Source organism: Centropristis striata, chromosome 11 (assembly GCF_030273125.1).
Source record: "Centropristis striata isolate RG_2023a ecotype Rhode Island chromosome 11, C.striata_1.0, whole genome shotgun sequence".
Classification (NCBI taxonomy): Eukaryota; Metazoa; Chordata; class Actinopteri; order Perciformes; family Serranidae; genus Centropristis; species Centropristis striata.
In genome coordinates this window covers 25,681,493-25,742,440 of record NC_081527.1, presented here as the reverse complement: position 1 = coordinate 25,742,440, position 60,948 = coordinate 25,681,493, and the positions used below count along the sequence as shown (strand labels likewise).

Genomic DNA, 60,948 nt, shown 5'->3' with positions numbered 1-60,948 from the left:
AAAGGTATATGAATCATTTCAAAATCATTTACATACTCAATATGGTGTTAAAAAGGTTAAAATGAGTGCAACTAAAACTATTAATAAACTATTAATTATACTTTAATTGTTTGTTATTGGTAAAGTAAATATAAACTTACATTAATATACCATCTATTTGCCATTTATAAATGATTTAGTTAGTTAAACATTAATAAATTATCATTCTAAATGGCCTACATACGGTTTATAAATGATGATTAAACATTAATAAACTGTTTAATAAATCTGTTTACCATTTATAAACGATGGTTATTGTAAAGTGTTACCATTTTTTAAAATTATTTTTATTAACGAATAAACAAAAAAGAACAGTGGATTACTTATTAGGAGCCAAAATATGAAAACAAGACACTAAAACACAATTCTAGACAACAAAGACTCAGAAACATATTTACAAATTAGACAAAATGTACACACAAATAACAATAACATAGAATAATATAAAGGTCAACCACAACAACAACAATGAAAACAACGAAACACCAGTACAAAGCCACACGGCGAAAACAGACTAACAAACATAAAAACTGACAAACATGAAAGCCCAAACAGAAATATAGAGAGACTGGTAATATACACAGATTCCAGGATAAAAAGAGAATCATATGAAACGTTAACTAAATTCAAAGTAACGGTGCGTTCAGACCGGACGCGTAGCGAATATTTCGCGCGACAAGATTACATACAAAGTCAATGCAAACACGCGAATAGACGCGAATTTTTGCCGGCGGCGCGAATCGCGGGTTTCGCGCGACGCGAATGCCGCGATTGACGGTGCGTACAGACCGGACGCGTAGCGAATATTTCGCGCGACAAGATTACATACAAAGTCAATGCAAACACGCGAATAGACGCGAATTTTTGCCGGCGGCGCGAATCGCGGGTTTCGCGCGACGCGAATGCCGCGATTGACGCGAATGTCGCGGCGCGAATGAAACAACGCGAATTCGCGTGAGTTCAATAAATTCAACTTTGGCGAAATATTCGCGTGACGCTGTGTCGGGACAGCCTATATTGAGATTCTGGACGACAGTGTCCGAGATACATACATGAGAGAGAGGAGAAAAGAGGCAGGAAGGAGGAGTGGGTCGGCAGGAGGGACAGGAAAAAGGTGGAAGTACTCTGCGGTCCTCTCTCCGTGCTGAGTGCGCCTCCGGATGATGTCACTCACCCAGACACGACGGCGTGTTTTCCGACGTATCTCGGACTTCCAGAGCAGGTACAGGGACGCTATGCTTGTCATGGTTGATGACAGAATGAAATGGAGGGAATTACTTGGCGCTAAATAGTCTCTTGGGCGAAAATTCGCGAGTTATTTACTCGCGCGAGTGACGCGAGTTAAATTCAATTCTCGAGCGAATCAACTCGCGCGAGTAACGCGACGCGAAAATTCGCTACGCGTCCGGTCTGAACACACGGTAAGGCTGGTCAGTTCATGAGGTCTGGTCTAATTTCCCTGAACCCATTTTATAGCCCAACACAAGTTTACTATGAATATACGTAGGTTGATCTCTGACAGACGTCGCCTCTTTTCGATCCGCTGATTTGTCAGTTTATTCAGTACGTGGACACGTCATGTCACCAAGCAGAGATGTATCTCTCTGCTCAGCACATCATGTCCTGTGACCTGACCTGCAACAATATATTACTGGAAACACATATTTTGCAATATACACTGTAATAAATTATTCTGTAGTCATTTCATTTTACTTAATATATTTGATAAAATGTATTAAATATAAATGCATCCTTGCTTTTGAGGCAGTTGTTTAAGTAACTTTAATATAAAAATGTTTGAGATAGAATCTGCTCATTTTGATCACATTAAATATAATCTGTATGTGTATGTAATTCTAAATCAAGAGAATTTTGAATGAATCCAACACAATAGAATTAGTCCGTTTTTAACTGACAGGCACTTCCTGTTAAGTTGTTATTAACTCAACTTGTAACATAGTTAGATTTAATTAATAATATTGCGTGCAATCTGTTGCCTCAATTTTATTGAGTAGCTATTGTTTATCTTTTTTTACAGTGTATCTTTTTGTGATAATATATTCTTACTCTAAATAGGGCAGAGGAAGTTTAAGCAGATGGAGTAAATGTATTTAGTTTACCCATAGTTTAAAAACAATATTAGCACATGGGCAGTGTAGCAAAGCAGCTTGCATGACTTATTTATCAATGCACAGAGAGGGTATACACACAGAGAGTGACTTATGCACACACAGAGACAGACACACAGATTATTTTAACAATGACCAAAACGTTTCTACTATTTCTCAGGCATTTCTTCTGTTTACATTGTATTGTATGTTAACTGTCTGAGCCCCAAAATGTATGCTCTCCTAAAGGATCACTAAAAATACAGTTTATCATAGACAGAAACATGAAATTTGAAATTTCCGATAGTCCTTAAAGGCATCATAAGTTACAAAAGTTAATTTTATAACAAATATGTAGCTAAAACAAAGCTTAAAATGTTGATATTTCTGTCAGAGTCACTTTATTTGTGTATTTTATTATATTATGTGTAATTTAAAACGTGTCCAAAAATAAAATAGTTAAAAACATTAAATTCCTCAGAGACACTGTGAAGACATGATTGATTCTGCTGAGACCAACAGGTCAGGTGACAAATATTCACTGAAAATCTGTTTACACAGAGCAGAGAGGAGAGGACAGGAGAGGCTGGAAACATGCCAACAATTCAATATGTACAATATGTGGAGAAAACTCTTTTTACAACATTTGTGACACATTTTATTGCAATTTTTAAAAACAATTTTCAGAGAAATTAAATTTTTTCTTTTTTTAAATGATTTCTGTCATTCTAACTGTGTTATTCTGCACAAAGACATGTTGAGTTGCTCCCACTTCAAGCCATGATTGTGCTGATTCCATAGAGCTGCAGGACTTTATACTTACACATCCCACCTTGAGTGTGACATCCATCATTTGGCCTCCACATCACCATCAATCATTACTACTACGTCAGCGAGATGGCGGTGGTCGGTGGACATTCTAAAATCACAGACTGTATATAAATAATGGACGTAGTCACCATGACGTCACCCATTGGTTTGTGGCCCGTTGGAAGCATTGAGTTCAGCTTTACACACGTCGCCATCTTGTGTCTCCATCTTGTTTCCTCTACGGGGAGCAGACCATATCTGGACTGTGGAGGAGGAGAGGGATCTGATCACTGACTACAGCCTCTCTACACCTCAACCTGACTGAGAGAAGCAGCTGCTAATTCATGTTAGCATTAACTGGAGCATTAACTGGGATGTTAGTTTTGGCTAGCAACAAACAAAAACAAAATGTACGTTACTGACCTTAGAAAACTGAGCAGCGACTCCTTGGAGTGTCTGTTAGTCCAACCAAACGCTGAACAAGACATTTTTACTGAACAAAACGTTCAAATAAACTGTCATTAAGTGAAAATACAGTGAAAGGGTCAAAGTTATGAGACCAAAGAGCTAAACGTCCTTTTTTATATCTATATAACGTTTTATATAACTTTATTGTACGTATTTTGTACGTATTTTATAACGTTTTATATAACTTTATTGACACGTTGCCGTGGATACGCATTGTTCTGCTTCTCTCCTGATGATGGTTAACCTTGTTAGTGACCTGTCAATCAAAGGTAGCCACGCCCCAAATCATACAATTCTTTAACTTCTATTTTCTTCGAAATGGGGCCATTATTTACAAAATAACATCAAATTGTATTGAAGAAGATTTTTTACTAGTGATTGAGACCATAGTGTTGTCCTAAAAAAAGGTCTGAGGTGAAAAGTAAAAAGTTTTCTCATTTTGCACTGAAATGAATGGACAGAAATCTTTCTGCAGCCAAACTTAGCGCCCCTTGCTAGAATCTTCGGTAGAATGCAGCTTAAGGCACTTCCTGGTTTGCCTCCCTGCTCAGACCCGGAGGTTGCCGCCTGTTCAGAACCATATGGGTGACATCACGGAGGCTACGTCCATATATTATACAGTCTAAAACGTAAAAATGAGTCGTCTCTTGCTGCCTATAGAAATGCCCTACATTGTGGTTTTTGAGGGGAGACCAGTCTCCATCACTTGTGTCGTTGTCATTCAGACAGTTGGCTGACAGAGGTTAAATAAAGGTCAAAGTTTGCCTAAAGCTCCTTTATAAGAAGCAGGATTTGATGGTGTTCATTGTTACAGTTTCTTCTTCTTGTGAGTTTGGCCGAAGCCTCATTGGTATTCATCTGCCTTTGTGTCAGTGCACATTTCCCTAGCAGAAAATGTCAGTCCTTTAAAATGCTGGATCTGTCATTTTGGAAAGAAAACACTCTTTTTCACAGCTTGATGAGTGATTATGTTCCCTAAAAAAAGAAAAAGAAAAACAGTGACAGGCAAAGCGAACAGATCCCCCACACGGAGCTCCATTCACACACTCACTCTGCTCTGATGAGACTTCAACATTCATACAGTGTGTTCAGTGTTCAGCGTGTTGGCTTAGAAAACCTCAACAGGACACGCTTTTTCAGGAACGGCCTAAAAACTGCCTTAAAGGTCTATGGAAAAAAAGGACCCTCCTTCTCTATTGATTCATGACCTCAGTAAACTTCTTCTTCAACACAGCACAACTTTTTAAACTTAGGGTCCAATTTGGAGCAAAAAATAAAATAAAGCAGGGCAAACTTTAGAGTGTGGCTTCTTAGAAGTTTTATCCTTTTGCGTTGATTAAAAAAAACTAAAAAGAAACCCCATTCCAAACACAATGTGATTATCCTTTTTGACATTTGTGCAATTAAAACCTACACAAAGAATATATCTTATGTTTAAACTCTCGTTGTTTTGGTAAATATACGCTCTGAATCTTGTGCTTTCTGTCTAGACTTTTTTTAAATTCAGGTTCTACTAAAAGACGCTAAGGAGTCTGATACTTTTCATAATGAATAACTCTTCCTAATGAAGCCATCTAGCAACACTTGCTTATACATAGCTTTGTTCCGTGCATGTACTGGTTGCAAAAAACCAAGATGGCAACAGCTAAAACAGAAACTCAATGCTTCAAAACAAATGGGTGATGTAATGGTGGTGACGCCCGTTATTTTATACAGTTTATGATTCATACACATACATTGTGATGCTTTGTATCTTGTTGTTTTGAGAACAAACTGTACATATATTTCAACAGATTTTACTTGATTCTGCAGCTTAAAAAAATAAGTCCAACACTTAAACAATCATATATTTTTTGTGTGACAAGAAATCAAAAATCAGTGTACTTAAATGGAAGATTGGGTCTTATTTTTGTAGTTTTAAAAAAATATTAATAATATAATTAGTAATAATAAAAGTTGTGCTCCTTGAGTTAGTATCAGATTTGTGAACAAGGTGATGTAATGTCATTAAAAAGAAGAAGCAGTCAGGTTAGAAACAAACTAACTTATGCAGAAGAAAACAGAAATGAGAAGTTAAGTTACAACTGACGATAGACATCCGTCACAGTTCACAGACCCACTTCCTGTTTCAATGTTAACCTACTGTATTTGTTGTCATTGTGCTGACAGAGCTTTAATCAATACATTTCAGATGTGCCAACTTTCACTTACACCTGGAGACAAAGTGGTTTATCTGGACTAAAACAGCTCTGCAGACATTCTGCAACACTGACAAGACAAAGGTATTCTGAGATGATGATGTATGCTTCATAATTTCTAAACTATGGAGAGTGCAGACAAATTAAACACATCCACCTGCTGCTTCTGTATCATGGCCAAGAAAAACCAACCCTCAGTAAACAAAAAGAGCCGTAAACACAGCGTTTATCGTCACTCTGTGGCTTAAATGGTTCATCTGTTCATTTATTTTCTCCTCCTGTTGGAGAGGCTGAAACTAAGTCATTAAAACCCTCCAAAACAGTGCAGGACCATCCAGAAAGACTGTGAGAGAGCAGAGCATGTTATGGAGATGAGTAACCTGAATGTGTGAGGTGAAGTGATGATGGCTCTGCAAAAACCAACAAAAAAACAACAATTGAAAAAAAAAAAAAAAAAAAAAAGGCTGCAGTTTCTGTGAATTTAGGCTATAAAACCACTGAGCTAGGACCTTTAGGCCAAAAAAATATATGTTTAAAGTAGATAGAAGAAGTCCTTTACCTTCTTTTTCACATGCAACACGAAAGGTGAAAGTACTCACTAGTACTCATATCTTTTTCAATAAACAACACAAAAATATTTTACAGTTTCTTAAAATTGTAATTTAAGATATATTGACTGATCACAACACAACAGTAGCACAATACAAAAGTAATATACATCTGCCATAGTTTTATTCTTTAGGTCCTGAGTTCCAAATCCCCCCAAGTTCCTGGAGAGTCCATATACAGTTTAGGCTTAACTGGTGACTGTCACTAACACAACCATATTTACGGGCACGGTACAAACATTAAATACATAAAGTGACCGACCTATACATGTACTCAAAAAAAACATCATACAAGAGAAAAGCACAAACATTATGATGAAAGCACTACCTCACAGCAACCAATGAGAGCTGTGCGAGCTGGACAATACAGAGTCAGACATAGAAATAAACTGCACATGACCCGTGATGTCATCAATAAGCAAATCAGTGCATTACTTCATCCGGCCACTTTCAAAAGAGTTGGCAACACACTATGATATCTTGAGAAGGCTGACTGTTGAATGGGTGAGAAAAACTGATTACGGCTATTTAATGGGCTGATGGCTTTTGTTAGAGTTTGTTTTTTGCAGAACAGATGAGAGGAGAGTAAAATCCTTTTGACTATTTATTTAAGACAATAATGAAAGAGTGAGCATGTACATGGACCATCTCTGTTCAGAAATCACAGGCTGCTAAGCAGTTAGCTGTAACCACCTCCCAGAAAAGGATGCCTAACTTACTTTTACACAGAGTTTTATAATATGAATGTGTGACTATCTGATTGGTTAAAACTGTTGGGGCAGCACCATGGTTTAGACTTGGCCCGCCCATTACGTTGGCACACAGGCTAGTCCTAGCCTCTTGGTGCTTCAGCTTCCGGTCACCGCCCTGTGGAAGGAAAAAGCTAACAGCAAACTTCTGTATCTTGTCTAGTGTTGGTCAGTGCCTGTCTCCACCTGGGCCCGTGGCCTTGAATAGGAGCACAAAGAGTGCTTCAGTTTTTTTATCTGCTTGCCCTCAAATAATGTGGTGATGTGCAAAGCGTTATCAGTATGTCCTTTCTTTTGATACTCCTTATTTCTGAGTGCTGTGCCTGGCACATAAAATGTGTGTTCCATGCCCCGCCAGATACACCCCTAAGCAGTAGTTTACCAAAGGCCATAATGCAGACCATTTCTAATTTTATTAATCTCTAACACTTTCTTAAACGGGAGACATGGACCCTGTTTCCATTTAGCAGTAACATGTGGTCTGAGTGATACATGAATGGCATTACAGTTCCTCATGGCTCACTGAGCCACCATCTGATCCTCCCTCACTCACGTCCTGAGTGTCCTGGACATATCCTGAGCTCTGAGATTTTCCTCGTTTCGTTTCTAACCGGCCTGTTTCTACGGTGGCCCTGAGAGCTCACAGCAACTGCAACTTAAGAAAACACGTGTAAATACCCAAAACACAGGCAAACTGAGAAAACATCTTCATCAATTTGACAACACAAGCGCAGCATTTAGAAGCTTGTTATATTAATTTGTCCTCCTGTTATTGACATAATGTGCATATATTCGAAAGGATTGAATCTATGATTTTGTCTGTAGAGCGAATATTCAAAGTAATTTTGGAGAAATTTTGATAGCCCTAATCATACGTACTTCCACTCGGGCAGTTGAGTAGGCGGTCCCTAATGTGGACAAGAGTCACATACCCGTTCTCACTACTATCTGAATGGACACATGCGGCCTGAAACAGCTCCCAATGTGGTTTTTGACATCCGATTTCAATGCGTCCTGACAGTGTTTCCACCTGTATTTAGGGCTCTCCATTTGTGTTCGGATCCCTCAGACCACATGTTACTGCTAAATGGATACAGGGTCATGGACTGTCAATATGAGACCTGGGCATTAGGAGGCCCGGGGCCACATCAGACCTGGTGGCTGTCCCTGTCCGGCGGCCTGAGGTTACCCAGAAATTAGATAGAGAGATTAGATCAATACAACCACAGTGCTTTTATTTTGAAAGCGATTTCAGATGTGCGTGCATTCCACAAAAACACTGAGCTACATTGTCAAAAACAAAAGTTGATAAGTTAATAAAGTTAATAAATTGCTGGTTTACAGCATAACACACATGCTCTATATTGTTTTTGTGGTTTAAATGTATGTTGTGGAAAAGTGAGATAATAATTGGAGTTTTACACATTTTTACCGTTATATTTGACTTACTCCACATTAACAGAGTCTTATTATAACATGTATTCTTACCAGTAGGAGCTCAAAACCATATAATTTACTGCTTTTTAGGAAATGTATATTGATCAAAATTTAATTGAGAGTATTGGTCCAGCCCTCCGTAAGTTTTGCAGTATCTAATGTGGCCCCTTGGAAAAATTAATTAACCACCGCTAGTCTATATTGATAAAGACACCTCTGTCTAGAGGAACCCTCCTCTTGTTCTTCCTGATAAAAAGGTTTTTTTTTGTGGTGAGATTTTCCTTATTGGAAGGACACAAGGTGTTGTTTATGGCACTAAGGGGGCGATCCCAAAGGAAGGAAGCTGACCAAAACACAGAGCATTCTGGGTTGAATTTAGGCGGATACTGTTTAAATGATTTAGTGAGAGATGGTAGCTGATGAATTCAATCACATAGCAGATTAAAAACTCAGCCAGTAATACATTAAAGTCAGAGACGTGCTTCTAAAACTCTTTCCCTCACAGATTCTGTCCAACAGACAAAGGACATTGTTTACATAAATCTCAGTGTGGAAGAAACCGAACCAGATGAAAACACTTCAGACGTGAAAGACCCCAGTGTCTGCATTATGTTGTTTTTGCAAATAAGTAGAATAAATAAATGTAATACAGGGTTATTTTTGCTGATTCTGAGAAATGCAGCATGTTTTTCAAACTATCTTCTATTGTCAGGTGATAGCTCTTCTTCTGTGGTCTTGTAGCTGCCAGAGGACAAAGAAGAAACACCACTTCACCTCGACAAGCCACAGTCTTGGCTTGACACCGATCATGTCGAACAAGACATTTCCTGGATTGAAAGTGAAACTTTTTCAGGTGACAAATAACATGCGAAAGAATGGAGTCCTGAATCCAGTGCAGCCAGTCACTCCTGCTCTGTGCAAAGCAATGTAAACATAAACCTGTGATAGTTTTAATACACTACTGAAAGAAGAGATTTGACAAGTCAATCTGAGAGTAACAGAGACTGCTCAGGAAACATCTTTCAGTTTATTAAAGTGTTTCTGGCACAAAAAAATAAGAAGAAGTGTTCGGTCTGAAGGAGAAGATGAAAATGTCTTAATGGAGCCATGGATCAGCAGACGGAGCTCCTCCTTTCCTTCTCTGCAATGGAATCACCCGAGGCCGTTTCTCTTCAACAGATTGCTTGAAGAGCCCAATTGTGCTCAGCTAATGCATAACAAACAGATGGAGCTGAATGCAATCACTCCAGAGTGGTGTCTCTATCTCTTTCTCGCCGCCTCTCTGTGTGAAATAAATCAAAATTATGGTTTCTGGCGTCAGTGCAGCTCTGCAGGAGGAGAAACACTGCAGAGCTGCATGGTTATCGTGTGGCTCAGAATCACAGATCTGCCTGAACGCGGGGAAATTAATTAATGTCATTTTGCTCCACTTCTCCGAGGCTTTGATGGGCACGGTTGCTGTGACAACTCGGTAACGGTGACAACTCGGTAACGGTGAAGCACAGGTGCCTTCAGGCGATGACCGATATCTATGGCGGGAGGTGCAGACGGCGGCGGCGGTGTCGTCTTTCCAAGTTTGTCAAGGTTATAAAAAGCAGCAGCACTGGAATTAGATGAGCAGCTGAGAACCTGCAGAGAGCCAATCAGAGTCTGCAGCTCATTTACAGAAACATACAGATTCATAATCACATTGAAGCAGCAGTCGTTCAGGATTTTACTTTTGACTGCAACACATTTCCTTGAAGCTTCAGCAGTACTCACTGATTTGAAGCTTTGAAGTCAGTCATTTAAATTTATTTTCGAGTGCAATGAGCCACTTGCACAATGTACACTGCTAAAAAAAAATAAAGGGAAAACTTAAACAACACAATGTAACTCCAAGTCAGTCACACTTCTGTGAAATCAAACTGTCCACACTGATTGACATAACTTTCACATGCTGTTGTGCAAATGGAATAGACAACAGGTGGAAATTAGAGGCAATTAGCAAGACACCCCAATAAAGGAATGGTTCTGCAGGTGGTGACCACAGACCATTTCTCACTTCCTATGAGAGCTTTCTGCCTGATGTTTTGGTCACTTTGAATGCTGGCGGTGCTTTCACTCTAGTGGTAGCATGAGACGGAGTCTACAAGCCACGCAAGGTTTGCTGTGTCTGTCAGTGTAGTGTCCAGAGCATGGAGGCGCTGCCAGGACACACCACATCCACAGGTGGGGTTGTGCTTACAGCCCAACACTGTGCAGGACGTTTGGCATTTGCCAGAGAACACCAAGATTGGTATATTCACTGGCACCCTGTGCTCTTCACAGGTGAAAGCAGGTTCACACTGAGCACATGTTACAGACGTTCTGCTGCCTGCAACATCCTCCAGCATGACAGCTTTGTCAGTGGGTCTGTAATGGTGTGGGGTGGCATTTCTTTGGGGGGCAGCACAGCCCTCCATGTGCTGGCCAGAGGTAGCCTGACTGCCATTAGGTACCCAGATGAGATCCTCAGACCCATTGTGAGACCATATGCTGGGGCGGTTGGCCCTGGGTTCCTCCTAATGAAAGACAATGCTAGACCTCATGTGGCTGGAGTGTGTCAGCAGTTCCTGCAAGACGAAGGCATTGATGCTATGGACTGGCCCGCCGTTCCCCACACCTGAATCCAACTGAGCACATCTGGGACATTATGTCTCACTCCATCCACCAACGCCACGTTGCACCACAGACTGTCCAGGAGTTGGTGGATGCTTTAGTCCAGGTCTGGGAGGAGATCCCCCAGGAGACCATCCCCACCTCATCAGGAGCAGCCCAGGCGTTGTAGGGAGGTCATACAGGCACGTAGAGGCCACACACACACACACACACACACACACACACACTACTGAGCCTCATTTTGACTTGTTTTAAGGACATTACATCAAAGCTGAATCAGCCTGTTGTGTGTTTTTCCATTTTAACTTTGAGTGTGACTCCAAATCCAGACCTCCATGGGTTAATAAATTTGATTTCCATTGATCATTTTTGTGTGATTTTGTTGTCAGCACATTCAACTAGATAAAGAACAAAGTATTTAATAAGAATATTTCATTCATTCAGATCTAGGAGGTGTTATTTTTAGTGTTTCACTTTATTTTTTTGAGCAGTGTAGTTTGACGCATACCTGTTTTATGAACTACAGGTCACTTCACTACCTGTCCAGTATATAGGGCGCCACAGGAATAAGTTCCTAAGCCCGAAAGTAAGTTAGCATTTTAGTAAAGTCTTACCCATAGACTGTATATAAATAATGGAGGTAGTCACCGTGACGTCACCCATTGGTTTGTGGCCCGTTTGTAAGCATCGAGTTTGGCGTTACACTGGTCGACATCTTGTGTCACCATCTTGTTTCCTGTACGGGGAGCAGACCATATCTGGACTGTGGAGGAGGAGAGGGATCTGATCACTGACTACAGCCTCTCTACACCTCAACCTGACTGAGAGAAGCTGCTGCTAATTCATGTTAGCATTAACTGGAGCATTAACTGGGATGTTGGTTTTGGCTAGCAAGAAACAAAAACAAAATGTTCGTTACTGACCTCAGAAAACTGACCAGCGACTCCTTGGAGTGTCTGTTAGTCCAACCAAACGCTGAACAAGACATTTTTACTGAACAATGTTCAGATAAACTGTCATTAAGTGAAAATACAGTGAAAGGGTCAAAGTTATGAGACCAAACCGCTAAATGTCCTTTTTTATATCTATATAACGTTTTATATAACTTTATTGACACGTTGCCTTGGAAATGCATTGTTCTGCTTCTCTCCTGGTGACGGCTCGCCTTGTTAGTGACCTGTCAATCAAAGGTAGCCACGCCCCAAATCATATGATTCTTTATCTTCTATTTTCATCTGAATGGGGCCATTATTTACACTATTAACATCAAATAGTCTTGAAGAAGATTTTTTACTATTGACTGGGTTCGAATCTGGCTCGGAGCTCTTTCCCGTCTGTCTCCCCCCTTCACTCTGAATATCTCTCTACTATAAATAAAGCTGTAAAATGCCCAAAAAATATCTTTAAAAAAAAAAATAAAAAAATTCTGAGGTAATAAATCAAGTGAGAAGTTTTCTCATTTTGCATTGAAATGAATGGACAGATTTTTGCAGCCAAACTTAGCGCCCCCTGCTGGAATTTTCGGTAAAATGCAGCTTAAGGCACTTCCTGGTTTGCCTCCATGCTCAGACCTGGAGGTTGCCGCCTGATCTTACCTGTCAACTTAATGACGATTTTGAATGTGTTGGTGGTCTGAAATGTCTGAAATAAGCTCTGTGGTTAACATGAGCTGAAGAGATGTTCTCGTTTTGTTGTACAACATAAAACATGTTAGTAAATTCCTCCACTTGTGAATTTTGGACTTTTTACGTGTCCTTAAAAAGACATCTACTGTAAGCCAGCCAGCGTCAAGTTCGCGCATATGCGATTCGTTTGCAGTCTGGACGTGGAGGGGTTAACATCTTCTGCTCTGACTGCAGCTGGGAGGCACTGCTGAGTGCTTTGGGAAGGGTGAGCACCGTGCTCATTAAGAGTAAAGTCTCCAATAACACCAGAGAAAGCCAATAGATTTGTTACTAGTTGCTTTTTTGAAAAACAGTCACTAAAGGGGTCAGAATACTCGTTAAATGTAATGATAAAGTCTTCCTTTTTCTGGAAAAGGGTCCTATGTTCCCCGCAATCTAACAGTCTTTACAGCAGACTATCAGCATGGCCAGCAGGCCTACCGTCACATGGCCCACCTTAGCTCAAGCAGCCCAAAACTTACATTTGCACAGCCGCTACTTTCTGGTTACTTTGCAGTTCATTTTTTTGTTTTTTAAATCTAGGATTACTCATGTTTGTATATTCCCACCCCTAATCATATTGTCTTGCATCCACGCTTAGCTTTTTCCTTTTAGGGTTAGGGTTAGGTTATTTGCATATGCGCATCAAACAGCCTGCAGGCCTACATAGGCCTATTTGTCATGGAATTTTGCAGCAAAAAGTAACAGACCGGAAAACATAGGAACCTTTTTGGAAAAAGCGGGGAAAAAGGGCCCTATGTTCCCCAGTCTCATACAAAGAGGAGAACATAGGACCCGGAGAACAGGGACATGATCTGATAACAGATAGCAACTTTCACCACGGCTCATTTAAAAACTGCCACCACAAGAAATCATGTTCCTTGCCTCGATTAGTGAAACTGACAGCGGGTTTGTTTCTGGCTGCCAGTGTGAAGTTCTGTAAATGTAGCTATCGCGCACCTTGCTAATCGTGCAAGCATCAGCTGGTGTCTTAAGACTAATACACACTCTGCAAGAACAGAGACATTTCTTGAAGTGGCGAGAACACGGAAAAAGTTAGTTCTGGCCAGGACATTTCATACTTCACATAAAACTCAAGTGCAGAATTCCAGGGAAGTCCTCATAGGGTCCTCCCACTGCAGCACACATTACATTCACATTTGTGACCAATCGCACAATAGTTATCAGACACCAAACAAGAAAAAAGCTCTGCCCAGATAATGTGTCAAGAACAGAGAAATTTGTTCTCTCCCAGAGAAATTTTCTTGAGGTGGCAAGAACAAGAAAAAAGTTAGATCTCCCTAAGAACAAATACATTTTTTTTTTAAAAATCCTAAAAATGACAAACTGACACAGAATTACCAAGAAAAGATAGAATGACCAAAAAAACGACAATTGCTAAAAATATGTAGAAATTACAAAAAAGGGATAAAATTTGTTAAAGTCAAAGAATTAACTGAAAAGACAAAAGGACTAAAATATGTGAAAATTATACAAAAAGTATAAAATGTGTTCTCTCTGGCAGGGCTGCAAAAACAGAATGATGTCTTTCTGTTCTTGCAGCCCTGGGAGAGAGAAAACATTTCTCTGTTCTTGCTGACTATGTATCAGACTTTGTTGTCCTCCTCCTAACCTACAGTTTGTCCTCCTAACCCAGGGGTGGGCAATTAATTTCCCCAAGGGGCCACATGACCAATACCACGAAGGTTGCAGGGGTCGGACCAAAACTCCGAACTAAATTCTGCTCAATACTAATTTAATTGCTTTATACAATACAGTAAATTATCTGGTTTTGGGCTGCTACTGATAAGAAAACAAAACATGTTATATGTTTATAATGTGGAGTAAATCAAATATAGCAGTAAAAAGTAGGAAATACTCCAATCACTATTTCACTTTTCCATTTATTTTAAACACAACTGTAAATGACCTTTAGCAAGGTTCCTATAGGTGTTTTTGTGTTATACAGCTTGTTTGAATATGTTCTAGGTGTTTTACAATGTTGTGATGCTTTTATTTTGAAAAGGTGCCATCCAGTGTGAAACGGGTGCTTTAATTTTGAAAGGTAGTGACAGGAAATAACGGATGGAACGGTTAAATGAAAAACGAACGGTAAATAATAACGAGTGCGTTGTAATTATAAAAAATATTTTATTGCCTCTGGTTCCCTGTTTTCCAAGTCCTCTCCCCCAAATGTCTTATCCGCTTCTTGTCTGCCTGTTGCTTCAGACGCACTGTCATCTGCTCCTGATGAAGGTCATGTAGTTGCAGGCCCACTGTTCCATTTTACCTTGTTTTCACTCGAAGAAGTCCAAAGAGCTCTGGTATCACTTGACTCCACAAAATCTGCCGGCCCAGATAAATTGGAACCCTATTTTTTAAAATTAGCAGCTAATATTATTGCTAAACCCCTCCAACATATTTTTAACCTCACTCTTACAACAACAAAAAATCCTAAAATCTGGAAGACCGCTCACGTCCTCCCTCTACCTAAAGGGGGAGATCCCACCTCCCTTAACAACTATAGACCGATTTCCAAATTATGCATTTTGTCCAAGGTCCTTGAAAGACTTGTCAATGATCAGTTAAAGGACTTCCTGCATACAAATAACATTCTCTCTCCATATCAGTCTGGATTCAAGGGCTGGAAACAGCACAGCACCATTACAGCTTCCCTTAAAGTCACAAATGACATTTTAGAGTCACTAGATCATAAAAACTTTTGCACAGCTCTCTTTGTTGACCTTTCCAAGGCTTTTGACACAGTGGACCATCACATCTTGGAAAAACGTTTGTCAGACATTGGGTTGTCCAAACAAGCTGTTGGTTGGTTTGCAAATTATCTGTCCAACAGGTGTCAATGTGTCTACCATGATGGCTGCTCTTCCAGTATTTTAAATGTCTCTTCTGGTGTTCCTCAGGGCTCGGTCTTGGGTCCAATTTTATTCAGTATCTATGTTGATGTGCTGGGTCGAAATGTTCCCAATGCCAAATTTCATTTCTATGCCGATGATACAGTTTTATATTGCTGTGGTTCAACTCTAAATCAAGCCTTTGACTATTTGCAGACAGCTTTTAATCTTTTGGAATCCCAACTGATCGACCTGAAACTTGTTTTAAATGTCTCTAAAACTAAACTAATGATGTTCACCAACGGCAGGAAGGTCAGTGATCCTCCACCCAGCATATTTTCCTTGCAGGGAAACCAGATCGAGTTGGTTACACATTACAAGTACTTGGGAATTTTAATTGATGACCGCCTAACTTTTAAAACCCACATTGAGAGCCTCATCAAAAAGCTGAAAATTAAGCTGGGCTTTTTCTTCAGGAACAAGTCATGTTTCTCCTTTGCTGCAAGGAAAAAACTAGTTTCTGCTACCTTTCTCCCTGTGCTTGACTATGGTGATCTGTTGTATATGCATGCCCCTGTATATTGTCTTCAATCCCTTGATACTGTGTACCATGGTGCTTTGAGGTTTGTTACAGGCTGCAAAGCTCTCACACGTCACTGCTCCTTATATGCCCGGGTTGAGTGGCCGTCCTTACGCCTGGATTCCACTGGATGCGTAACGGCTGCAGATCCGTCGTCGGAGCCGTTACGCACCCATTATAATCAATGTGTGAGATTCCACCGACTGCAGATCCGCTGCGTAATGAGTCCGACAACGCAGGGCCATCCGACAGCCCTCGCAACACTTGCGCAGAGCTTCTATTTTTGTCGGACGACGGAGCACTACGCATAAATTCAGCACAGAGCAGATCGTTCGGGACAGGAAGTCTTGCACAGACACAAAATAAAACACTGGTATATTTTCAAAATAAAATACCTTGGGTTCGCTAACGAGGTCGGCCGGCTCGTTAACAAGCCGGCCGACCTCGTTAGCGCTCGTTAAGACGGAGTCGCTGGATTTGTCATCAGTCATTAACGAGGAGATGTTGATTATCTTCCAGTTATATCAACTGATTAGGCGTGAATTCGCGAGATCTTGTGCGTCCTCGGGACTCTGCTGTCCGCAACAGTTCCGAAACAGACGGATCCGGTGGGTGTTGACGGACTGCGTAGATACGCAGCCGTTGCGGACAGACCCCTGTTGGAGTCGTTACGCATCCAGTGGAATCCAGGCGTTAGCCGCTCGCAGGTTAACTCACTGGCATTGTTTCATTTATAAGGCCATTCTAGGTTTACTCCCCACATACCTATGTGACTACATTAACAGGACCCACAGCACCTACAGTCTTCGTTCCAATGATACATACCGGTTGACTGTTCCCAAAGTCCGCACTGTACTTGGTAAACAGACTTTTATGTATCGGGCTTCCTCATCCTGGAATCTGCTCCAGAGCAGTCTCAATCTGCAGGACCTTATTACGCTCACATCCTTTAAAAAACTCTTGAGAGATCTGGAAGCAGACTCGTATCGCCTTGTTTTTTATGATGTCATGATCTTGTGCTGTCCATGCCTATCTTACTGTGTTGTCTGGCTTGCTTGTATTTTACTGTACGTCCATGTTTTATTGTCTGTTCTTGTCATGATGCACTGTCTGTCTTATTGTTGTAACTTTTAACCCTGCTGCTGTCTTGGCCAGGCTTCCCCTGAAAAAGAGGTCTTTGTATCTCAGTGGGACCGACCTGGTTAAATAAAGAAATAAAATATAAATATATATATATATATATATATATATATATATATATATAAAATAAAAATAAAAAATTCATATAAAGTTGATATAAAGTATCAAAAAGGCTTCTACAGTGGCTGGCTGACAGGAACAAGGTTTATTAAAGTTATTTTTCTTCTGTCATATATATTAGTGGCTATATTTGTTGTCTTAGCTATAGTAAAAGTGCTTGTTTGCTCAATTGCTAATGCTAATATTTGTTATTGCTCTTACGGTGGATTCACAAGGTGACCAAGGATTGTCTGATTTTTATTTTCATGGAGCTACGATTTTAAATTAATTAATTAACGCTACTAAACAAACATTCAAACCACAAAAACAATATAGAGCATTTATGTTATGCAGTAAACCAGTAATTTATGAACTTTATGCAAAAAACAATACATGTTTTTGACAAGGTACCGAGGTAACTCGGGTAACTCAGATATACGTAAATCGCCTTCAAAATAAAAGCACTGCGGTTGTATTGATTTCTAATTTCCGGGTAACCTCATGCGGGCCGTAATGGTGAAACTGTTTCCAAATGACCTTAAGCCTAGTTGGGGATTTACATTTCAGCCAACTTACACCAAAATACAATAACCTTAGATCGGCTGATTTATTAGGTCTATTTAACAATCACTGATCCGACTCAGAAAATCGGATTGTTCTGCAGCTTCAGCTTTTCCATGTCTGATTTCTAACATGCCTGCTGTCAAAAGATCTGTTACAAAGTGAGCTTTAATAACTTTTGAGTCATTTTTTCTGCTGTCGACTCTGATGTCATAAAAATAAAACTAAACATTGCTTCAAAGAAGAAAGTCTGCATCTGTCAGCCATCTGTGGATACAGATTTTCCTTTCATTGCCCTCCCTGTTTTCTGGTTACAGTAGATTTGCACAAAAACAAAACATATTTTGTAATATTTCCTGCGTTCGGGCAATTAAAGATGGTGATAGGTGTCCTTTCAGAATAAAGCTTTGGATAAGCAGACTCATCTCTTTCGTACTCAGTTTGCAGATAATTTGATCATCTGTCTGATACTCGGTCAGACCTCAGAGCGTCTTTTATCGCCCCTCATCTTCACACGGTTTATGTTGCAGCCGGTCCGTTTGATTGGACTCTGTGAGTCCCCCTGTGTTTGTTTTAGGGCCAATAAATTCACACTTGACAAACTGCTGCTGAGCTTTCCGGCCACACAGGAGATGAGTTGAACTGTAAATTCCCTCCAGAGCGAGGCGGAGTGATTGGCATTTCATTTAGAGGCCGGCGCCGGCGGAGAAGTGAATCTGCAGGACTCTGCTGACTCAGTTGAGTGATCGTGTTTTGCTCGAGCCGACATCAAGTTAGTGATTTAATTTGAGCCACAGATGAATGAGATCAGTGGGAGATAGTGACAGAGGGAGAGATGATCTGAGCCTCCGTCGCCGCTGTGAGACACCAGTTTGAGATGCTCCTGATAAAACCAGACATCCGTGCACAAGATAAGGAAGGATCAAAGGGTCAGACCGGATGGAAATGATGATTTTAATTATATTAATGACTAAACTCCTGCAGGGTCTGATGGTGCCCATAGTACTAAACAATTATTCCTAGTCCTATTTAACAATTAAAAAGACACAGGATACATCTTGTCAAATTTGAATAATTTCACATTTGAAATAAATGGGAATCTGATTAATGTTGACCCCATACTAGAGGATAATTTAGCTGACTTTAGAACCTGGTTTGCAGTGGAAATGTTTCTTCTGCTGGTGAAGAATGAAATAGAGACTTCTGCTGTCCAAAACTGTCCAATTTATGCCTGGAGAACGCCCACTAGGGTGTGGGTCACACCCCTGTGCTCACTCTGGCGTCGACACCAGACCCCCCAGGGTGGCCTCCTGCAGTAATTACATTTAGTTACAAAATTAGGTCTACACATCACAATTTAAGAGACCAAATTTGGCTGAGAACAAATTTATTTGAACAGGTTCAGCCCTCCAGACAATTCAGGGAGTGTTCCTGGTCTGAATGATTATCTGCCCAAATGATCCTGTAGTTAATTCATATATGTTTTATTGGTTTTTCCAACATTATACATCAACACTAGAACAATGGTACTCCACAGACAAATTAGGGACAGAATAAATAAAAATACAATTAAAAATAGCATTGGTAAACTAACATAAGATGGCCCAAATGATCATCTAGTGCACACACCAAAGCCATGGGATTGTTCCAATCATGCTGCCTGTTTTACATTAATTGTCCACTTGATGGCACAGTTGAGCAAATGAAGCACCATGAAGCTTCGGCCCATGAGTGACACGATGGATGGAAAGCTTCAATGCTTCATGAGGCTTCATTTGGCCATCACTACTGTCAAGACGAGAAGGAATTCCAAACCAAACAAGCAAACAAATCCAGAGGAGCGAGGCAGGAAAGGTGAGCAGAAGGACTGATGAGTTTGTGAGTGTGAACAGGTGAGCAGGTGAGTCTGAGGACATGTGGTGGACAGGTGGAGAACAGCAGGTTCAGTGTGTGCTGGGCCTGAAGGAAGAGAGAGATGGAGTCCACAAAACACTCCCGTCTGCTCTAGAATGAAGCGGACAGAGAAGTAATTTAACCAGAGGATCCTGTAGTGTGTTTGTGTTTTGATTGAGAACTCGAATATAAAACTTACTCGCTTGTCAAAACTGCATGAATACAGCCTGCACACTTTGGTGTCGAGTCTTTGCATGGCTTATAAGCTGCTTAAATTACAATGTTACAAAATAACGTGAAAGCAGCACAGTGAAAATTATATAGTGGTTGTTATAAAGTAACTACCGTATTTCCTCACTTTAAAGCCGGGCCCCTATTAATGACCGGCCTCATTTAGTAACCGGGTGTAAAAACAATTTTTAGTTAATAAAAGCCAGCCTCTTTCATAAGCCGGGTGTCTTACCGGTGTTATGTCAAAGTCTGTTCCCCCGTCGATATGTGTCCCCCTTACCTTAACCTGCACCAACCTGACCCCTGACCCCAACCAGTCCTCCTTTAAGTTGTTAACATGAGCCCAAGTTTACCTTAACCCCAAACAGTTATCTCTACAAGGCCTAACCTTAAACTTAAATCTTAACTCCAACCGCGGAGGTGATGCTACGGAGAACACCATTCAGGAAACATCATTTGACGTGTAACAGATTTCAACACAACACCTGTATTTTGAAGTTTGGCCACATGAGTTAGTACTGTAGGTAAATATGGTTGTTTCTCCCGCTGTCCTAGTCATTCTCTGTAAAGTCCAGCCATTTACGCACGTTCTTCTGGGCTTTTTAGTAGTTTAGACATTTAAAATCCTGCTTAAAATGAACATTCAGCGTGCTGTTCATTGTTTGTTTACATCCGAGTACTTCCAATATGGCTGACATCCGGATAACTGGCTACAATGCGCTGTGTAAAACACTCTAAAAAGTGCCGGTCAGAGCTGCTCTGATTTTCTTTTTTTAATAAAAGCCTCCTTCACATAATAGCCTGCCCCTATTATTCGCCAGGTCCCAAACAGATTTTTTATTAATAGAAGCCCCGGCTACTATTTGAGGAAATACGGTAAGTATGTTTAATACAATACAATTTTGAAGTACTTGTATCTTGAGTATTTCCGTTTATGTTACTTTATACTTCTACTCCACTACATTTAGCTGACAGCTTTAGTTTCTTTTCAGGTCGAGATTTAACTTGAAAAACATGATACATTTAAAATATTATTATGAATTAAAGAACATAACAGTGTATTCAATTTCAACAATAATGCCTGTTTTTACAGTGTCTTTCTATGATAAAAGGTTCATTTTGGGAAATTATTTAAAGAGAACATAACTGCCCTACAAAGCTTCACTGCAGTAACTACATTTTTGGTAAAAATTGAGTTATAGCTATAAATAAAATAAATGTAATAAATAAATAAACACCTTGATGTGTTTTTTTTATCTTGTGACAAAGTTTTAGATTTTAATGTAGGTTTATTTCAGAGAGATAATTACATAAAAATTGCAGTAACGATAAAATCCAACTCAAAACCAAAGCAGACTGTGATACAGTGCAGCCTTGTATTCCTTCATTGTGTTGAATAGTGAAGACAAGAATAATAAAAAAAATATATTAGTTTATTTGATAGGGAAATTATTATCTAGATAGTGATTAAGTGTCAGTTAAAGTAAAAAAGTGAGATAAAATTATATTAAGACTAAAATATAACTTTACTTTATAATATTAGGTCTGAAGTGAACAAATCTTTGAATAGAGTTGTTGAACACATTTAAATACACTCATAAAAAAAATCTATTTGAAAATGTTTATTCACTGAAAACAAAATATAAAAGCTGAAATAAGACAACAACATTGTACTTACTGCTTTACTATTAGAACCTTTTACATAGCTGTAAAAAGTTAGCAATGCAAAACCAGAGTGCAGTAACTACAATTTTGGGGTCAAAGGTCAAATAAATATTCATGTTTTTTAAGCATAAAATCATCATCAATACATGTAGAAATAAGTGTTATATCACTTGCCTACCTATAACCCATTTTGCTGGCCAGTTAAAAAATGTGTAAAAAAACTTTAAAGCAGTTTTTCTCAGTTTTACCCTTTGCGTAGTTACTACAGTTAGACTTTGTAGGGCAGAAATGTTCCAGAGTGGGTTGGGGTTCAGAGGGTTAAATAACCTACTTCAGATGTTTTACTCAAGCTGCTTGGTTAAAATACAGAATACAGGTCTTGATACAAAACTCCGCAGACAAGTTTTAATTATTGATCTGATATTAATTTATTTTGCCCTCAGGAGCTAAAATAACCTGATGTTGGTCTAAAAGTTGCTCCATAAATGCTCCAAAATGTCTTGTTGAAAATTATAGTCTGGTTCCTTTTTGACAAGGGATGCAATGAATAAACATTTTATCATAAGCTAACATAAAACAAACAAACAAACAAAAAAACCCACAAACAACCATGAATTGCTTTTTGTTTTTGTGTTTTTATCCAGCGAACCAGATCATACAGGTTTCATGAGAACTTTATTCATATAAAATGCTGCTTGTACATCACAGGGCCAAAACAACAACACAAGTCCTCAATCAGCTGTTTTTCTTTGTGAAGCATTCAAACTGGATTGAGATGATTGTAAAAATAACAAGAAAACACAATGTGGAAACTGAGCTGTAATCAAAAATGAAAAAAGTAAATATATGCAAGAGATGAAACCTTGTTAAAATGTTCAAACCAAATACAAACCAACATCACATCAGCACAGTTTCACTCACCAGCAAAAGAAATAAAGTTTAAAGCTTTGCAGGAAGTATATTTTTCAGAATAATACTAATGTATAACAACAGCACTATATAAGCTTCTGCAGAAAGTTTGAAGTATCTAAAAAGTCCTGAAATCCTCCTGATGAAAGCGGAACTAATCGCTCCAAGAGAACACAGTCAGCGCGCTCACTGGACTTCAAAAGAAACTATGAATATCAAGCAGCAAAATTAAAACATTCATATGCCGAAATTCAGCCGTGCTCGCAAAGCTTTGAAGCCGCCAACACCTCGTCTCACACCGCCTTAAATCAACTACACCCACTTTAAAAAGAGTAATTACAGCCCAATGTATAGAAGCTGCACACCACAACTGGCTCTAAGGGACTGTGTTGCTAAAAAGTTCATGCAAAGTTTTTTATTCTTAGTTCTATCACCTGCTGCTCAACCAGACTTAAAGCTGCACTGGACAAAGATTCAGGCTACGTTTACATGATGACGGTGTGAACAGAAGACGCGAAAGTGGCGTTGCGTCTTCACTTTTTATTCCGCGTTTGGACGAGCGTTTTCAGGAGGAAATGTGCTGCATATGGTGACGCTAAAGTGTGTTTAATTCGATAAAAGCGATAAGAGCATCTTTGGGCATGTGGAAGTTTTCACGCCACGTATTTTCATCAGCTACTCCTTCCACAAAGTTCTCCACCATCACTAGATCTCCCAGGTCTCCTCCAAAGCCGTCTGGCTCGCCTCCGGCCAATTGGTGCATCCAAAATGTGATGGAGGTAATTCCAGATCCTTCTCTGTTCACTAATGCTATCTGTACATATCCTGTACATTTGGTGGAAAGACTCCTGTAAGTTTATTAGAGCTGCCAGAGCAGCTTGAAGGTCCCACGCATGGAAATAATCCCACGTGTTTGTTTATTTCCCTGTACTGGAGCATGTATGCGACGTAAACGCGTACGTGATGTGAGCAGATCTGAGCAGAGTTTTGTGTCTTGGCAGTGTAGATGGACACGCTACGGTGGAGCGGATTACAGTTTTACACTCTGGAGGATGGTTTTACATTTTTGCGTTTTGAAGCCCTGAAAACGCCGTCACCGTCTAAACGAAAGGCACTTCACATAAAATATTTTTTCGTTTTTACCCGCAATCGTCCTGGGGTAAATGGAGCATTAGTCAAACCCACCTAACTTAAATTTTAAGATACAAAGATACAAAATCAGTCAGGAAGAATTCTGAGTAAATGAAAATTCAGAATGATGCAGCAGAAGTTTTTTTAATATTTCTGAATGAAGGAGGCAGAAAAAGCTTGAGTTTGAATATTTCCCTTAGTGGAAACTTATATGTGATATTACAGAGGGACTTGTTCATGTGTTGTTAATCTACTGTAGCAGCAGATGGAGAGTGAGCTGTACCCAGCATGCTGTTACGCTGTAACAGATCCCACCTACCCTGTGCTTTAATAATCCAATATATTAATTTTTTACCCTTCCACGATCAACTCTCTGCACCTGAACTCTTAATTCAGTGCTTGTGCAGCATTTCTGGGTCTTGTTGTCTGGTGCAGCTTTAAAGTCTATCTACGCAATCACTGAACTCTGTCACCTTTCTTACTATTTTTCATACAGAAACCAGTCTGAAATTGAATCCGCCTTATTTTTATTTCCTCAGCAGGCGTCTCAGAGACCAGCTGAGGCCTGCAGCGACCAGATTTCACCTCCTCTCCTCACCTCTGTCTTTTTTAGCAGTATGTACAACATTATATGTACATTGAGATAAAATATCAATACATGAACTTAGATCAACATCCACTTTCTGTTTTTTTCCTTCCTGTCATCATGTGCAAAAAACCTCATGTCTCTGAAACTTGGACTCGCAAATTAGTCAAACAAACCTTATTTTCTTCATCTTAAATAAAGATTCTCACATAACAGATAACATCTGACGGAGAAACTGGACTTGGATCAACACCCTGAAATAGATTTATTAAGAACGAGTCCATAATCAGAGTCTTTGGTGTCAGCACCGATTCTCATCTCAAAAACCTTTAATATATTCTAGAAAATAGAAATGTTCCTCTTCGATGTCGACCCATCACAGACTTTCTTTTCCTCTGCATTGTGTCCTGCCTTTTCTCTACTTCCTGTAATCCTCTTCTCCTATCCTGGTGGCGCCCGCCTCCTCCACAGGCCCCTCCCTCTTGGTTTCCATTGCAACCTCGGTGTAGGCGACCGGCTTCTCGGCGTCCGGTGCGTCGGCCTCGGCCTCAGGCTCGGCGCCCTCCTGGCCCTCCGCCACGGCTCTCTCCTTCTTCAGCTTGATGCGGAAGGTCTCTTTGTTGGGAGCTTTCTTGGCGATGTTCTCCTTCAGGCGCTCTCCAGACTGCTTCAGGCGCTCACCGGCTTGATGCATCTTGTCCCTCCGCTCGGGCGGCAGCACCTTCTCGCCCAGGTTGTGGAACTTGGTGCCCAGGTTGTCTTTGGTTTTGCTCATTTTTTCCTTGGAGAAGGCGGCCTTCAAGGTCTCCGTGCTCTTCACCATCGACTTCTTGATGCGTGCGGCTCGCGAGGGGTCCGCCTCCTCCACACTCAGGTATTCCTCGTCGGAGGAGAGGTCCAGCGGGACGTCGTAGGAGTCAGGCTCGATCTCCAGCCCGTCCAGGCCACCTCCTTTGGGAGACTTGGTGACGGCGACTGATGGGACCTCAGCCTCCCCCTGCAGATGAAACAGACAGGACAGAGAATGGTCAGGACAGCAAGACAGACATCGAGACGGGAAGAAGAGTAAAATCATCAGTTTATACCCAGGTATGAGCCTCAAAAAAATGTTAGAAAAGAGTCAAACTTGACGTCAAACAGAATACGGCCGTAACTAATTTTGCAGATAATTTCTTTAAAAATATAAATAATATACATTAAATATCTGTATTAAAAAACAACAACAACAACACATACCTGGAGAATGACTTAATTTTTTAAAAACTTTTTTTAAAATGGACCTGCACTTATATAGCGCTTTTCCAGTCGCTCTGCGACCACTCAAAGCACTTTACACTACAGACTACATTAATTCACCCATTCACACACACATTCATAGAGAGGCTTCCCTAAATGGTGCCACCTGCAACCATTGTCACCATTCTCACACCGATGAACACAGCATCGGGAGCAATTTGGGGTTCAGTATCTTGCTCAAGGATACTTCAACATGTAGGCTGCCATGGTCGGGGACCAACCCTCCGATCGGTGGGCAACCCGCTCTACCAACTGAGCCACAGCCGCCTACGATTTCTTTTTACATTTATGTACATTCAATGTAAAGTTTTACTTTAAACAAAACTTTTTTTTACTTTATGACGGTAAGTGTTTGGCAACTTTTGCTGCAATACTTCTTGCTATTTTTCCCCATTAAATTTAAGTTTTACTTACAAGACCATTAAACAATTAAATATTACTGAAGGCAAAAAAAAGGCATTTGCTCCTAACGTAGAAAAAACAAGAAAGATGTTCTTGGGATACTGTTTAAAACTTAAATAAAATAAAATACATAAACTTTTAAAGTGTATATTTACGAAAAAAAATAAAATGTATCAGTTTGAACATTAAAACATAGTGTCAACTGGATATACATATATTTTGTTAGAAAGGGTTATCAAATTATTGCATTCTTTTCTGCATAGTTGGATTTTTTTACGAGTTTTGCATTAGTAGGTGCATTTCCATCTACCTGTTTTTATGCATATTTTCAATTTGCACATTAAAAAAACCTGAGTGGAAACAATATATTATCAAAAATTCTGAAAAAGACAAAGAAATGTCATAGTTGGTGTCTCGATAAACGCAAAATGTGGCAAAGTGCATTTAATATTCGAGTGGCGCTCTTATTATCTTGTTGTGATTTCTTTTTCTGTAATAGTAAAATGGTTATTTTAGCTGGAGAACTGGTGCAGCTTATCTCAATAAACCAGTAAATCAATCAACCAACTCCTAATAATCTTATAACAGTACTGAAAGAAAACAAGCATTCATTTGCTGCTTTTTTTGCTGATTTAAAAAAAAAAAGGTTAAAATTTCGATACATTTAAATGAAAACTTGGCTGATGTGATGAAGCAGATTTATTTATTCATTCTGGATGTTTTATCCATAAATAGTTTGTTAGTTTGCTTTATTTGTGTACATCACTGAGTACTTATTTCTGACTCTTCTTGCTTATCATGCATCTTGTTTCACTTTAAACCCCCTAATTGTTGTTAATAAATCTTCATGCTGCACATGTTGACATTCCTGTCCCAGAGATGAAACTGATACCTGTCTTCTCATCTGTCTCTTCTGAGCATTATTGATAGGCTGCTGCAGGTCCACATAGAGAACATGATATTCCTGTGAGAGAGCGTGTCAGACCTGCTGCCCCTGAAAACACCCGCATCGTCATGAGATCAAGTTTGATTCTATTTTTACAGACAAGCAGAAAGTGAGACTCCTTCAGACAGGAAGCTGCTGCAGGAACACAAGATGGCCGCTAATAACAAAGACAGCATCTGGTTTTGGCTGCAAGGAGATGTTGGTCAGTCTAGACTGAATATATCAACAATTATTGGCTGGATTATGAGGATATGCAGTTCATTATTCATGTTTCGCTCAGAATGAACTCTAATAACTTGACAGGGGATCCTATGACTTTTTAGCCCCATCATGAGGTCACGTTATCTTTAACTCACTGAAATGAGCACCTGTTTCGATGCTGTATAATAATAGTGGACATAGTCACCATGACATCATGACTGGGAGGCAAACAGCAACCCTGAAGTGTCTTCAGCCTGCAGTCCCTCAAAAATCCAGTAAGGGTCTCCTTTCATAGTGCCGTTTTATGCCGGGACGTTTACGTCTTGCCTGCACTATGAATGCACCAGAAGCGGGATGCTGGGATCAAGTGATCCCACCAATTTTCCGCCTCCAGAGGTAGTCACAGAGGTGGAAAAATGATGGGACTGTTGGCAGCAGGACCACTATGAAAGGACCATCCCAGCAAGGCAGAATATTTGACGTAGCACCTGATGTCTGACACACCTCCCACTTGGTCCAACAATAATCGAATCACTGTTCAGCAGCTGCCGTCGATAACCATGCACAGCGTCAGCCACTTATTGTAAACAAACCGGTATGCTAACTGTGCACAAACTGTCCGCTCCTGATCATAAACAAACCAGCATCGCTAACTGTGCACAGAGTGTCTGCCACTGATTGTAAACAAACCGGTATACTAACTGTGCACAAAGTGTCCGCCGCTGATCGTAAATAAACCTGCATCACAAATTGTCCACTGTGTATCCAGTGCTTATTGTAAACAAACGGCAGTCGCTAACTGAACACATACTAGCCACATTGTACTGCTACAGAGCTAACTTTGTAGCTTATTAGCACTGTGCTACTGTGCAGCACTGCTGCTGCTCTGTCTCACGTCACTACCATCTCCTCCCCATATCCTCCCACCTCGTTCCGCGACGCCAGACTTCACTATGAAAGGGCACAAATATCTCGCCTTTGCGGGATCACCATGAATGCCCTAAGGCGAAAAGCTGGATCTTTCCGGCAATATAGCGGGACATTTGCGGGACCGCACTATGAAAGGGGCTAGTGTCAATACAAACTGAGACTTCTAACTTGATTAATTACCTCAGAAAACATTCTCCTGGCAACATTATTGTCTCAATTGCTAGTTTCAAGTTTTCTTCAAGACAATCTGATGAATCTGATGTTAATGTGTAAATAATGGTACATTAGATCAGTAGTTCTCAACCTTTTTGAGTCGCGACCCCGAATTTAACATGCATGTTGTCTGTGACCCCCGCTCACTGAACAGAATCTCCATGCACAGTTCAGATCATACAAACTCAGTTGATACGACGTATTTTGGACAAATAATGAGCAGCTTCAAGCCAGAGACTCCTTGTAAAGGTATAACTTGCTACTTTGGCATTTGTCAAAAAAGACACAAAATGGCCCAAAAAAGAAACAAAATGACCAAAAAAGACACAAAATGACTAAAAAAGACACAAACTGACCACAAAATGATAAAATAAGACACAGAATTAACAAAAAAAGACACAAAATGACAAAAAACCCCACAAAATGACACAAAAAAGACACAAAATGACAAACAAATACACAAAATGACAAAAAAAGACATTTAATGGCCAAAAAGACTAAAACATTAACACATGAACACTTTAACACAGTGGAGACAGAGCTGACTTCCAAAATTATTTGGCGACCCCCAGAAATCATCTCGCGACCCCAATTGGGGTCGGGACCCCAAGGTTGAGAATAGCTGCATTAGATGATAAAGCAGGGTATGATTTGGGGTGTGGCTCCCGTTGACTAGCAGGTGGCTAACACAGCAAGCAAACAGCGGACTTTCACCTGAAGAACCAAATGCTCATATGAGTCTATGGGTGGTGCTGACAAACAGTCTATTCTGTCATTTAGGTTAGAGATCTTGTTGGGATAGAAGCAGAAACAATGAGTATCCACGGCACTGTGGACGTCTATACAGAACTTTGACGCTTTTACCGTGTTTTTTCACTTCATCAAAGTTTGTTTCAACATTTTGTTCATTTAAAATGTCTTGTTCAGTGTTTGGTTGGACTAAAAGACTCCAAGGAGACGCTGTTCAGTTCCTCTGGTAAAATATGGAAAAATGACAAAAAAAGTAATAGAAGAGCAACAAAAGACATAGAATCACTAAAAAAGCCAAAATTACAAAAAAATACGAAAAATATTTTTTTTAAAGTGAAAAAATACAAAAAAGACATACAATTACAGAAAAATTACCAAATAATGATCAGAAAGTACACACAATTACTCCAAAAAGTCATAACAGAGCAACAAGAGACATAAAATGACATGAAATACAAAAAACAACAACACAAAATTACAAAAAAAAGACTAAAAATACTTAGTAATAAAATAGTAACAAAAAACAAAATGACCAAGTAACATATATTTACTTTTAGCTTTAACTATTTATTTTTAGATACAGCCGTCTTCGCTCCTCCACAGTCCAAAAATGTTCTCTCCTGGTTTCAACAAACAAAGATGGAGACAGACGTAACACTGAACTCAATGCTTCAAACGGGCCACAAACCAACAGGGGACGTCAACCTGACTACGACTATTAAACCCATTATTCAAACATGTAATAACATTGGAACTGTGTGAACGTTACTTGTTAAAGATTAAAAATGATAACATTTTTACCAAACTCTGTCACAACATGTGATGAGAAGTCTTCAAGCCAAATACATTTTTGTAAATAATCAGTCAAAAGGAGAAGAAAAGATTAAAAACATTTGAGCTAATGGGATCAACATGACATAAATATCTTTGAGGTAATACCGTGGCAAGTATTAGTTTTGATCATTGTACCCTCTTTCTCACTTTCTTAAATATATGCCCAGCATGTTCCTCCATGTTTCCGATTTTTTCCCGATGGCCGACTCCTGCAGGAGCCTCCTCCCAGACCTGCTCCACCTGCTGCGCCCTACAGGTGACTTTGGATGTGAAAGCCAATTAATCCTAATTAAACTGCGGCCACCTGCAGCGATCACACTCATTAATCAGGGAGAGTCATCAGAGCGCGTCCAGACGCTGTAAATGACACAACAATCACACCAGCAGGGAATGTGGGTCAAGACACGTATTAATAACCCGAGGCGGTGGAGGAAAAGAGAGAGTTTGATTTTACAAACATTAACACACTCATCAGGGTATCTGAAGAGTTAATGATGCCTCGCTCCACCACAGACTGGGTATGGAAGCTCATTTTTTGGCTAATTTTCCGATAAACTTTCTCGGAATTATGACTGACACTGTAAAAAACCGTTGTAGAAATTACAGTAAAACACTGTCAAATTGCATCAGAAATCAGAGGTGTGATATCACTTATTCATAACCAGTTGTCTGTACAAGCAAAGATCACTTTATACCATTTAAAAAAATGCTTGGGAGGAAGACCTGGGCTTAGAATTGTCGATGGACCAATGGAAGATTGCACAGAGGAATGTCCACACCTCCTCCATTTGTGCTAGACACGGCCTCATACAGTTACAGGTTTTGCATAGAGCCCATCTCTCCAAAGTTAAGATTAGTAAAATGTACCCAGATACAGATCCACTATGCCAGCTATTCTCAACCTTGGGGTCGGGACCCCAATTGGGGTCGCGAGATGATTTCTGGGGGTCCCCAAATCATTTTGGAAGTCATCTCTGTCTCCACTGTGTTAAAGTGTTCATGTGTTAATGTGTTTTTGGTCACTAAATGTCTTTTTTTGGTCATTTTGTGGGTTTTTTTTGTTTGTCATTTTGTGTCTTTGTGTCTTTTTTGGTCATTCTGTGTCTTTTTTTGATCATTTTGTGGTCAATTTGTGTCTTTTTTGGTCATTTTGTTTCATTTTTTGGTCATTTTGTGTCTTTTCTGGTCATTTTGTGTCTTTTTTGGTCATTTTGTTTCATTTTTTGGTCATTTTGTGGTTTTTGTTGGTCATTTTGTGTCGTTTTTGGTCATTTTCTGTCTTTTGTTGGTAATTTTCTGTCTTTTCTCGTCATTTTCTGTCTTTTTTTGATCATTTTCTGTCTTTTTTGGGTGATCTGAACTGTGCGTGTGAGATTCTGTTCAGTGAGCGGGGGTCGCGGACAACATGCATGTTAAATTGGGGGTCGAGACTCAAAAAGGTTGAGAACTACTGCACTATGCGACCGATGCAAGACTCACCTAGCCACATTGGCACATATGTTTTGGCCGTGCCCAAAGCTGTCACAGTTCTGGACTTCAATTTTCAGGACTTCTTCAGACTGCTTTGGGCACGTACTAGACCCGGACCCGGTTTTGTCCACTTTTGGAGTGGCAGGGGAGAACATCACCCTCACAGGATCTAATCTAATTGTGGCCAGATTTACAACCTTACTAGTCCGTAGGCTGATTTTGTTGAACTGGAAACAGGAAATCCCACCATCTTATACAATGTGGAGGAGGGATGTTTTGCAACACCTTGCTTTAGAAAAGCTCAGATTTACCCTTTGAGGCTCGGAAGAGAGTTTCCACAAAACTTGGCGATCCTTTATAGAGTTAGTGGCTGGTTAGTCTTCACTCCCTTGGTCTTTTTTCTTTCTTTTTTCCTATTTCTTTTCACCATGTAAACTGTACAGCCTTATATATCTGTACAAATGACTGAATGACTGACAGTAAATGATAGACGTATAGGTAACACAGTGGTAACTTAGTATTTTTCATTTTATTTTATTTTGTTATTTTTTACTTTTTTTGGTGTATTCCTTGTCTGCGTGCTGTGCTATTTGTTTATTTTTTCCCCTTTTCTGTGGTTTGTCATGTGAGTGCTTTATGTGGGAAATAAAACAGTAATAAAAAATAATTTTTTTTTATCAGAAATAGGTTGTAAAATTAAACATTGTACATCACCGTAGTAAATACTTTTAATTACTGTAAATCAAAGAATATCATAAAACTCTAAATTCCACTGCCATAAACTGTAGAAAACACACAGTTGGCTGTAAAAATATAAAATTCGAAAGTAAAATTAATGGAGAAATACCATGATGACACAATTACCCTGAAAGTAATGGGATTATTCAGTAAAAATTACAGTTGTTGCTGATATTTACATTTACATACGATCACTGTATTTTTACGGTGAAGTAAAAAGGTATTTACCGTAAATTAAACAGATTTTTTTTTTTACAGTGCAGTGTCATACAACCAACTAGCAAGAATAAATGTTGCAAGTTTTACGTTTCTGCAAACCTCAGATGTGTTGAATCTCATTGTGACACGTGGCGCTGTTTTAAAAAACAATTAGGCTGAGGCCGCTCTCACATCTAACATGTGTTTCATCTGGTCTGTTGGACAGAATTTTCTTTTTTTTTTTTCGTAAATTTGATATTTTTTCTTGTAAATTTGTGGGTTTTTTGGTCCTAAATGTGTGATTTTTTTCTTGTCATAAATTTGTAACTTTTTTGTTGTTAATTTGTAACCTTTTTCTCATAAAATATGTTACTAAATGTTTTTTCCCGTAAATTTGATAATTTTTTTCTCATAAATTTGTAACTTTTTTCTCAAATATGTAACTTCCTGTAATTTGAGATTATTTTTTTCCATGTGAGTTGTTTTTTTTGCGTTTTTCATTTGACCTTTCTTTTTTAGAAGCGAGTCTCTGACTTTAATGTATTGTTGTATTATTCTGTGGCTAAATCATTGTTCACACTTTGTTTATAATTTAATAATTTAACATGATTGTGGTCTGGAAATTTGTATTAAAAGTTCTAAATGGTTCTTGGAGCAGCCTGCAGACGCAATTCTGGATGTTCCAGCTGCTGCAGCGTTGCAAGGTCCATCCATCCATCCATTTTCTTCCGCTTATCCGGGGCATGTCGCGGGGGCAGCAGGATAAGCAGGGCATTCCAGACGTCCCTCTCCCCAGCCACAACGTCCAGCTCCTCCTGGGGGACCCCGAGGCGTTCCCAGGCCAGGAGAGAGATATAATCCCTCCACCGTGTTCTGGGTCTTCCCCGGGGCCTCCTACCAGTTGGACGTGCCCGGAACACCTCTAACGGGAGGCGCCCGGGAGGCATCCTTACCAGATGCCCAAAACTCCTCCAAAGAATCGCCACCTTATCGTGGTGGAGGGGTTTGTGTGCTCCAGTGATCCTGGGAGCTGTGTTGTCGGGAGCAATAGCTCCTGGTAGGGTTTCCCATGGCAAAGTGGTCCCAGGGGAGGGGCCAGACTAAGAGCGATTCAAAAGACCTCTATGAAGCGGATCACGAGAAATCAGAGTACCTCGCCCGGCACGGGTAAACCGGGGCCCCCTCCTGGAGCCAGACCCGGGAGGGGAGCACGCAGGCGAGCGTCTGGTGGCCGGGCTTTTGTCCATGGGGCCCGGCCGGGCTCAGCCCGAAGAAGCGACGTGGATCCGCCGACCTGTGGGCCCACCCCCCGCAGAGTAGGGCATAGGGGTCGGGTGCAGTGGGAGTCGGGCAGCAGGCGAAGGCGGGTACCTGGGCGTGCTGACCCCCGGCTCCAGCGACTAGCTCCGGCGTTGCAAGGTGATTCATAAATATAATTATTAACCATTAGAATTATCATTTTGAGGAAAATTAAAAACCAGGCCAAAATGTTGACAATGCTCCGAAAACCAAATAATCCGGCCTATTAACAGACAAATAGCAGATTCTCACAGGATTAATATCACAGACGACCTCCACATTAATACAAAAGATTAGAACTAATTGCAGAATTTGCAGAACTTGTGGGAAAAACATGCTCTGTGACCTCTTGTTTTAATTGTGTTTATGCTTGTGGAAAGTTTATCTCATAAATATGTCATCGCTCAGCTTCCCTCATTGCCACACAGCAGAAATATCACAAACTAAAAGCCATTAACGGCTGCGGGAGGACCCGCTGTCCTCTGATGTCCGGTGCTGTGAAGAGCAGCCGAGGCAGAGGGGCCCTGGGTGGAAACCGGCAGACATTTATCATTTTCTTATTACTGCCCCGGCCTTCATTATTCAGCCGCTGGCGACGACCGTCTCTAACAAACTGCCTGTTGCTTCCTGGTTAAATGGCCGCAGCTGAAGCTCTATATAAGGAGATGAACCGAGGCCTCAGAATAACCGACAGCACATCAGTCATGAGGAAACTCAACACTGAGGCCGTCTCCTCTGCAGGCGGGACGGAGAGAAAGCCCGAGCCGCCCGGGACCAGACTGAGCTAAACCTGGACACGGAAATACAAAGAGCATACAGGGGGACGAGCTGCTGAGACACACAGTCAGCTCTCAGCAAAGACAGTTGCAGCTACAGTGAAGCTGAGGCCTGGTCCACACATACATACACATTTTAACCCCTTTAAAGCCCCCTTAAAGGTTTGAAAAGTATGTTTTCTTAAAAAAAAACTCTAAGAATGCAAGGTTAACCATAGAAAGAAACTAAAAAATACAGGCTGGCAGAGTTTGAACTTTCTGAGGGTTATAAAAAGTGACCAAAACTAAGCTTAAACTGTTGATATTTCTGTCAGAATCACTTTATTCTACATGTGTCATTTAAAACGTGTCCAAAAATAAAGAGTTTGCACGAACCAGATCCTGTTAAAAACATTAAATTCTGCTCCTCAGACACACTGTGAAGACATGATCGATTCTGCTGAGACGAACAGTCACGTGACAAATATTCACTGAAAATCTGTTTACACAGAGCAGAGAGGAGCGGACAGGAGAGGCTTGAAACATGACAATACTTCAATACGTGTTGTGGATGTGGAGAAAACTTTGCTTTTTTTTTTTTTTATACAATATTTACAACACTTGTGGGCACTTGGAAAAGTGTTTATATATAAATGTAATTTTATTCCAATATCTAAAAAAAAATTTATTAGAGAAATTCTACTTAAAAAAAAAAAAATCAGATTTTTGTCATTCTATTCTAACTGTTATTCTGCACAAAATCATTTTGGAGTTGTTTCCACTTCACAGAGACACAGAGAGTAAAAGTAAAGTAGTTAGTAAAGTGAATCCATTATTCAGAATGAAGATACACGTGTCTTTTGGTAAACACCACCAGAACATAAACACCAACACTATACAATATGACATCCAACATCTAAAACATAGGATTCCCTTCAGTGTCTCTCAGTGCCTCTCTGTGGTTTTTCTCATACGGGAAATACAAAATGATCAGGCTACTTATGATTAAAATGACAGAAACAGACGAAAACATACAGGACTACCTACACACAGACACACAGACACACACACACACACACACACACACAGTTCTTCCAAATAATTATGACCAAATTGTTTTTTTCAACACGGTAAAAAATATTTTTATTCTAATATTCTTAAGGTCAAAGTTCAAAGACGAAAAATACAGAAATGTCCCCAGTGCACGGTGCTACCAATCTTCTTTATCTCATAGACTTCTTCTCTTTGCAGCCTGTGCAGTCGCCCCCTGCTGGTTGTTGGAAAGAATGCAGACACTTTTCAGACCAGGATGTTGCTGCTTTTATTTACCTTTTCGCAACATTGTTGCCGCCATTTTTATCTGATCTTTATTTTTTTAAATTTCACCTTACATTTTCTGTGTTTTAAGAGGCGGTCTTTGTAGCAGCATGTCAGGATGATTGACACCAAGGTAAGAATAGTTTTGGATTATCATTAGTTTTATTTTTATTTCGTTGTGATTTTTTGTTTTCAAATTCAGTTAGTTTTAATTTGTTTTTAGAGTGAGTTTGCTAGTTTGAATTTGTTTTTATTTTTTGAAAAATGCTTAGTTTTAGTTTAGTTTTTATTAGTTATATTGTTAGTTTTAGTTTTTTGTAATGGGGTATTTGTTGGGTGCCAGATTCAATAAGGTATAACACATTAAATGTTTCCTTTGTCTGATCCATCTCAGCCCCAATAAGTTTATTAAGTCATAAAACCAGATAGATGAAATAGATTTAATATCAACCAAAAAGGTTTACGTATGAAAAAAGTTGACGAAAACGAAGGACATTTTCACTATAATTTCAGTTTGTTTTAGTAAGTTTTGTAACCACAAAATACAGTTTCAGTTAGTTATCGTAAGTCTTGTTTTTATTTTTATTTCAGTTAACTAAAATGTTTTTTCAGTTCTAGTTTTCGTTATTTCGTTAGTTTTCATTAACTATAATAACCATGATTAACACCTCCTCTATCAACACATTTTCTCCTGTGATGAGCTGCCGTGTCAGAGCGTGATGGTGGTCGACAGCATTTTATAGCGTGTCCCTGCTGGCAGCGAGTTGAATGCTGTGCTCCCAGAATAGGACCCTCTGTCATGGATCCACAGCAGCTGTTAGCAGCACATAGCGGCCTGGTTGCTATTCTGAAGGCTGGATGTTAACGAGGGCAGCCTTCCTCTGACACACACTGCTCAATGTGGATCTGCAGAGCTCCACATACAAACCACTGATAATCTCTCATATTCTGACAATAGTGCTTTTAAAGGAGCTTTTCTTTTATTATCTTTTATTAGATAAGAAGAAAAATCTGAGGAGAATCTTGTCATTTCAATTTGTAGATGTAAAGAATTTAGGCACAAATTAAAAGATTTTAGTCTGTAGAAAAAATTGAAAATACTGAAAACAGAAGGCCCTGTTTACTCCTTCTCAAGTCACAATGAAACTCATTCTATTAATTTATCTTTAAATATGAATAATGAATTTACCCACTGATAATGATGTCATTCTTTTTTTTTTACTTCATTAAAAAAAGAAGAAACTGAAATATATTAAGTTTAAATTATTATAATATCTTAGTTTTAATGGTAGTTTAAGGGGATAATTAATGGGTAAATGAAAATATTATAATAGTATCAGGTAGTTTTAATGGATTATCTGCACAGTTTAAGTAAAAAAAGCTCTTAAAATGAAACTTTCTGAATAATGGATGCACCTTACCAAACACTTTGAGTGTAGACCAAAAGCCAAATTGCATATAAAAAAAGTTTTAACCCTCTGAACCCCAACAAGCAGTTTCAAGCTGTTCTTTTCACTGCAAAATATAAAATCTATATACATCTAGATGTCCTGAAGTCCTGCAGCAAGTGGTAACAACTTCAACATGTCTTTGTGCAAAATAACATATTTAGAATGACAGAAATCAGAAAAAAAGAAAACAACACAAGTTGATTTTCTCTGGTAAATATTAGTTTTAAAATAATGGAATACAATTAACTGGTATATTAACACATGTTTTCAAGTGCCCACATGTGTCACGAATGTTGTAAAAACTGTTTTCTCCACACATTGTACATATTGAAGTATTGTCATGTTTCCAGCCTCTCCTGTCCTCTCCTCTCTTCTCTGTGTAAACAGATTTTCAGTGAATATTTGTCACATGACCATTGGTCTCAGCAGAATCAAGTCTTCACAGTGTCTCTGAAGAGCAGAATTTAATGTTTTTAACAGGATCTGGTTAGTGCAAATGCTTTATTTTTGGACACGTTTTAAATGACACATGTAGAATAAAGTGATTCTGACAGAAATATAAACATTTTAAGCTTCATTTTGGTCACTTTTTTTTTATAACGGAAAGTTCAAACTCGACCGATAAAGCCTGTTTTTAGTTTGTTTCTATGGCTGTGCATTTTTGGCAATCTTTTAAAGAAAACAGGCGAGCTCATTGGCTTCTTTTAAATCTCTTTTAAAAACTCACTTTTATCGATTGGCCTTCTCTTAAATCCTTTTATTATTGTTGTATGAATACCTTGTTGTGATTGGTGATTTTAAATTTTACATTTTTTAAAAGTTTTTTAATGTAATTTCTTCTTCTTGTTTTATTTTGTTGTTGTCAGTAAATTGTATTTGATATGTTTTATTTCTGTTGTACAGCACCTTGTAACTTGTTTTTGAAAGGTGCTACATCAATAAAGTTATTATTATTATTATTATTATTATTATCATTATTATTATTATTATTATTATCTGTTTCAATACCGCTGGCTGGACAGTTGTTGAGAACATAGGGCTGCTTTGTAAAAACAAGACTTAAGAGTAAAAATGCACCAGTTCACCTCACTATTTCAGTTCTTTATTGTGCTTCAATCGTGCATTTTACTAAAGTTTCAAGTTTCTGTAGATGAATTTCCATGTTGCTGAGGCTCCAGAGCCTCCAGACTGAAATGATATCTCTCCTGCAGCCTGCAGCGTCTTTGATCACCATTAAAAATCGTCTCTCTGTCGTCTGACCAGCTGCTTCCACAGAGAATCCTGAACCTCCAATTTAATGCCATTATAAAGTCTGTCCATCTCCTTAACAACGACAGCCTCCTCAATCAAAGTACTCTCACTCTCTTTGCACTTTTAAAGGATGTCACATGTGTCTGTCTGTAGATAAGAAACCTCATTCTGTTTACTTTTCAAAGAGAAGACTCAAGAGGGATATTTTTTCATGCAGTTGTCGGTTCTGAGGCTCTTGAGTGTTTCAGATTACCACAAATACGTGAACCATCCTGTGTTCATCTGACCTGATTCGGGTTGTTTGCACTCAGGAAGAGAGTGCGCGCTCTCAGCACAATCACCACACTTCCCTATAAACTGCCAGTGTTTCAGAGCTGAGGGCTCTTAAACTTAAATCACCCTTCGTCTCCTCACATTCCGCTCACCCCTCTCACTGCGTCCAGCACTTAATGAATTGAGTCAGAGTTCATTTCAGATAAGATCTGCCTGCCTGGCACGAAGAGTTTGTGCTGCCCAAGGGAATGTATCGACTCTATTTTTTATACTTAACTTAATTATGCTCCAGTTCCTCATAAATGGGAACCTGGATGGGACCTGATCCTGCAGAGTGCAGCTCAGATCACATTCTTATTTAAGTTTTAAAGGTATTTTTTTCTTTAGGGTCTTCACTGTTAAAGCACAGAAAAATGACTTTAGTGTCCTGATAAAAGACACAACTTTCTGCCAAAGTGGTTATTTTGCATGAAGGAAATCTATCTTTGTGTCACTGATTTAATGTGTGTGGGGTTCAGCTGGAAGAAAATAGCTGTGTTTCCACTAGGGGGGGAAAGTGGCCACCGGGAAAGTCTCAGGCCACGCCCTCTCAAAAGTCCTCTCACTCTGCATGTCTCCACTACAAGTTAGCCCCCAGAGGGATTTAGAGACTCTGGAGGTGACGTTTGGTTTTCACCGTTGCTAACTGTGCACAACGTCAGCAGCTGAAAGCAGCATGGCTAATCATGCACAGAGTCTCTGCTGATCATAAACATAGTGATTCGAATAAACGGCATCGCTAATTGTGCAGAGAGTGTCTGGTGCTTGTTGTAAACAAACAGACATTGCTGAGTGAACACCTCCTGTAGCAGCAGCACATACACACTGTACTGCTACAGAGCTAACTGTAGCTAACTGCTGCTAACGGCGGCTCTTCTTAACAAGCCGACTCCTTCTTACTCCTCTTAATGAGCCACTAAGGAGCTGGAGGCTTAGCGGCTCGTTAAGAAAAGTAAGAAGCTGGATTTGTCTCCAGTCGCTTTCTTGAAAAATAGTCGCTAAGCAGGCTGTTTTCAGGGGAGAAAAAAGACCCTGCTCTTCTACAGGGACGAAAAAAGTCCCGACAAAGCCGGCTCTGGACTGCTCGTATTCAAGTTAGGGGTGTTTTGGTGAGTGAGACCCGCCTCATTCTGGGTATTGTCCGGTAGTGGAAACAGCCCTTACGTGGGTGGGGCTCAGCTGGAAGAAAATGATGGCTGTGCCTGAAATTCCATACACAAAAAAGGTGAAGTTTTTAGATATACATGTATATTAGTCGTATTGATGAAAATCAGGTTGTAGCTCGCAGTCTACTTTACCAACTTTACTCCGGCATTGATAGAAGCATAATTTCTTTATTTTTCATTAGATTTGTTTAATTTTTATTGACTTTTTTTCTGTGTCACGCTGTTTTTTGTGTTATCTCACAATGCTTCATCTTTATGTGCGTGATTCAGATTTTTTTTAAATTTTGATATGGTGTATGTTTGTTGGAACACTGAAATCCAGCTCTGTAATGAGATTTACAACAATGTCATTGGTTCTGACAGTAAGTAAGTGGAAGACACAAAAAAATTAACTAATAAAGTAATTGATTACGAGATTTAGGCTCATTTAAATGACGACGTGATCACAGATTTATTCTAACAATTTATTCTACCGATGGGGTTGATTGGTGATATCAGTGGTTATCAGTTTGTGAACATCAGCCCTCACAGACTCACTGAACTAAACCAGTCTGAGAAGAAGGAAAAAGGTTGATGTTAAAAGTTTGACACGACCAACCTGTTCTCACAAAATAAAGTGAGATGACCACAACTTCTTAACACCAAAATCCGTGCTGGTGGCACGTAATGTGTGAAAATGACTCGAAACAGTGCAGCCCCACAGCCCCTAAAATAACTACTTTATTACTTTATTTTATTTTATTTTGTTTGCTTGTTTTTATTCAGGTTTTTTTTTACGTATTTGCCAAACAAGTATTGCTGTCAACTTAATTTACTTGTTTCTTTTGTTTTTTATTGTGTAAGTATGTCCTCATAAATCCCAATGAGATCATTATAGAAATATAATATAAAACAATAAATCTTTTGACAGATTTACTGATGGGTCATCGATCATTTGAGTTCTAAAAGAATATGAGAACTTGGCTCCTCAGGTCTCAATTCAATTACATTTAATATATATAAACCAGAATCACACATTTGCAGGATACGACTCCTTGACCTTTGACCCTCACAGCAGACAAGGAAAAAACTCCTAAAAAAAAATCGCTCTCTCACCTGATAGATGACGACGCGGAACTTGTTGCGGGTGAGCAGCTCGTCCTGCGTGGATTCAACCTTCTTGACACGGACATTTTGCTTCTCGACGCGCGTCCGCACCTCCTTGACATTGGCGCTGACCTTCCGGGTCTTCTGCAGGAGCTTCTCCACCGTGCCGCTGGTGTCATTGTGGTCCTTGGCCAGTTTGAGGACGTCGCCCTGGATGTTCTTGATGTTGTTCTCCAGGTCCAGCTGGCGCTCCTCCATACGCTGCTGGCAGGACTGCACGTTGTCGATGATGCCCGCCACACGCTCCAGCAGAGACAGGATGGTCAGGGCGCTGATGGGGTTCCCGTCCGCGTCCTCCACCCCGATGATCTCCAGCTTCTCCTGGACCCCCGCCGTGCGGTACTTGTGCTGATCCATCGCAGGGCTTCGATGTGTGGAGAAGATCTGGCTCTTGTTTGAAGCTTGCAGGTGTGTGCTTTGGTTTGGGAAAGGGGACCAGGACCAGGAGCGTGGCAACACCCAACCACTGTGACCCAGAGTGAGGTCTGGAGACAGGAGAGAGAGGAAACTTCACCTACCCCTTTTAAAATAGGCTGCAGGAACCAAAGGGAACCTGAACTTAGCCTCATGTGGAGGTGGGCCAGAGGGGTGCGGCAGCACTCACACGGACCCCCCCCCCCGGCTAAAAATAAAAACTCTTTGTAAGGCGACACTCTGACATTTTGGGAAGAGGCAAAGCAGAGGATGATGGAAACCCCCATCCAGCTCCTGCCCTGCTTTGTTAGTCTCACGCAGACTGATTGCTAATTTTCCGCACATATGTTCATGCAAGCAGCTGCAGAACATGTTCATCAACAGCAGCTCCAGAGTCTCTGCAGCTCTGCAGTGAATCTAAAGTAGCCCCAGTTGTCTGGTCTGATTACACACTGCTGGAATGTTTTTGGGGGATTAAACTTTGCGCCGCTGCCCTTTTTCGCTTTCCCCTGGGCAGCGGAGTCCAAACATTGACTCAGACTGAGATCTGAAGCTCTTTATAGAGAGGAGTGTCAAAGTGATACCGTTTTAACACTTGTTCCACTGAACAGCCAGCACACACACATTCTTCTGTTCTGAGCAGTATATGTGCTCAGTGCAGTGATTAATTGTTGGTCTTCAGCTCGCAGTTTGACAAAGTCATGAACTTGCTTTGTCATCCATTCATAACAATGTGTGGAGAAATATTCAGCGTCCATAAATACACACATGAACATGCTAAAAATATCTGACTGCTGATCCACTAAACTCTGTCATGATGAGCTTTAGTGACTTCCTCCCACGCAGTGACATGTCGGTTTAGAGAAGGGCTCGCAATAATTAATAAGCAAAAAGCAAAAATATGGATAATTTTTTTTCGAGACTGGTCTCCCGTCAAAAACGACAATACAGGGTGTTTGTACAGGCAGCAGAATACAACTCGTATTAACATTTTATAAACTCTTTTTCAGCCGATGTTACAAAATGTTGTGCGTGCATTCTGGCAACAGAAGTGGTGTTTTTCTCCAGTCGTTCTGACTGATCAAGAAGCATTCATAAGCATTTATAAACTGTTCCTAGCATCAACATGTCTGGTTGTTGCGTATACGGTTTTACGAATCGCTATTCCACCGCTGGACTAAAGTTTTATAGGATTCTGACAGGATCACGACCATTTCAGAGCAACCAGCAGCGTCTGTGGCTGCAGGAGATTAAACGTGTGGACTGGAACTTTAGTCCAGCGGTGGCATAGCGATTCATACAGCCGTATACACAACAACCAGACAAGTTGATGCTGGGAACAGTTTGTAAATGCTTATAAATGCTTATAAATGAACTCTACAAGATTAATTATCTAACACTTCTAAATCTAAAGTTGTTTTTTTTTTATCTTGGTAAGAAACAAATAATTTGCAGTGCACTCTGCTCGGGCCAGTTCATCGCTGCTTACAGCTTTAATTTATCTTGTTTTAAGAGTCAATTTCTTGTTTTAAGCGTTCAACATGCTTATTTCTAGATTTAATCATCTTAATTTAAGAAATCTTGTTAATTGAAATTATCTGTCCATGCAGCAAGATCATTTCCCTCAGATTTAGTGTTTTTATCTTGTTTTTAGACACACCTGTAGAACCTGATAATGTAATAAATTCCTGATAATGTAATAACCCCGATAATGTAATAAAAATCTGCACTTGAGTCCATTGAAAATGTAATAAAACCTGATAATGTAATAATTTCCCGATAATGTAATTAAGTGCATTTCCCAATAATGCACTTTTTCCCAATAATGTAATAAAGTGTAACATTAATGGGAGGTTATTACATTATCAGGTTAGCCTTCATTTCGCAAGTCCTGATAATGTAATAATTCCCCAATATTGTAATAAATTTCCCAGCAGACCACCCATTACTTGAGTTCAAGTGGTGATACTGTGTAGGCAACACTAGCTCAAGAGCTCTAGCGCCACCAATATGGAAGAATTATCCTATCTTTATTCAAGAGCGTAGATTTTCAGTTTGAGAGCATAATTTGTCTTTCTCATGCTCAGATTTGTTCTCCTCATGCTCACATTTTGCGCTCGCACTCAGATTTCTGCTGCTTTCTTTCAAAATGTATGCGTGCACTTAAAAATCACATGCTTGTGCTCACATTTCTTCTGCTTGGACACAAACATTTTGCTCGCACTCAAATATGTCCTGTGCTCGCTCAAATCTAAAGTCTACGTGCTCAGATCTCAACTCTGCGCTCTCAAAACTTTTGTGCTCGGACTCAGAACATGCACGTCCTCTCAGGTTGAGGTGTCTGCTCAGACTGAATGATGTCCCGCCCTGTGCTTAAACTAGTGTGTTTCACCAGCCAATAGGGAGACAGCTAGATTGTGGCCCGTCTTAGGTGCGTTGCCTCGCCTTTTTGAGCGCTCCGTCGGGGCGGGTATATGGTCTGTTTGTAAAACTGCTTCTCTCTTAAAATACACCAATTGACCATATTAGCCAGCTATTTGAATCGTCACCTATTTAAGACGCAGCATATTTATGTAGAATTAATCTTAAGTAGTCCTAAAAAGAGTTATCGTAGTTTAGATTATATATATATATATATATTTTTTTTTTTATTATTATTTATATATATATATTTATTGTTTTTTATTTATCACCTGTTCAGTGGTGTTATGATAGCCCAGTGGTGAAGGATGCTACCATGTTGCATTTTAAACCATGGGACGCCGGTTCGCATCCCGTCCGCTGCACTCTTGCTGCATGTCTTTTTATGATTGACATTTTTAATTGATAAATTAATGTAACAGTAATACAATCCGTGTAACCAGCTGCTTCTCTTATTGAAACGTTTAACAAGAGATGATGGGTAAATAGACTTGGCTACGTGATTAAAAAGGTATAATGAAAAATACACTATGATGATGATAATGATTTGAGGATAACATTTGTGCGTGTAATGCAGTGTATCACCGTCCTATTTACGCGGTCAAAGCCAGGGAGCGCGTAATTAGGCTAATGTTGGTAATACTTTCACTTTCACAAGAAGAAGACTTTGAGCAGGATTCAGAGCGCGGCAGCGAATGAATGGGAGACAGATGGATGGCCAAAGACCTCAAGTAAGTTCATTGCTAAATCTTGCTACAACTCAAAACACATCGACCATATACAGTAGTTTCAATAACAGTACCGTAATCATTTTGACACTCGTACTTATCAACATATATAGCGGGCCTTCATTGTAACATGTACAACGAAAGTACAATAATTGGCAACGTATGATCGTACCAGCGGCAGGTCGGCATTTTCACTTCCGGACAGCCATTTGGTAATCACGCCCCCTTAACGCGTCATCACAATCACGTGACTGAAACCAAGCTATTATTGTACTTTCGTTGTACATGTTACAATGAAGGCCCGCTATATATGTTGATAAGTACAGTGGTGGAAAGTAACTAAGTACTTTTACTCAAGTACTGTACTTAAGTACAATTTTGAGGTACTTGTACTTTACTTGAGTATTTCCATTTTATGTCACTTTATACTTCTACTTCACTACATTTTGAGGCAAATATTGTACTTTTTACTCCACTACATTTAGCTGACAGCTTTAGTTACTTTACAGGTTGAGGTTTAACATAAAAAAAACACTAAATTTAGGTGATTAGACAATTTTTAAAATAAACCTCATAACAGAATATTAAGTAGTCAATATGAGCCCTACCTTGAGAAAATTAAAACGCTGTATACATAAATGCATCATTAATAATAATCTAATATAATATTTGGAATATATAAAATAATCTCAGTGGCTCCATTCTGCATAACGAGTACTTTTACTTTGATACTTTAAGTACATTTTGATGCTGATACTTTTGTACTTTTACTTAAGTACATTTTGAATGCAGGACTTTTACTTGTAGTGGAGTAATTTCACAGTGTGGTATTAGTACTTTTACTTAAGTAAGAGATCTGAATACTTTTTCCACCTCTGGATAAGTACGAGTGTCAAAATGATTACGGTACTGTTATTGAAACTACTGTATATGGTCGATGTGTTTTGAGTTGTAGCAAGATTTAGCAATGAACTTACTTGAGGTCTTTGGCCATACATCTCGTCTCCCATTCATTCGCTGCCGCGCTCCGAATCCTGCTCAAAGTCTTCTTCTTGTGAAAGTGAAAGTATTACCAACATTAGCCTAATTACGCGCTCCCTGGCTTTGACCGCGTAAATAGGACGGTGATACACTGTATTACACGCACCAATGTTATCCTCAAATCATTATCATCATCATAGCGTATTTTTCATTATACTTTTTTAAATCACGTAGCCAAGTCTATTTACCCATCATCTCTTGTTAAACGTTTCAATAAGAGAAGCAGCTGGTTACACGGATTGTATTACTGTTACATTAATTTATCAATTAAAAATGTAAATCATAATAAGACATGCAGCAAGAGTGCAGCGGACGGGATGCGAACCGGCGTCCCATGGTTTAAAATGCAACAGATGGTAGCATCCTTCACCACTGGACTATCATGACACCACTGTACAAGTGAAAAATAAAGAACAATAAATATATATATATAAATAATAATAATAAAAAAAAAATATATATATAATCTAAACTACGATAACTCTTTTTAGGACTACTTAAGATTAATTCTACATAAATATGCTGCGTCTTAAATAGGTGACGATTCAAATAGCTGGCTAATATGGTCAATTGGTGTATTTTAAGAGAGAAGCAGTTTTACAAACAGACCATATACCCGCCCCGACGGAGCGCTCAAAAAGGCGAGGCAACGCACCTAAGACGGGCCACAATCTAGCTGTCTCCCTATTGGCTGGTGAAACACACTAGTTTAAGCACAGGGCGGGACATCGTTCAGTCTGAGCAGACACCTCAACCTGAGAGGACGTGCATGTTCTGAGTCCGAGCACAAAAGTTTTGAGAGCGCAGAGTTGAGATCTGAGCGCGTAGACTTTAGATTTGAGCGAGCACAGGACATATTTGAGTGCGAGCAAAATGTTTGTGTCCAAGCAGAAGAAATGTGAGCACAAGCATGTGATTTTTAAGTGCACGCATACATTTTGAAAGAAAGCAGCAGAAATCTGAGTGCGAGCGCAAAATGTGAGCATGAGGAGAACAAATCTGAGCATGAGAAAGACAAATTATGCTCTCAAACTGAAAATCTACGCTCTTGAATAAAGATAGGATAATTCTTCCATACCCAACAGGTCAAAGTTGAATGTTTATTAAGTTTTGACCTGTTCATCTGTTTTTCACAAAGGATGTATCACTGGAACCCTTGGGCCAATCCCAGCTCAATGCATCCTCAACGGGGTTTTTCGGCCATATTGGATTTTCCATCATCTTTGATTTGATCAAAAACCTTTAAAAGGCCTCTCTTATCACAAATTTTGTCTAATCTTCTCTAAACTTGGCCCTGATGATCTTCAGACCATGACACACAAATGCAATTAACATCTTCTTGAAATTCAAAGGCACTTGGCTGTGACAGCCAATCAAACTTGATGGTAAGGTCGCCTAACAGGAAGTAAGCCCATTCAGTAACCCTTTAGCATATCTTAACCAAATTTGGTACATATGAAATCATGACATCCATGTAGGGGTTTGTGTCCCATGTGAAAACAAAGGTAAACTACTTTTTACGTAACTTCCGTGGCTCACGTCGTCCTCGTAACTACTTCACTTCAAGCATTTTGTCTCTCCTACTGCTGTACCAAAGCATCATCCAGCCAATGGATTGTCTAACTGTCACCAACCAGGCCAAAATCACACACATCGCCAACACTGCTGCCAAAATAATCAAACTCCCAACACCCAATCTCACAGAACTGAAACACAGGGCCATCTCACGCATTGCATTTTACAGTAGAAGAAGACATTACACACCCACTCAACCAGTACCTCCCCTCACTGCCTCAGTACCCCCATGCATCAGTCCCCGTGACATGTGGTAGTATGGAGTATTTTTAAATCAACAGTTCTACTTTTAATAAGTGATCTTGAATGGGCACATCTAATTGTTGAGGTTCTGCAAGAAATTACTTATATGCTTACTGATAACTATTTTTTCAAATCAAATTCACACATGGTCCTAGTTGTCTGTGGTGAGGTTGACAATTACTTTTGGTGACAATAAAATGCCTAATATTTTCCATGACTTAATTCCTGAGGTGGTAAAATGTTTTATACAGATTGAACTAGTCTGCTATCTGTTTTGATCAAAAATACAATCATTAAAGGCATTTTTTTTTTTAAACAAAAAGCCTACATCTCAGAGAATCATGCAGCTGCTGTCACTTTATCATCTTCTGTTAAGTTTATTCGGATCTAACATATGGAGTTTTGGGCTATTTTGTCAATTTTTGAATCCTTTTCATCCTGCCTGTATACACCACTTAAAAAATGTTTAAATGTCATGTTTTTTTTTTTCCAGCACAACCTCACCTATGTGACCTAATGATAATTGAAAGAAAAACCAACATAAATGTGATCTTGTGATTGTGTGTGATCCTGTCATCCAACTCTGGTTTTTATTCTAGTATGACTCCAGTCATTTTGTGTTTTTTTATGTCTTTTTTTGTTGTTATTTTGTGTCTTTTTTTGGTCATTTTGTGTCTTCTGTGGGGTTTTTTTGGTCACTTTGTGTCTTTTTTGTTAATTTTGTGTCTTTTTTTGGTCATTTTGAACTTTGACTCTTTGAATAAAAAGGGTATTCTAACTTGCAGATGTCTTTGTGAAAAAAATTGTTATTTATCTTCATTAGTTTTTAACTGAACCTGCAGTTTTTCAGTCATATCAGAAGATAAGATCCCTCTATCCTGTGCAGATTTCGAGCATCACATTTTCCACTGCATGCAACATGTGCACACTACTGCTGCTTGCTTATCACTGGCTGTTCACCAGCGTTTTACTGGAGGAGGAAACGAAGAGTTGTTACTCAAGCCTTCTACTAAGATATTGTAATCTGTTTCATCTTTTTAACTGATGAAGCTGCAACACGTAAAAAAACAGGATGTAGTGAGACCGACCCAAAAATTTTGTAGTAACACTTTACATAACCATCATTTATAAATGGTAAACATCATTTATAAACCATATATAGGCCATTTAGAATGGTAAATACATAATTTATTAATTTTTAACTAACTACAGAATTTATAAATGGCTAATAGATGGTATATTAATGTAAGCTTATAGTTACTTTACCATTAACAAACAATTAAATCATAATTAATAGTTTATTAATAGTTTTAGCTGCACTGATTCTAACATTTTTAACACCATATTAAGTATGGTAAAGATTTTGAAATGATTCATATACCTTTAAGAAATTGGTTGAAAACATTTAAAGATTAAATATGTATAGCACTTTGTAAATGATTAATAATTGGTTTATAAACCATCTGTAAACATCACTTAGTTGGTTATTGTAAAGTGTTACCAATATTGTTGTACTTATAGTGCATATATAATAAATTGCTTAAAGCAGTTGCCAATCTTTGTGTATGCCTATTTCACTCTGTGGCCTCTGATGAGAAGTTATTTGACATAGACACAGATTACACCATTCAATCGTGTACTGTGGTTAAATTTATGGTATGGTTTTTCTCTCAAATGAATGCAGAAAACTAGGTAATTTCAAAGGGTTCGCATACATTACATCACTGTAGTCTGCCCTAACTTATAGGAAAAACTGCTTTAAAGTGTTTTATCGTTTTTAAATGGCCAGCCAAATGTGTTATATGTAGGTAACTGATATGACACTTATTTCTACATGTATTGATGATGTAATAATAATGCTCAAAAATCATGATGATTTATTTGACCTTTGACCCCACAATGTCTGTCTATACTCTGGTTTTGCTGTAAAAGGATCTAATACTAAAGCAAAAACCAACTCTATTCAAAGATTTGTATAATTTTAGACTTAATTATTATGGTTAATAAGATAAAGAAATGTTATTTTTTAGTCTTAATATAATTGTATCTCACCTTTTCACTTAATCACTATCTAGATAATAATTTCCCTATTAAATAAACTTATAATTTCTATTATTGTTTTCTTCACTATTCAACACAATGAAGAAATACAAGGCTACACTGTATCACAGTCAAAGAAGACGGTCTGCTTTGGTTTTGGGTTGGATTTTGTAATTAAAGCAATTTTTATATAATTATTTATCTGAAATAAAGCAAAACTGAAATCTTAAACTTTGTCACAAGATAAAACAGACATCAAGGAGTTCATTTTTAGTTATAACTCAGCTGCGACCAAAAATGTAGTTACTGCTGTTAGACTTTGTAGGGCAGTATAGTGGGATAGTGGTTTCTGCAGGACTGCATGACGACATACATTTACTCAGAATGTAACATGTGCCAAGTTAATTATTGAACAAAAAGCAAAGCTTTGAATATTCTGTTTCTCAGAAAATGGACACTTTCCAACTCCTCTTCCTCATCTACATGGTGACAGCTGCATCTGTATGTACAGGTAAGGTACACAATAGCCACCACTGTAACACACTGTATATTAATGGAGTGTATTTCAATGAATATGCTGCATGAGTGTTCGACAAAATATTGGATATATAAAGGATTTTTTTTTGTTTATGTCTGTGATTTGCTCCATTGTTCCGTTATAGGAAGTCAAGCAAGCAATTTAATTGTAAAACACTTGACAGATGACAGATGACACTCATACAAATGCACTAACTGATTATTTATACTTACTTATTTTTAGTATGTATATTTGTTTGTTGTACAGTTGTTTGTCAATATTCGTATATACTTTTCAACATTTTGTATGGTGTGCCTGGTGTTTTATTTTCTGCTGCTGCTGTTATAGTCATTTCTCTATCCATCCATCCATCCATCCATCCATCCATCCATCCACATAATTTATTTCCTGTATGGCCAAAATGATAATCACAATTATTTTGATCAATATTGTAATCATGATTATTAATCACGATTATTCACCATGTTTGGGAAAACATCTGTATTTTTATGGCACTATTTTTAAACAAACAATGGGAACATTTTTTAGTGTGTACACAGAGTGTCCGGTGCTTGTTGTAAATAAACAGAGATCGCTAAGTGAACACCTCCTGTAGCAGCAGCACATACACACTGTACTGCTACAGAGCTAACTGTGAGCCTATTAGCAATTTGCAGACTAGGCGCTAAAGGGTTCACATCCCCTTCGGCTCTGCTAGGACAGACTGCTGCAGGAGGACTGTGCCGCTTCAACTCGTTCTTACTGGGGATTTCCACCGACCGTGGAACGACTGCGATACGCTGGATTTGTCGGCAGTCACTTTTTTGAAGCTAAGGGGGTCTGAAAAGTTGCGAAATATAGCAATAAAGTCGCTAATTTGGGAACACTGCTTCACCGGCTTTTACAAATGGCGCGTGTTGTTGTGACGTCAAGTACTACATCACATCCTGCTTATTGTTCTATGCAATCAGCAACCAGGCTTTTTTCAGGGGAGAAAAACGGCCCCCGCCCACTGGTGGTTGGTGGACTACTGGTGTAGAAAGTGCTTGATTAGATATGCAGGAGAGTCGCATTGTAAAATGGAAATATCGCGGACGATCAGGTTAATTAAATCGTGGCGGCCAAAATCGTAATCAAAATTCGATAAATTGTGCAAACCTACTGGAATTGGTCATTTTTTGTCCACCTCCCCTCCCTAACTGACACTTTTGTGCTTTACACTCCGCATTGCCGTCATTCAGTTACAACGTCTGCTAGAGGGCGCCACTAACTCCAAATGTTAACATGGGGAAGGATTGGAGAATCATATGCACAAAAAAATGGATTCTTGGATGCATCGCAGGTAATCGGAAGGTTTTAAGTCCAGTTATTTGTATGCAGATCACTAGCCGTGAGAAGAAATCTCTGGTTTTCTGAGGAAATTAAGGAAGTTTGAGTTTATGATAAAGCATGAACACACAGTTGCATGTTTTTCATAAACCAAAGCAAGACGTCTTTCTGTTCTTCTTTTTCTGCTTAAATAAAAACAATGAAATAATGAATATCTCCTGTGTGAGTGCCTTCTGATCTTTGTATTGAGTGACTGTGAGGTACAGTGAGGTGGTTTGGAGTTGACTGACTGCTGAATGTGTTCGACTGAAGCCAGCAGCTGCTCCTGTCCCTGCACCCCCTGCACCTCCGCTCTATAACTCTATATTTACCCGTGGTGGCGTGCCTGAGTTCCTGCCCCTCGTAGAAATGTACGACACATACTTTGGTTTATCTTCATGTGGAGAGGCGGTGACCTTCTGCACAGATAAGCAGCTTTTAATCAGAGACAATTAATGACTAGCCCCTCCCCCCTGCTGAGACAAGTGGGCGGAGTCTGGTGACGGCCAGAGGACACTTTCAACCTCATCTGTCCTCGTTTTCCTAACCACAAAGGTCCAAAGCTTCTAGACACACGGCTGATATTGAAGAAGACATGTTGCAGTAAATATAATGCTGAAAAGACTGAAAAAAACAAAACGTGCAACTCTCCAAAACCTGAAAATATTTACTTAAAGATGATATAAAGCAGCAAATTGTCACTTTCATGAAGCTTGAGGCTGAGAAAAGTGAGAAAAAGATTAAAGAATAAAGATTAAAATATAAAATAAAGATTTTGCAATACATCTGTTCCAAATTTGTAAAATTTTCCAAAATCATTATCAGCTTCAAAATCCCAAACTGGGACTGGGACTTTTATGTGATGTGAAAAAAGACAAAAAGTAGACTCAAGTAAAGTAAATATACAGCAGAAGAACTCAAATAAAACTACACTTATTTTCCAAAAATGTCCTGTAATATTTTACAGGGTTTTCTTTTTTTTAATGAAGCGCCAATGCCATACAAAATGTAAATTACTTTTATTAATAACATTAACAATTAAATACAAGTTGAAATCTGTAAATTAATATAATGGGACATTATATATACAGTCATGGAAAAAAATATTAGATCGCTATTTTTGTTGTCATCATTATATTTGTCCAAACAAATGTACCTTTATTTGTACCAGGCATTAACATGAACAAGAAATTGAAGAAAACAAGGGCGGTCTAATATTTTTTTCCATGACTATTTCTAGTTAGGTTGCATGTGGGGCTATAACGTTAGCTGTCGCGTTGACTTGACTGCGGTGTGTGTGTCTACGTGGCGCGGACTTGCATACTATGCTTATTTTGTTCACACAGTCAACATCAGCTCCTGTCACAAATCGAAGACAGTCTCACAGACACACGCACACACATCTGACTTGACAACTAATGTTACAATATAGCCTATAGCCGTGTTTCGACTAGGGGGAAAAGAGTCCACCGGGAAAGTCTCAGGCCACACCCTCTCAAAAGTCCTCTCACTAGGGGTGTTTCGACTACAAGTTAGCCCCCAGAGGGGTTTAGAGACTCTGGAGGTGACGTTTGGTTTTCACCGTCGCTAACTATGCACAACATCAGCAGCTGAAAGCAGCATGGCTAATTATGCACAGAGTCTCCGCTGATCATAAACATAGTGATTGTGAATTAACCGGCATCACTAACTGTGCACAGAGTGTCCAGTGCTTGTTGTAAACAGAGATCGCTATGTGAACACCTCCTGTAGCAGCAGCACATACACACTGTACTGCTACAGAGCTAACTGTAGCTAACAATGTTCTTCTTAACAAGCCAGCCTCCGGCTCGTTAAGAAGAGTAAGAAGGAGTCCCTGGATTTGTCTCCAGTCGCTTTCTTGAAAAACAGTCACTAAGAGGGTCTGAAAAGTCGCAAAATTTAACAACAAAGTCGCTAAGTTGGGAACACTGCTTTGCCGGCTTTTACAAATGGCGTATGTTGTTGTCGTGTAGAGTACGACATCACACCCTGCTTAGCGATCTAACCAATCAGTAACCAGGCTGTTTTCAGGGGAGAAAAAAGCCCCTGCTCTTCTACAGGGATGAAAAAAGTCCCAACAAAAGCCGGCTCCGGACTGCTCATATTCAAATTAGGGGCATTTCGGCGAGTGAGACCCGCCTCATTCCGGGTATTGTCCGGTAGTGGAAACAGCCCTTATAAGCGCAGTTAAACTTCACTACACTGTTTCCAGCTCTGTGTGAAATGCGCAGTTTCTTATTTTAGTTTATGATTCCATCAGACATTATATCTACTTTGTTTAACCCAATTTGGCACCTATGCACAGTCCTATTATGTTTCATAGACATTTGTAGTTAACTAATAAGGTAAAACATTTTGTTTATGCTGCATTTTGCTCAATATTCGCTGCATTTTGCTTCCCTTTGTTAATGAGTCAGGCACTTCCCTCAGCCTAATTAGGCCTCAAAACCTACGTTTATTTAATTTGTTATCACGAGAAAATGATCTTCGTTATATCGAGATAACAAAATAATAAGTTGTTATCACAAGATAACGGTGCATAAAAATAAAAATGGCCGTTCTCGGCTTCTGTAGAGGACACAGGTTATGTCAATAACATGTTTCTGTGCACACACACACACACACACACACACACACACACACACATAGAGGAAAAACTTCATTAACCCATCAGAGGAAGTGGAATCCGCTGTAAGAAGAGAGTGGCATCAGAAGAAGAAAGAGTCAAACAGGATGAAAGATGAAAATCTTACTGAAATGACACGTCGGCACCCCGCTGTACATTAAAAAAACATTTCTTTTTTATTTTGGCAGAGACCAAAAATAGCCTCTCAAAGTCTACATGCAGAATATTAACATGTCAAACACATTCTAGTCACATTTAGAGAAGTCACAGCTGCGATGGTCAACAACACGTAGGAGCACGCTGCTCAGCGGAGGGGGGGTAGGGGGGGGACCTACGATACGACCTGCAGACTAAGACGTTACAGAAAACAAATAGTGACAGAAAATGAAAAAGATAAACATACAGAGAAGACGGACCTCCCCTGAACTCAGCACAGCATCAGAGTTTCAGTTCCACACGATACGTTGCCTCATCTCACCATGTAACTAAGTACTTAAGTACAATTTTGAGGTACTTGTAATTTACTTTCCATTTTATGTAACTTTTACTATATTTATTCAACAGCTTTAGTTACCTTCAGGTCTAATTTTAACATAAAAATGTTTAATTGAACCTCATAACAAAATATTAAGAAGTTAAAATGAGCCCTACCTTGATTACATAAAAGCATCAAAAATAATAATAATGCAAAAATATATTTAGAATATCTATTAGAAAGTCTGAGTGGGTCCATTCTGCATGAAGAGTACTTGATGATGATTCTCAGTGATCATTCTGATCCTGAAGTTTCTCCAGTAAGCAGAAAAAAGGGGGGGAAAATATTTTAATTTTAATTTTGGTATTTTTTTTACTTTTGCTATTTCTGGTGGAATGTAACATTTACTGAAGTACTGTACCAATTTGAGGCACTTTTTTATGTAACTTTATTCTTTTTCTCCGCTATGTTTAGTCAACAGCCTTAGTTACTTTTCAGGTCGAGATTTAAGATAGAAAAACAAAGATACATTTAGAGTCATTACACATTCTTAAAAATTAAACCTTAAACCAGTATATTAAGTCCTTAAAATGAGCCCTATCTTGACACAATTAAAATGCTGTTTACATAAATGCATCAATAATGATAATAATCAAATTATATATTTAGAATCTGAGAGGGCCCATTTTGCATAATGACTACTTTTCATTTTTGATACTAAGAACATTTTGATGCTGATAATTGATGCTGCAGTAAAGGATCTGAATATTTTTTCCACTACTGCTCAAAAAGCACAAGAAATGATTATTACTTTTTGATTTAACGCCAAATCACTGTGCATGCTTATTGTTCTCTGGAGGTTCAAATTTAATGAAAAAAAAAATTAAAACAGATTTTTTTGCAACTTAACTTCTATTACACCACATTACGGCACAGCTCTGATTCACTCCGTTGTCTCTTTAGTCTGCTATGAATGTTATCGTCACCACCGCAGTGCATTGTGGGACATTACTGTGTCTAGTATTTGGACATTGAAATATTTCACCAGAAATAGTATGTCATTCATATACTATTGGGTTCCGGAGAATCCAAAAAAAACTGTGAGAACCGTCCACGAATGTGTGAATACTCAGAGTTTGTTCGTGGAGATAAGCAGTAGGTGGCGCAAATTTTCCAGTTGGAAAACAATTATACCATTACAGAAGAAGAAGAAGAAGAAGAAGGTGTAACAATATGGTTTTCCTCAGATTTGTCTTGCTCCTTCAGCCAGCAGTTATACAAAATGTATTATTGATTAAAAATGTGGTGTTCCTCTGGGCTCGATTTTAGATCCTCTACAGTTGTCAGTGTTCACATGATATAACTTCATCCAAGTCATTGCCATCAACTATTACATTGTTTATAATACAATAATCATTTATAGAGCAAATGAGCAGTGATGGCATTCCATTCTTTTTAAGTGAAATATACCAGGATTCGGTTTGGGGAGCTTTCACACAAACGATTTTAGTTTGGATCCCACTATCAGAAAGTCCAGAACAAACGAGGTGTGAAAGGTCTCTTCTTGTAGTTCTCACTTTTAGTTGTTATTATTCTGTTTGTGGATTAAATGGCAGCAGAGTCAATGCAAAGTTAACCCCCTCACGCGTCAGGAAACAGCTTTGAACAAAATATATTTCATGAGTAGTTTCTGTGATGATTTCGATGCCAGATAAAGAATTGTACAGGGACACCTTGACATCAACAGATTATCTGCAGCTAACATTTAAAGAATTTTCCCGATATGGCGTGAATACTGAAAACACCGAAACTTTAATGTAACAAATACCACAAGTCAGCGACAATTAAAGATTAATTTAAATAAAAACAACAGTTTACTTTGTGTGTTTTGATTAAACAGAAATGTAAATGCATTATCAGTTCTGAGAGTGCTGAGTCAGGATGGAGGAGGAGTTTAAATGTCAGTGAAAAGTTTTCTTGCAAACAGCTGCTGGGACTCTGATATAGAACTGGACACAGATGTTGAATTACAGTGAGGGAACAACACAGAAAAGACATCGTCATTCACTGGATGACGACACACTGTTCGGATTGTTGTTGTTGGTTTGCTACACGCAGGATTTGTCCGTTTTCTGTTCTATTACCTGTTTTATGTCACATCTTAATACCAGGAGGAAACAGGGTCTGTATGACATATTTGGACTGTGAGGTGTGTTTGTACGGAAGCCCTGAGGGGCAAAAGAGATTAAAAAAAGAAGAAGCTGGGAATCGATTTTCTAAGTCTGATCTTAATTGTTCTCTCTTCTTTGTTTTCAAGACTGAAGAACAGGTGAAATAAAAGGCTTTGCAAGGAATATTTTCCTCATTTTGAAATATTTTTTGCAGCAGTAAAATGAGAGGTTTTCTAAAGGGAGTCTGGTGCTCGTGAAAACACAAAATGAAAGTTTCTTGTAGCTGCTTCAAGAGGTAAAAAAAAAAAAAAGTTGAATGAAAAGTTTTTGATGAGCACTGATTATTAGTTACACATTTATTTTACTTTATTTGCACCAGGACGGGCTGATCCTGGACAAGTTAAAACCCTCTGAAGTTGTAAACAAAGAAGAGAAAATGATTTCGCTCACTGGCCACTCAGGGCTTCAGCAGTTTCCTGTCAGAGTATTTTGGGAGTCTTTTCTGTTTGGGATCCTCTGTGCTTGGAATGTCTTGCTGAGGAGCAAATGCAGAACTAAAACAAACAAAAGAGGGATAAAATAAAGACAATAATTACAATTATTCTCTCACATTCAAAGAAAAGCCTCCGAGATTTTCTCCAGTCACATAAAAAAATCATCAGTTGATCCGTCAAGCCTCGGAACAGCTGACAAGCTTCCGTTACAATCCTCTGAATCCACGTTTGATGCAAAAACATTCCTCAACACGAATCTGTTCCTTCTCAAAGCAAAAAGTTTTTTTTTTCAGTTTTTTTTTAATAAAACAACGTAATCCAGAGTTTCCCACCGTCGATGATAACTACAATCGAGGTCAAGACAGCCTCAAACATCACGTCCTCCACTCGTCTGTCCCACTTTTCCTCCTCCAGTGGATCTCTGAGGCGTCGAGGCTGTCTGCTTTTCTTTTTAAAAAGTTTAAACTACACCACAGTACACAATTTTCACAAGTCATGCGAATATACAGGAACTAGAATTCGGAAAAATTAACATAAAAACCTAAAGTAAAAATCATTATTATTATAATAAAAATTATAATTATAAATCATTAGCTTGTTTTAACACAGTGAAGTCTTTCCATACCAAATAATAATAATAATAATAATAATAAGTATAAACATATCTATATCACTGGCTGGCCCCCATTCACCTCCTACAAAAGTAAAACAAACTGCATTTGGTGATCAGCTGCACATTATTAGTAGAAAATAAAATGAGAGGGGCGCGGAGATAATCATTTTCAATAAATAGCACATTCCTGAGGGGCAGACAAACCAAAAGGTGTTCATAAAGCATTCAACGAAACCTCGAATGAAGCAGTTTAACGTAATTAAGACAGCGGACATGGTGGCGATGTAAAGTGACGATTCGGCTCCTTGAACTTGGTCTTGCAGCAAAAAAAAGAAAAAAGAAAAAGGAAAATCATTTTCATCCATAAACAAAACAAAAAGGAGGGAAAGGCCCCTTTAAGGCCCCTTAAATAAATATCCTCATTCTTCTTTTTAATGGTTTCCCAGGAGAGCAAAAACAAATTAATACGCACATCTCTACCGTTAAAAAATGGTATTCCCACGTCGTAAGAAAAAACTTTAAAAAAAGAACCCAGACAAACACGGCTATACCATCCTGGTGTTAGTGTCCGAGGAAAAGTGTCCCAGGTTTTGTTTTTGTCGGCGACCCCTGTTGTTCTTCGGACATTTCCTAAAAGACAGAAAGAGAGACAGAGAGAGAGACATAGATATGAATTCATTTAAATAAAGTGACCTGGAACAGTGAGACTTAAGATATTTTCAACAGGTTTACATACAAATTTATCGCAACTTTTTATTTTGAAAAACATGCAAATGAAAGTTCCAATTCTTCAGTCAGAAACAATTATTTCATAACAGAAGGGTTGGTGGTTCAATCCCTGACCATGGCAGCCTACATGTCGAAGTATCCTTGAGCAAGATACTGAACCCCAAATTGAACCCCAATGCTGCGTTCATCTAGCCTGGCTTACACCAGACCAAATCTCATTGGAGATTAGGTCTGGACACCTGCCGTTCATTTCTCCGTAGAGGAGGTGTGGTTTACGATCCTCCGGAGCCGTTTATTGGGCGCTTAGAATGTCTATCAAATCGTCTGTAGGTAGCTCTTAGCCAATCAGATCAGTTATACCAGATGACGTAGTAGAGCTACAGAAATGGATGTTTGTTGTGTGTGTGTTTGTGAGAGAGTGTTGTTTGCTGCTTTGCTTCTCCAGTTCTCGCTTTCTGCAAGATTATTTATTTTTACGCCTTATTCCCCCTCATGTCATTCAGCCACACACATCCACTGATTTTATGGGCAATAAACAAGCTGCTGGGGGTCTCTGGGGGCTCCGCTGTCCCCCGGCTGGTAGCCAGATCATCGGCGGTGACCGGCTACGAGCCGGCTCGGCGTTACGTAGCGGCGCTAGCCGCGCTACCGGTGATCTGGCTACGAGCCGGGGGACAGCGGAGCCGCCGAGAGACCTTTCGCCTTTCAACTTTGGCTCTAAACTATTTAAAACACCATCTACAGCTAAAGAGAGTTTCGCGTCTGCAGCAGCCATGTTGGATCCGTAAGAAAACTCCAAGCTTCCGTCTGCCGAGTAGTACGCGTCATCATCTTGCCGTCCCTCCCCGCTCTGTGATTGGATCCTTAAACAGGGCTAAGAAACCTCTCTGGTTGCCAGACTGCCTGGAGGTTCGAAATGAAATTTGAGCGCGCAAGGCAGTCTGGGTTTACCCAGGCTATAAGTTCATCAGTGTGTGAATGAATTCCCAATGGTGGCAGGTGGCAGCGTTTAGGGCAGCCTCTGCCACCAGTATGAATGTGTGTGTGAAAGGGTGAATGAGTCAGTCTGTAGTGTAAAGAGCTTTGAGTGGTCACAAAGAGACTAGAAAAGTGCTAAATAAGTGCAGGTCCATTTACCATTTACCAGTGTAGGTGCAGCAAATTTTACAAGATTAATTTATTAATAACAAAACCTCTCCTCGACAAAGAGAGAGTGACATCTGATTGAAGTCTGTGAGCAGCAGAGAAACCAGGACGAGTCAGATCCTGTTAACTGTCCTTCTCCGATAGACGGAGAAGCAGTGAGACGTTTGAGTGATTGACAATCACTGCACTATAAACACTGTACACAATATCTCTTACTCAGGTTACTTTTTCATTTAATTTATTATATTTAAAATATTCTCTGTGCAATGGCGGCTTGTGTGCCACAGGTCCATCCACACCTGGTTCTTGGCTTCATTCTTTTTTTAATTGTTGTATGTAAATTTGCTGTATGCTCTACGAAATATGATAAATCTATAATAGAAATTATAAGTGCTCTAAAGGATTTTTGTTTTATCAGTCATACTTTTTAATATTTTTTACTTGTTTAACTGTTAATACCTTTCATATATGCCTAGTTTATACTGCTTGTTTACTATTTATTGTTATTGTTATTGAAGATAAAAATATAGATCATGAAAAAAAAAACCCTCCGCTGACTGTCGAATAATTAATATATATTTAAAAAAAATATTAATCAGACATTTATAATGATGTAATTATTATTTGATTAGATTTTGATAAAACAATTAAATTATATTAAATATTATTATTATTATTATTATTATTATTATTATAGTATTATATTATTATATGCATATTCTAAGGATAAAGACAAAACATCACATTTGGATAAACATTTTAAATACAGACAAAAATCCCTTAAGATATCAGGTTATATCTGGAAATATTGAAGATTTTTAATGAAAATAAAATTCAAATAAAAACATTTTTAAGTGATCATTAATTGATTGGTCAAAAACAGTGGAAATCCACTTTATCTGCTGATTACAAGCTTTAGATTTTCACCTTGTGATGCACATCACCACGGCGACGATGATGGCGATCTGCACGGCGCCGATGATGGCGGCGATGAGGACATAGTGCAGCTTCTGACCGCTGGGAACCACGTACAGGATGTTGAAGTCCTGAGGCTCGTCACACTGAGTGCCTTTGTATCCTGCATCACACCTGTGAGATCATAAAGTCATACATTTGAGATAAAAAGAGAATTCTCAGAAATCAGAGGTACAATGATGAGTAAAATGCAAATTCCCGAGAAAAAACTATATACTCTGAGAAAATTCTGCAATTAAAAGAAAAAAAAAATCACAAATCCATAATAAAAAAACTCAAATATTCTTTGAGATTAAATGTAAATGTAT

The 60,948-nt window shown here is 39.0% G+C and overlaps 2 protein-coding genes across 2 annotated transcripts in view; both read right to left on the bottom strand.

The window, feature by feature from the left end:
• Window positions 1-24,513: 24,513 nt before the first annotated feature.
• On the bottom strand, window positions 24,514-41,542 carry cavin4a (caveolae associated protein 4a). Its single transcript, XM_059345339.1, has 2 exons — window positions 40,993-41,542; window positions 24,514-25,365 (listed from the first exon to the last, which is right to left on the bottom strand). The coding sequence occupies exons 1-2, from the start codon at window positions 41,398-41,400 to the stop codon at window positions 24,787-24,789; spliced, it is 987 nt and encodes a 328-aa protein (XP_059201322.1). The 5' UTR covers window positions 41,401-41,542; the 3' UTR covers window positions 24,514-24,786.
• A 12,648-nt stretch (window positions 41,543-54,190) lies between these two features.
• The window catches only part of tmeff1a (transmembrane protein with EGF-like and two follistatin-like domains 1a), a 128,343-nt gene continuing 121,585 nt past the window's right edge, over window positions 54,191-60,948 (bottom strand). Inside the window, exons 9-10 of the mRNA XM_059345337.1 lie at window positions 60,593-60,754; window positions 54,191-58,420 (exon numbers count right to left, since the gene is read on the bottom strand). Coding sequence (XP_059201320.1) covers window positions 58,336-58,420; window positions 60,593-60,754 — 247 coding nt within the window. The 3' untranslated portion in view covers window positions 54,191-58,335. The remainder of the gene's footprint in view (window positions 58,421-60,592; window positions 60,755-60,948) is intronic.

What these genes read in the sequence shown, in the direction of transcription:
- cavin4a (XM_059345339.1), bottom strand. Translation starts at nt 41,400, where the DNA reads ATGGATCAGCACAAGTACCGCACGGCGGGGGTCCAGGAGAAGCTGGAG. An exon ending in TCCGCGTCGTCATCTATCAG is followed by an intron (nt 25,366 to 40,992) that starts GTGAGAGAGCGA and finishes TTTCATCTGCAG; the next exon opens with GGGGAGGCTGAGGTCCCATC.